This window comes from Protopterus annectens, chromosome 13.part0, assembly GCF_019279795.1.
Source record: "Protopterus annectens isolate FY-2018-M chromosome 13.part0, PAN1.0, whole genome shotgun sequence".
Lineage (NCBI taxonomy): Eukaryota > Metazoa > Chordata > Ceratodontiformes > Protopteridae > Protopterus > Protopterus annectens.
In genome coordinates this window covers 187,616,034-187,688,122 of record NC_056747.1, presented here as the reverse complement: position 1 = coordinate 187,688,122, position 72,089 = coordinate 187,616,034, and positions in this window count along the sequence as shown.

Genomic DNA, 72,089 nt, shown 5'->3' with positions numbered 1-72,089 from the left:
AAATTATCACTGAAGACAGTTTTTCCCATTTACATGCATTATATATCACATATCCTTTCTGTCCTTGTAACTATCTTCAGTCCAGTATTACATAAATTGCTGAATTTTTGCCTTCCCTTAAGCCTCACTCCTCCTTCTGAACATTATTCTGCATGTATTGTTCCCACAATTCCCATTTATTTATATGTAATTGTCTCTGTCCCTTTTCTAAAGATCCCTCTTCCAGTTCTCTTATCTCTTATAATATTCAATACTTGAAATATATTTGGTTTAGACTTTGACTTCCATTTTCTAGTAATTGCTTTTTCGGCAGCCAGCAGAATTAAACTTAATAAGGCTAATATGTCTACACAGTTCAGATCCTGTGTCCCGGCTCAAAATACTCATTTCCTTAGTTACAGCTATTTGCTCACCTGGTATTCCTAACAGATTACTCTGTGGGAATTTTCATAATCTGCCAGCAATTTATACACCCAAAACATATGTTCCCAGTTACCTCTTTCTTCACCATCACACCTCCAACATTTTCAGTCTACCTAAGGAAAATTGTTTGAAGCCTGCTTGGGGTATAAAAATGCCTATGCAAACACTTCCAAACAAAGATCCCAAACCTTCTGCACGTTTTGCATACTCGAGACCCATGCATATGTCCTCCTATTGTTCTCTTGTAAATTGCTTTTACAGTTTCTCTTCCCAATCTTTTCTAACCTCCTATGATTGATTCTTATAGTTATCCTGCTGTATTTTATATGCCCTACTAATTATTCTTTTTTTTTTTTTACAGCAACTTCTGCTCTAGATTCAGCTAAAAACTATACCGGGGCAAGTCTTTCACTTTAAATCCCTCTGTTACTTTCTTTTTGCCTATTCTCTGATATCAATCCTTAGAAGGCAAAGCAGTCTCTAGCCTGCAGTCCAAATGCTTCTTAGCTTTATTTCACTTTATTTCACTTTATTTCTATTACATTTCCCTCTCTAGTAATTTGCTATTAATACCTTGGTTCCTCCCTTAATTATAGCTCTGCTCTCCTTACTTCCATTCCTGCTCTACTCCCATTACCTCCCTCCTCAAACCTGCTTCTAACTTTTGCCTACTACATAGCACCCTTGTTATTATACCTCCTCTCTCTCTCTCTACCTCTGATAAGCTCACTGGTTTTCCTGCCTTCTACTTCGAGCTTTACACCATTTCACACATTTTCCTTCCCTTGGCCTATCTACTTCCCTTAGTGATCTGTCTACAGTACATCTGCTTTTAACACACTCACTTTCTTCTTACTAGTCACACTATCACTGTCTCATGTACCTGCTTCTTCTACCTGGCTGATTGTTTTCTCTCAGCACTTTTCCACTCCTTTGGCTCTTCCCGCTCCGTTCGCCCTGCGGGCTCACTCCGCTCCCCTCCCTGCCCCCAAATCTCACCCGCCCCTGCAACCTCTACATTTATCCCCACATAACCACACCCTCCATATTCTGCACCAATCTCAGCCTCTTCCTGTCTCCACCCACTCATCAACACTCTCCACCCTCACCCACACACAACCTCTCTGACTACATACCTTACAATAATACAATCTCTTACTCAACTCAACATGTCCCACACACACCTCCCACTCCTTCTACTAACTGTATTAACTTCTCTCTCCACTACCTATATCATATCCTACTATGAGCTACCTCTAAGCTCTACTGTTAGCATCCCAAATAAACGCACCCTAACAACCCCCCAACTATACTCACTACCTATCTCTGTCCCATATATAACAACTCATATCTTGAACCAAAATACCATCGTCTCTCACATATTAAATACCTTATTCTCACACTCTCAAAACACATCTACTACTATAAGCCCTCACTCAAACAAAGTTTGTCATTACGAGATGGGGACATACACCCTAATCCAGGCCTTGAAACTGTCGTACTTCCCCTTAATTCCCAACATATGAAATCTAAGTCTACACCACACACCCCATCTCCCAAATCTCTCTCTATAGCTCATCTTAACATCCGAAGCATTTGCAACAAAGTCCCAGCTCTTCATGCCCTACTAGAAGTCCAACAGTTTGACATTCTCTGCCTTACCGAAACCTGGCTTAAACCCACTATAAAAGACAATGAAATTATCCCCCCCGGCTATAACATCCTAAGACAAGACCGTCCAAAACAAAAAGGGGGCGGAGTAGCCATACTCTACAAAACTGGACTAGAAGTATGTAAAACTATCTATACCCCATCCAAATGACACTAATAGTGAAATTATTACAGCCAAACTCTCCCTCAATCCACACAAAACTATAAATATTATTTGCGCTTATCTTCCCCCAGGTAATAATCCTCCTTTATTAGAAGGCCTACTTAACTGGGTCGCAAACACTCTCCCTCAAGAAACCATACTATTAGGCGACTTCAACATTGATTGGAACATATGCAAACAAATTAATCCATCTACCCATATTAACCTCCATGGATTCCATCAAACCATTAATTCAACAACTAGAACAAATAAAACCAATAACAAAGAAACCATACTAGACTGGATCCTAACAAATATCCCCCAACAAAAATACACTACAGGAACCCTCCCAGATGACCTTAGTGACCACTCACTAACATACATTATCAGGCACAAAACACACCTAGCGAAACCACCCCTTATCCGATTATCTCGCAGCAAAAAACACTTTGACCCCCATCAGTTTCAACATGAACTTAGCCTAGTCAACTGGTCACCTCTACAAACCTTGCCATTAGACGACGCAGTTAACCACTTCAACAATACCTTCCTTACCATTCTTGATCATCATGCCCCCATGCGCTCTATACGCATGAAATTCAGGACAGCACAATGGCTTACAAGTAACACTAAACAACTTATAATAAGTAGGAACAAAGCCTGGACTAAATGGCGAACAACTAAAGACTCACTTGACCACCTCAATTACAAACAAAAAAGAAACTTGACTAAAATAGCTATCATACAAGATAAAAAAAACTTTTACACCCAATTACAGAGTTCCTCCCAACAACAACCACAAAATTCTGGAATTCTATTAACAAACTACTTTCCCGGAAAGTGGAAACTCCAGTCCACTAGGCTCCCACCCTGACTCTCCCTTGCATACTGCAAATGCTTTCAATAACTTCTTTACTTCTACAATACTTAATCTAGCCAACCAACAAAGCCCTGACCCTGCTCTACTAGGTAACCAGAACTGCACCCCACCACCATTTCATCTTAAACCCATACCCACCTCCTATATTCTTAACCTACTTCAAAAACTTAAACCTTCTGCACCCTCAGCCGACAAAATCCCAGCAGAATATCTCCAGCTAGGAGCTAAAGCTATTGCCTACCCAATCTCTATACTAATTAATAGAACCATAAAAGAAAGTACTATACCTTCACTCTGGAAAATCTCCCACATCATCCCACTCTTTAAAGGGGGTGATTCTTTTGAATACTCTAACTACCGCCCTATTGCGCTGCTATCTCCTATAGCAAAAATAATGGAAAAATGCATCCACAAACAGCTACTTAATCACCTCCTATACAATAATCTCCTAGCAAACTGTCAACATGGATTTCATCCCTACCATAGCACCACCACAGCCTTACTAACCTTTATTGACTCCATTAATAATAACCGAAACAACAATCTTCTTTCATCAGCCTTCTTTGTAGATCTGTCAAAAGCTTTTGACATGGTGAATCACCAACTACTCCTTCATCGCTTAAAATCTCTTTCTTTTGATAGCACTGCTCTAAACTGGTTTACTTCTTATCTTCAAAATAGGAAACAAGCAGTGCTATGGAACAACAGTCTCGGAGCTTCTTCCTACCTCTCTAGGTGTCCCTCAGGGCTCCATCCTAGGTCCTCTTTTATTTTCCATCTTTATTAACGACCTACACCTTGCCACACCTCTAACTACTTGTATTCAATACGCTGATGATACCACCATCATTTGTTCTGCCTCCAACCAAAATGACTTACACGACCTCACCCAAAAAACTTTTACTACCATAGAGCAATGGTTCTCTAATCACTGTCTTCTTCTAAACCCTAAGAAAACTAAACTTCTCCTCTTCTTACCTACACACCAATCCCCCTCTATTAACTTCTCTCTTACTTCAAACAATGGCACCCTTATCTCCCCTGACCAAACAACCAAACTCTTAGGCATAACTATTGACAACCAACTTAAATTTGACTTTCATATTAACTCAACCATAAAAGCAACTAATAGAAAATTAGGTTCTCTTTACAGAATCAAATCATTCTTAACTCCAGAAGCTAGAACTACCATAGCCAGAACACATCTTATCTCTACACTACTATATGCTTCCGCTATATATACTAACCTTTCCAAATATAACATCAATAAGCTTACATCAGCCTACAATAACATTGCCAGATTTGCCACTGCCTCCCCATATAAAACACATCACTGCAGAAATCTCCACCTCCTAGGATGGCTAGAGCTACCCACCTGATTCAATACTATCAACTCTCTATAGCCCATAAAGCCCTTCACCACCCTGATTATACACCTATGCTCTCCACCCTTATTAAGCCTTACAACAACCTAAAAAACCTTCGCTCGTCTAGTAAAATACTGATTCAAACCTCTCTATCTAAGAACACTGCAGGTAACTCCATATTTTCCAACTCAGTTGGTAAAATATGGAATCAACTTCCTCCTGACCTGACAACCCAAACCTCCATCTCACTGTTTAAAACTAAACTAAAACACTACCTTTCCAACCACTGGCTATGCTCATGCAACTACCCAACCTGATCTTTCTGCTCCTCACTACTCTTGTATACATCTTTCTTTCTCCCAGCTCTAAGCTATTCTACTAAGAAATGCTCTCTCTAATCTTGTAACTATACCCTCCTCCTTATTCTACTGCTTACTTTTAAACATCCTTCTGTATCCTGTCTTATTCTACCCTTTCCAATACTCAAGCAAAAGCTCTACCTCCTATTATCTTTATGTACTTTCCTCATATTGTCATTAAAATGCCCAAAGTATGTTCTGTGCTTGAAAATTTTTTACTGTGTACATATTTTTCATGCTTTAATTTTTGATTTGTGTATTTACTTTTCCTCTCATGCATGTAATACCTTATGTATTTTGTAAAGACTGTTTGATTATCATGCTGTTAGATAGCGGAGCTTTTCTCCTCGGGCCTCCACTGAAAATGGACATGTATCCAGTTGGACTAGCCCGGTTAACAAATGTAAAATAAAAAATAAATAAATAAAATAAATAAAATTCCAGCCTTCTCTTGTCGACTTTCTGTACCCCTACTTGCAGTCATCTCTGCTGGCAAAATCTCCTTCTCCATTTGTGCGTTACTTTAGTTCTTAGAATACTTTCTGCTGCTTTATGAATATAATATCTTTTATTCTTTTTTAATTTCTCCAAGTCTTTTGGGTTTCTAATACCATGATGGGAATGGGCCCCATTTCTAAGTCAAAGTATGATTAAAGTTCATGAAATTAGTATTGTTTCAATCTTTGATGTTAGCCAGAAGTGCTCTTTGCAGCACCCGCAATGTGCCCAGTAATGACTCATTCTGCAGTTGTATGGAGTTACATGTATTGGTAACATCTAAATACGATTGTAAATTATTTTTTATAAGACCTACTACTATGGGAACTGTCTGGGTATCTTTCTTCCACATTGCCCTCATTTCTGCCTGCAGATACTGATATTTTATGACTTTATGTCTCTCTGTATGCAAGACACTATAGTTAATGGGTGTGGCAATTTTCATGATCAATGCTACTCTTGTCTTCTTTTCTTGGACCACTATATCTGGTTTTCTAGCATCTGTCTTTTGAACTATTGGTAATGGATGATCCCATGTGATGTAGACTTCATCATTTTCTCTGATGATTTGTGGCTCATGTTTCCAGTGTTTTTCAGCCACTTCAATACCATCATATTTGCACAATCCCTAGTGCAACAGTCACGCCAAATTATTATGCCTTTTAGTGTAGTCCTTCTGCCATTAGTATGTCGCAGCCAGCAACAAGGTGTACAACTGTTTCCAATTCAGTTTTACAGAACCTACATTTGTCTGTTTCTCCCACATGTTCAATGGACTTTATAAACCAACATGTATGCAACCCACTATCTTGGGTCGCCAATATTAACCTTTCATCTCTTGGTTTGAATTTGCCTCTCCTTAACCATTCCTGTGTTCGTTCCTGATCAACATGAGGTTCTTCCAGAAGTTTTCTGTACCTGCAAATATATTTATGCTTTTTCCACATTTCTTGCCATCTTATCTGATCATTCACCTTATATTGTTTCTTTTGTTTTTTTTTGGCACATTCAGTTGCTGCCTGATTTTTATCTACTTTAGGTTTATTTATTTTATTTATTGCATTTGTTTACAGGGAAAGTCCACTGGGCCTAGGAGAGTCCATTTTCAGTGGAGGCTTGGGGAGAAAAGCTCCACATAACAGTATTAAGAAAAAATATGTAAAATACAGAAAAATACAGGAAAAAAATACAATTTAAATTACAGAAACTAAATTATTTCAGTTACTGAAACTTAACACTTACAGAAACTAAACTAGCAGGTAACACATTTGTAATAGGCATGGGTTTTCAGTTTAAAATCTAACAAGCAAGCAATACAGTAGCAGTAATAGGCATGGATTGGCAAAGAAATCAAACAGTATAAAATATATGTCAGAGTATGAACTGTATTACAATAGGTATCTTGGATCTGAAATGAAGAGGACACTAGCAGAGAAGAAAGACATGGAGGAAAAAGTACAGGAGAGTTGGTGAGGAAGGTATAGAGAGAGAGGAGGGTGGCTAGGTAGGTAAGGTAACAGAGTTAGGCAACAGATAAGGAAATTAGAGTGCAAGCTGGATAGAAAATAGAGGGGTAAAGTAAGGAGAGCTGAGTACCTGGTTTGATTTCCATCCCTGCTTGACGCCGATAAGCTTCTGCTAGATTAAGCATGGAAGTCATCTTAGATTTATTCTCCTCATGTTTCAAAACTTTCACTATGTGTGGGTCTTGTGAGGTCAGCAGACATGTGGGGAGTCCCATGATTGCAGATCTATACATATAATCAATTTCAAGGAGGCTCATACCTCCTTCAGAACAGGGAATATATAATCTTGGAATGCACTTATTTTTATAAATCATTTGGTGAGCATGAAGCATCCTTCTTATTTTCCTATCTAATCTATCCAACATGTTTGGGGCCAGTCAATCACTCCAAAACTGTAAATTAGGACAGGAAGAGCAAATTGGTTTATAGCTTGAATTTTGTTCCTAGATGTCAGTGCTGTTTTCTGAAATATTCCTTACTAAGGTTTACTCGCATTTGTTCATGTTTTATTGTTGATCCTTCATCACTTCCCAAATATTTATACACTCCTTCTTGCTCATGTTCTTTTATTTATTTATTTGTTTACTGGGAAATTCCGACTGGACGTAGGTCCTTTTTCAGCGGATGCCCGGGGAGAAAAGCTCCACATCATGTACATGATAAATAGAGATACAAAGTTGCAGCAATAGTAAACAACATTACAGGTTGCTGGCTTTAATACAATAACAAGATATTGAGTATCAACAGTATATACAGAAAATGTTGCAAGTTAAGATAGTTTCTTGTTGTTTATAATATTAGTAACAAAGTTGTCAGACAAGATTTTAAAGTATGTAAAGACAACTAGCTAATTCTGACTGTAGTTAGTAGTGGTGGTAGTATAGTTGGGTTAAGAGTCTAGGTTGGGGGGTAAGGGTGGGGGTGTTAGTCTGGATTAGAACAAGGACAAAGCCAGTGCAAATTTAAGTGGAATTTGAGCGCAGTCTTGAAAAGGCTGCTGGAAGGTAGAGTAGTTATAGAGGGTGGAAGACTGGTACATGAAAATATGGCTTCTCCTGCTGAGTTTTTGGGTTTGATAACAGTGAGTTGATTTTTGTTGCTTGATCTTAGGGGCCTAGTGGGGTGATAGGGTTGGAGAAGGGTTTGAAGGGAAGGGCTGTTAAGGGGATGGTTAATAAGTCTATGAGCGAGGGTGAGTTGATTAAAGTGAAGGTGTTGTGGGAGTTCTAGCCAGTTTAGTTCTTTAAGGGGGATACAATGATGGCTGCGGCAGGAGGTTCAGATGGTAAATTTAGCAATTTTGTTGTAACAAGCATCTAGCTTGTGTAGGTCTGTCTGTCTAAGGTTGGTAAGTATGGAGGATGCATAGAGTAGTGTGAAGATTAGCTGGGAATTGGCTATGGAGATTCTAGCCGCCTTGGTTAGGAATTGGCGGCTTCGATAATAATGCACCAAGTTTCTTGTGAACTTTTTTATTGTGAGAGATATGTGGATGTCAAATCTAAGTTTGTTGTCTATTTCCAGACTGAGTAATTTTGTGTGTTCTGATGGAGAGATGATGTTATTGTCTTTGGCTAGAATGTTGAAGTGGAGGATGTTTTGGGTGGCTTTGGAAGGTTGGAACAGGAGTTTTGTCTTACTTGGGTTGAGTAGGAGCTGAGCATTGGATAGCCAGCTTTCTACAGAAGATAATGATTCCTGTGTGATTTGTTGTAGTTCTGGTAGAGTGGGGACAGAGCAGATGAGAGTAGAGTCATCTGCGTACTGTATAAGAGATGCTTGTGTGGTGGCAGTATGTAGGTTGTTAGTGAAAAGTGAGACTAGCAGAGGGCCAAGGATAGACCCTTGGGGAACTCCAAGAGTAACTGGGAAGTGAGGTGATAGGTTATCACCCCAGATTACTGATTGCTGGCATTTGTGTAGATAGCTGTGGAACCAGTTGCAGGCTGATTGTGAGAAGGAGAGGTTGGGGAGAGTAGAGAGTAGTAGCTCATGAGATACCATGTCAAAGGCCTTTGAGAGATCTAGAAATATGGCAGTAGAGAAGAGGCCATTGTTTTTGTGATGAAGTGTAGTGTTGGTGAAGGAGAGCAGAGTGGAGGTAGTGCTGTGATATGGCCTGAAACCATGTTGGGTTTTGGAGAGGAGATTATTAGCTAGGCGGTAGATGGAGACCTGGGCGTTGATATATTTTTCAAGTATCTTGGAGAGAGGGGAGAGGATAGCAATGGGGCGGTAATTGCAGAGGTCGGTGGATGGGGTGCTTTTGTGGAGGGGAATGATATGGGATATTTTCCATATTGAGGGAACATAGCCTTCTGTTATGGAATGGTTGATTAGAATTGAAATTGGGTAGGCTAGTGTATCAGCTGCAGTTTTCAAGTATTCAGAGGGGAGGTTGTCAGCTGCGAGTTTGGTGGGTTTAAGTTTTGACAATAGTCTTTTTATGTTGGAGGTAGGTACTGAGGTGAAGAAGAAAAGAGGAGTGGGGGGTTTAGGGTTAGGAGTTGGGGGGCTGTTGTAGGGAATTGTTGTTTGTTTAGAGATGTTATTGTTTCAGTAAAGTGTTTGTTGAAGGATTCAGCAATACTGCTTGAGGAGGGGAGAATGGATGGCTGGGGGTATCAACCTTCCCTGGGTGGAGGATATTGTTAATAGTGGACCAGAATTGCTTAGAGTTGTGGTTGGTAGAGTTTAGGGTGGATTTATAGTAGAGGGATTTGTCTAATTTTATTTGCTTTTTGGCTTTATTGTGCAGTTCAAGGAATGATTCCCTGTCTGAGTTATTTTTGTTAATCATCAGTGCTCCCAGGCCTTATCTCTGGATTTCATTATGGTTCTGGTGGTCTTTTGTAACCATGGGGCATGCCTGGCTCTGACTTTGGCATTTCTTACAGGAGCATGGTTGTTTAGGATGGAGAGGAAGGTACTGTTGAAGAAGTGGACAGCCTCATCTAGGTTGAGGTATTTTAGTGGTGACCAGTTAATTTTTTGCAGGGAGGAGATGAAGGAGTTGGGGTTGAAGTTGAACTTGTTCCGTATTTGCCTGTGGATAGTGGGCTTCAGACTGTTTGTGTGGTGCCGAATTAGTAAAATGGGGGAGTGGTCACTAAGACTGTCAGGTAAGCAGCCTGCTAGGTAAGAGTGAGGGGCTTTGTTGACTAGGATCCAGTCAAGTAAGGTATGATTGTTAGGGTTTTTGTTGATTCGGGTAGGGGATTGGATGAGTTGAGTGAACCCATGGAGACTAAGGTGAATGGTTGGGAGATTGTTATTACAAGACAGCCGGTTGATGTTAAGGTCACCAAGAATGATGATTTCCTGTGGTAGAGATAGAGTAGCCCAGCTCAAGAGATTTTCTATGGGTGTAATATTTTGCCCTGGTGGGAAATAGCATCCTATGATATTGATTGTTTTGTTTGGGTTTAGTTTGAGATTGGCATAAAGGATTTCTTCATTGTTGTGGTGAGGGGCAGATGAGTTCAGGAGTTGAATATTGAGGTGGTGTTTAAATATCAATGCTACACTACCTCCTTTTTTGGACAATCTGTCAATGGGAAGGATGTTGTATTCAGGTGGAAGTATTTCTCACTTTTGATGTGAGGTTTGAGCCAGGTTTTAGTTAGGAAGAGAATATCTGGGGAATATATGCTTATGCTGGCGTGTAGTTCTTCGATTTTATTGCATATGCTTCTGATGTTTAGGGACATTATAAGTAGGTCTGTTGTTTTTTGTTGGCTAGGAGTTTATAGAGGGTGTTTAGGATATATTTTATATACATAGGAAATTGCATATGGTATCTTAGGGATATTTTACTTTTGAGTGTGTTAGGTGTTTGGTAATAGAGTGTGTGTATTGGGAGGATGGTTTTGGTGGCAGGGGTTGTGTAGTTATAGTGTAAATGTTGAGGGTGGGTGTTGAGAGAGTACAGTTGAAGTTGTTGGGGCATGTGACTGTGGAGCCTTGGTAGGATGCAATGTGAGCTAGAACTATGCAGGTTAGGATTGTTATTATATTAGGTAGTAGCATGATTGTGTTGGATGTAGGGGAGGGGGAGAGTAGTGGTATAGCCTAATTGCTGGCAATTAGTGGTGGGGTTAAGGCTAAGGATAAATGTAGAGATACTGCAGGCATGTGGGAATAGCGGGCAGGGAGGGGAGCGAAGTGAGCGTAACAAACAGAGCGGGCAAGAACCCCCCCAGGCTAAAGATTGCAGGGTAAGTGTCTAAATAGCCAAATTGTTAGGAGTTATTAGAATCTAGTAGGGAAAAACAATCTTTAGACCTGATTTCAGCTGTGTCCTTTCTGGGTAGATACCTAGTTTGAAGCAGACAAAAAGTGGCAGTTTAAGTACCTTTTTGCCTCTATTTTACAAGTGGGCAATTCCAATGTATCTACTGTGTTACCTTTTTTTTTGTCTAAAGCTTTATCTTGGTTTACAGAGAACTAAAAATAAAAAGTTTAACTGGGGAATGTATTTACAGCTGATGGGAGTGGGTAGCAGCTGCTGTCCCTATCCATGGGTAGAGCCAGTTATTTCTGCTTTAGACCTTATATCACATTCTTGTCCCAAACTGATGTAATTCCTGGTGTTGCAGTTTTTCTGCTTTAAAGGTTGCTTTTGCACATTTATCAAGACCAGATGACATTCTTATATCATCTGAAAAAGTTTTGACAACTTGCAGTTGTGCTTTCAGTTCCTCATCTGATGAGCTATACAGTTCTAAATCATCGACAAAGAGAAGGTGAGTTGTTTTCTAGGAGGCAGATTATAGCCATGGCCTAAGCTCTTGAGTAAACAGCTTAATGGATTAAGGGCAAGGCAGGACAGTAACAGTGACAAAGAGTCACCCTGGAATATCCCCCTTTGAATTTTTATCCCTGGGATAGCAATTTGTCCTTTATCATGGCTTAATTGCAAAGTGATCTGCCACTGTTTCATGGTCACTGTAATATAGCTGATCAGTGTGGAGTGTATCTTATACATTTTTAAGCACTCTTTTATCCATGAATGAGGGATACTATTAAATGCTTTTTGTAGTTAATCCATGCCATACTTAGATTCTTCTTCTTTTTACAGTTCTACACTATGACTTTATTTAACAACAAATGATCCTTTGTTCCATATGACTTTCTTTTATTGCCCTTTTGTTCTATTGCCATGATTGAGTTTTCTTCTAAATGATTATAAACTCTGTCAGCATCAACTCCCGTGTATAGTTTATGTGTTGTCAGAAGGCAAGTTATTGGTCTATAAAAATAGCTTGCAGGTAGGTTCACTCTTAAGTAGGAGCATTGTTTTTCCTGTTGTTAGCCAGGCTGGTGTCTGTTCTGGGTCCGCATATAAATAGTTCTTACTCATAGCTAAATCTTTGTGCAAAGATGTTAATACTTTTAACCAGAAGTTAGGTACTGGGCCTGGGGTTTTCCATTTAGAGGCTTTACTTAACTTTGTTTCACTCTCTGTACCTGTTACTTCATCCCATTTCATATCCTGTACCTTTAAACTTCTTATTCTTTCTTTTACTTCTATCCATTTAGCATCTTTGTCATGTTCCACAGGATCTTCATAGATACTTCTCCAAAATATATCTATTTCCTCTTTTTTTGGCGGTCTTTCACTTCCTTTTACCTTATTTCCCAGTTCTCTATAAAACCTTTTTGGGTCATCAATAAATTGCTTATTTTGCACGTTTCCTTTATATTTATCTTCGTATCTTCTAAGTTTTTTCACCTGTGCTGAAATTTTTAGTTTGTTATTTGTGATAATACATGGGAGATCCTGGTCTGTTCTAATACAGTGCATTGATTTTATCACATCTATCTTTCTTAGTATTTTTGTGATCTATTCCCTCTTCTATAGTCTTCTAACAGTGACACTTCTTGTCTTAACTGCTTTATAGTTTTCTCTGTTCGATATTGCCATTATGGTATTTGATTTCTCCCCTTCCTTTCCCTCAGTACCCTGTGTTCTTGTGGTAGAACTCTATCAGTTATTAATTTAGCTGCACAGTAGTATATCCTGTTTACTTCTGTTATATCGCATAGATCTCTATGAACAGTCCTAATTATTGTGTTCTTTTGTTTTCAGACTTTTTGCGTTTTATTAACCTTCTGCAGTCTATTTCTTTCATTGATCTTGATATATCTGTACATGTCTATTAAATCAAGCAATTCTTCTCTTAGCTCGTTTTCTTCCAAACTGAGGGCACATCCCTTGTTTTCTAGTTCCTGCGGGTATTCTATAGAAGGTTCTATAGCATCTTCCTGTGACATATTCTCATCAATTTCATCCTGTGGCATCCGTTGCTGTATCATATGGGAACTCACTGGCCTATCACTCCTTAACATTGACTATATCAGAGTTTCCAGTTTCCTGTTCCTTCCCTTGCCTAGCTTCAAGTGAACATTTATACTGGTTTCCTGTGGAAGGCTCCAAGTTATCTTCATATGGCACCTGACCAATTCCTTCCTGTTCCACTGGTTTCCCCTTAATTTGGATATCCATTACTCTATCCTGTTATGGTGCTTTCTGCATTTGATTTTCTACACTGACTCCTCTTTGCAGCTGCTCCATAACCTCAGTTTCTATGTCTTTAACTTTTCCATTACTAATCTCCTTTTCTACTTTTCTTGTTTGTCTTCTTATTTTTTGTATTGTAAAGTTTTCCATGCCTGGATTCATTTGTCTGTATTTCTCCTCAAATATCTTTGGTGCTGCTCTTTTTGTATTGGTTAGTTTTGCTTTCTCCTTTGCATAAATATTATACCATATTAAATCTCTTTTTCTTTCCCATGTCCATATTTCTTTTTCAGATGTAGCCTGTGTTAGACCTTCAACATGAAATCCTTTACTTCATAAGCACTCCATAACTTCAACTCCTATTTTTTTAACTACTATTTTACTGATCTTTTTTAAGTTCCATCTTTGTGATATTCTCTTTTTTATTGTGAAATTTTCCATATCCAGATGCCTTTGCCTGTATTTCTCTTCAAATATCTTTGGGGCTGCTTTCTTTACATTGATTAATTTGGCTTTCTCCTTTGCATAAATATTGCACCATATAAAATCCATCTTTCTTTCCCATGTCCATATTTCTTTTTTAAACTTTTCAAAAATCTATGGGTTTTATTGTTTATATTTTCACACTTCCTCAGATGCTTCTTTTTCCAAACAGATCAAGGTTTCTTGAGCTATATACTGTTTTTTACAAATCTGTTGTATTAATGAACACAAATTTTCACTTGAAGCTTCTGACCGTTTTTCTTGCCGAAGTATTTTTCTTTTCTCTAATTTCTATCTTAATCATTTTGTATATCTTGTGTCTGGAAATTCTGAGCTTTTTACATAATAGTAACAATGCATAATTTCTTTCTTATCCTCAATAGTCCACTTTATCGTCTTTATGGCTCTTCTTTGGCCTGTCAGTTTTTGTGATTTTTGTGGACTGCTACTTCCTTCTACAACGGGGGGGGGGGGGCATCCTTCCCCTGGGCCTGGCTTGTCCCCACTGTAGGGATGTTTCCATATTTTGAGGATTCGCCACTGTCATGTTTTCCAGTCCTTGCACCAGTGTGTCTACCAGAATTGGGTACTTTTTTATCCTGAGTCTTGTGCACCCAGCTATGTTTTTTAGTTTTTCACCTACTTCTGTTCATGATATATGTTATATAAATACAGTCTATATATCAGTGTCGTCTTGTGAAAACAGGGTCCACCTCATGAAGATGCTCACCAAGACTTGAGGATGAATTCAATTTCAGCACTACTGCTGTCCTTTGCTTGCTGACTTTTCATCTCTCCATTTGGACCCTAATATTCTGTATGGTTGCAATTATTCTCCTTAAGGATTTGCATCAAAAATCCTGTTCTCTCTCTCTTTATTTCTTGGACCCCCCCCCCCCGATTCATCACCCTCCCTTTCTATTTTGAATTATAACCATCTGCTTATTATTTTATATATATATATATATATATATATATATATATATATATATATATATATATGAGACCTAAAGGTGTAGCTCTAAAATATCCTTTCCAATCAGGTAATCCTAGACTACCTTGTTATCCCACCTAACTCTTGCCCTCTTCCCCCCACTCAGATAAATTGCTTCAACTCATTACCAATTATTCTCCACAGCTTCTCTGGTTGATAAAAATAAGTCTGAGCCATAAAACTAACGGTACTAAAAACATTTTCACTGCTTGTATCTTACTATACATATACATAAGCAAGAGCTTCCAGTTTCTCAGTTTTGTATTAACTTTTGTTTAGTCTCTTCCCATATATCCTTAGCTGCCATAACAGAAGTCTTTTTAATCCATACTTCTGAATACTTATCATGTCCCCATAAATAAGTGCATTGCTAAACTAAATCATATGTGGTTACATAATTTATGGCTATAGCTTTTGTTTTATCGTCATTAATTTTATATCCCAAAATGACTTGAAATAGTCTGAAAATGTAATACAACAATGAGCTATCCTTTTCTGGATTTATCAGGTAGAAAATAATATCATCAAATAAAGCCAACGTTTCTTCATTATCATACCAATATTATCCATGCATTTTTGAGTTGCTTATTTTCTTTGCCAATGGCTCTAAACATAAAGCAAATAACAAAGGGGAATGAGAACAGCCCTGCCTGCTCCCCTGTTCAAACACACATATCAGAGAGGAACCCTCCCACTTTAATTATTTTCTCCAGTGCTTCAAATATCCTCCAAGTTAACCTTATTTTTATATCAGGAAATGCAAATGCTTCCATTGCGCTACTCATATTTTCTTATATTCTGTTTTCCTCTGGCTCATCGTTGTTCTATTAATGTTGTCAAATGTTTGCCCCCCCCCCAACAAAACTACATTGATCCATATCTACCAAATTTGGAAACACTGTTACCATTCTTTTACTTGGTATAGCCATAAACACTTTATAATTATGGTTTAAAATTGAAATGGGTCTTTATGAAGCTGGTTCTGATGAGTCTTTACTGTCTTTTGGTAATAAGCCACCAAAGCTTTCTTCCAAGATGCTGGTGCTTTCCCTCCTTTTAAAATACTATTAAATAAAATCCTTCAGAGCTTTATCACTTTCTTCCCTCCTAACTTCCAAATTTCCTCAGGAATGCCATCTGTTCCTGGAGACTTTCCTGAAGAAGGATTATACATTGCTATTTTATCTCATCTCCTCCTATCTTAACTGTTAATTGTTGAGCCTCATCTACCTCTAACCTTGACATAATTAAGTCGTCCATAAATATTTCCATTTGTGTTCTTTATTTCCACATATCTCTGCTTTATACTAATTTTCATAAAATGTCTGAAATATATTTAATGCCTGTTTAGGATCTCTGGTTATTTTTCTTGCTGTAGGCTTCCTAAATTTGGCAACAACCCTTTCTATATTCTGTTGCCAAAGTTATTGTGCTAAACGTTGTTGTGCTCTGGAGTTATTATGAAAAATAGTTGCCTAATAGCAATCTTTCTAAACTCATGCATATTATCCATATAGTTACTTATTTTCTCCTTAGCACTTTACATTTGTGCATCTTCTTTTTCAGTAAGATTGCCCTTATTATGCAGTTTTTGTGATGACCTTTGTCATCCCCTCTAAGTAATTCCTATTACTTCCTAACCATATATCTTTCTCTTTTATTTATACCCTATTTTTAATCTCCATTTTCATTTTATCCCACTCACTAGCTATCCAACTATCCATTCTGAAGAAATTTCTACCTTCCATAATAACACTTGAATAATTTCCACTACCCATTCCTTAAATTCTTCAATTTTTAACAGTTAAGTGGGACAGTACCATTGTTTCATTTTTACTTCATTACCCTGCATTTTAACTTGTTTTTTATTGATAGTTATTGGATGTGTGCTGAACCTTTCAAGTAAATACACATATTCCCGTGAAATCTAATTACTGTCTAGTCTAGCCCAGTTATTGTACCTTGGGGAATAGTATGTAAACTCTGTCCATTTTCCTACTACTGAATTCTCTTGTACTGTATCAAATCATTTCATAAATTTCTTAAGAAATCTACTCTCTTTTGTTATATATTCCATTCTAGATCCCCTGATACATTCTCACTATTGCAAATCAAGTTCTACTCATCACCTATAAGTAATATTCCCTACTGAAAGCTGATTATTTCTCCAAAAAGTTTCTTAAGCTCCACAATAGCAGTTTTTGGTGGAATATAAATGTATGCAAGTGTGATTCTCCTGCCTTACCAATGACCCCTTACTACCTCATATCTACCATTATTATCATGTTTTCTGCTTGTCTATCACTCTTGGAGCCCCTCTAGCAAATAGTATAATTACCCCGTTTTCCTTTGTCCTTGATATTCTGCTGAATATCCATCCATAAATCCTTTCTTTGCCAAATTCACTTGCTCATTTCATTCCAAATGTGTCTCCTGCAGCATTGCTATTTACATTCTGCATTTCTTAATATAATTCAATATTCTTTCCTTTTTGTCTCTACCTGTAAGGGCATATACATTCCAAGATAGCTTGGATAGCATTGCCATTATGTTAAAAAGCTATTGTTTCCAGTTATTATGAATGACAGTTTTTTGAATTTGTATTCCCAACTTTCATGTTACTTGCACACACTAATGTCTGTCAGGCTGATCTTTTATGCAGTTGTTTCTTCTCATCTCCATTTGAACCTATGTCACATTTCCAAGATGTTTTTGCTTTAATGATACCCCTCAAACAAAATACTAGATACATTTTAAAACACCCCAACCGCTATTAACTTAAAACAAATACATAAAAATATGTATATATTCAAAAATTCCCCTCCTAGATGTGAAAAACAGCTTTTATGATTTCAGAAAACATTAACTTTTAGCCTTAATAAAAGTGCACTCACTATCTTTAAATAAAACTAAATTGTAGACTGTAGATAAATGTGAAAAACAGCTTATATGATTTCAGAAAATATTAACTTATAGCCCTAAGAAAAGTGTACTTGCTATCCCTAGGTAAAACTAAATTGTAGACTGTTTTATTAAATCCATTAAAGTATTAAGGCTTCTAGAGAGGCTCCTTTTTCTTATTCACATCTCATAATTTCACACTATTTTTTCACTGAACTGCTTGCCATTGTACCTTTTATATTTTGCATTTCCCTCAACAAAGAATGCTCAGAACTCTCAAGATCAATTGCCTGCATCTACAGCTTGTCTCCATGTAAAAGTTGTCAGAAATGAATCTTTGTAAATTTCATCTGCAGACTTCTTCACTTTCACTGAATATTTGCTAATGAAAAAAAAATAAGCTAATAACTTTGCAGATGTAACAAACTTGGCATTTTTATGGCTTTTATCATTGTTTTATTTTTCAAGCCTACTTGCATATGGAAACACTTGTTTATAGCTTAATCTGAGGGTATTGATCTAGGCATTCACCTTTGTGAAAATAAGAAAAAATATCTTAATTCTACATATAATGTAATCAGTGCACTTCTACACCCCACCCCCTCCCCAGCAGCCCAAGATCACAGCATATTAACATTAAACTTGCCTTTGTAAAACCTTTATTCACTTGTTGTACTGCAAACTTTATATTTCTTACAAAAAGTGCTTGTTTACTTTAATATATTTAACACATATAACAGTCAATGAAGAGACTTCCCAAATTTAAAATAACCCCGACTACACTCTACAAAAAACTGCTTTACTATACATAATATGCAGTTTATATCATTAAATGTTTTATAGAAATACTAATAAGAACAAACATTGTTTTACGAACATTTCCCTTTTAGTGTCCTTCTAAACATTAACGACATAAAGTATGGTATATATTTTTGCAGCCCATTCACAAGTTTAAAAAAGCCAACAAAAGTCCAGTCTTTCTCAACTACTTTTTCTTGCAAAGCTATATTTTACAAATGTGATTAATGCTTTATAGTCTCCCATTTATTCACTAATTTAAATGTTGCTGGCCTTTTTCCTGTTCATCTCCATCTCCCCACTCCAGACTCTGGTTCAAGGCCAGGGCACTCCTGATTCTTCCAGTTATCTCCTGCACTTTTTTCTGTCTCTCTCAAGCATTTTCACTTGGAATATTTGAAAAGGTTTCACTGGTAAAATCTATCTATGAGCTTTATTGTCAGAGAAAGGAGAATCAGAGTCCCCTTCTGTTACTGGCTCATGTTTGTGGGGTAAACTGCTTTATTTCCTCATTAGTATGTTCTGCATCAAAAACATCTTTGATCCGCCAGGAAAAAAATTCTAAAGACAGCTGGATACAGCAGCTCAAATCTCCCACCTGTCTCTCAACAATCACTGATTGCTGGGATAAATTTGCTTCTCTTTTACCTGGTGTACAGTAAATAATCATTTTCCATAAATACTCTGCTGTCTCTGGTTTTTGATACTTTTGCCAGAGATTTGTCAGGCTCAACTCTTTCTGGTGGTATAATTGTATCTTTACTAATACAGGTCTTGGTTGCTGTCTCATGGCCAGATTTGGAGCATGCATTCAATGTGTCCTTTCAATTAACAAATCCTGATGTGGAATATCATTCCAGTTGTTTAATTGTGCTTTCATAAAATTAATACAGTCTATTCCTTCCAGTTTCTGTGGTACAGCAGAAAATCTCAGGTATCTCTCTGCACTTTGTTTTCTAACTCTACCATTTCTTGAAACAATTCTTCTTGAGAAGTCTCATACTCAGCCAGCCTTTTCTTCATTTCAGCTTCTGATATTTGTAGTTTTATCAGTTCATCTCAATAGCTAGTTAAAGCTCTTCTATTTTCCTAGCTTTTTATTTGACTTGATATATTCATTCAGTGTTTCATTAATTTTAATCACCTCTGAGTACATTTGGTTTAGTTTTCCTCTAAATTACTAGAAGTCATACCTTGTACCAAAGCTGAAGCTTGAACTGCTTTTTGCTGTGTAGCTGCAGGATTCTTCCCAGGCAGTGTTTTCTCTTCAGCATTTCTGGTTGATTTTTTTTTTCTGTAATTCCTTCTATGCTAGCATTCTGGCAGTGTACTTACTAACTAGTAACTGAATCTTATTTAAACTGACAATATCACTGGCTCTTATGTCTCACAGGTTCATAGGTTCATAGGTTAGTACTAGGCTAACTGCCCTTTTGGGCCATTTGAAGCCTAGCCAGTTACCCCATGTGAGAATCAAGCCCTGCACCTTGTGTCTTTAAGGTAAACACCTTAACCATTATGTCATCTTCCCACCCCTCTCAGTTTATTTTTTCACACTGGGAAAGCTGGAATTAAGCTGTTGATCAGTATGCAGCCATCTCTGAAGTCATTTTTTATGGGCAGATTTACTGGTAAATCTGCATATTGAGAGGGAACACAGTTATATGGATGAATGATGCTCTTGGAATAAGACATATTTTTTAAGAATTATATGGACTGAAGAATGGATGAACAATTGGGACTGACAGATTCACATGAGGCAATCCACAAAACTACAAAAAATAATCAAAACCTCAAGGAATTTGCACTGATTTTCTGACTATAGTCCTGGTGTTTGATATAAATAGATAGAGGTTGTGTGAAAGTTAAAGGGATCTTTGATTCCAGGGGAAAAAAAGAATGGTCTCTCCAATTTTTACCTTCTCCCATTTTGCAGATTGCTTGATCTGTGGTCAGCAATTTTATATCATGCAAAGGAATCATTATATTTCAACCAGTTTAGAGCTGGTGATTACTTAGCGTGTTTGGGCTGTTCAGTTATTGACACTTGTTAAATGTTAACTTGCACAAAAATCAAAATTGTCATGTAAGAAAAATTCTGAAAAAATTCGGAGACTCTTTTCTATTAGATTTTTTTTATGAAAGAAAGGGTACAGGTAGCTCATGGTTTGATAACAACAGCAGAGAAGGAAAACGTGGACAGGCTTCTTGATTGGTTGAATTACAGTCAACCTGGGATGCTGTAGAGAGGAAACGAAAAATAGCCTATTCCTAATATGTAAAAATAAATTACTATAAAAGAAATTAGTTATTTATTATACAAATGAGAGTTAAACACTCTAGTCCATTATGAAGTTTAGTTACCAGTGGAAATGACAGGTGATATGGTGAGCATGACTGTTATGCAGATGAAGACATTTGGACTCCCTATTTATCTGTGCTATATAAAATGGGCAGTACTAGACAAGGGTTTGCTAGGGAGGCCCCTCATATTATTGTCAAAGAGAAAGCTTCTCCAATGTGGAAACTAGGAAGTCAACACAAGCACTTGACCCTGATAATGTGAAAGACACGTATTTCACCTTGGGTTTTCATTCTAATGAGGTTGTTTAAAAGCTATATAAATAATAATAATAATAATAATAATAATAATAATAATAATAATAATAATAATAATAATAGCTGTTCTGATACTTGGAAATGAGGTGTCAGTGCTTCCTCTTTTTAAAAAGGCAATATATAGTTTCCTTAGTCTGCATTTTTCCTACTGTATAACTCTGTAAATATGTCTGATATGATAATTATAACCCGGTTGCAAAAAGATATTATGGATGAAAGTATACCAATGAACCAGCTATAGAGTGTACGTTTTGTATATGCCATTTAAGAGCTAATAATATAACATTGAGCAAAAACATTTTTTCACCACCTCTGCTGCTAATTTCATGTTCCTTCTTCCCAGTACTTCTATCATCAGTGATCCCCATGCAAGTGACAGCCCTCCAGGCAACCTGCAGTAAGAGGGTTCCCCCTCCAGGAGAAAGCCTGTAGGTTCAGACAGTAGGGGTGCAAACCTTCACACTCCACTAAGTGGGACGGGGCTAGGTGAAGTTCTGATATATTCCAGCTCATATTAGGGTCGGTATTTAAGCCCTACCTCCTTCTACTGATTTGCAACACAAGGTGGGTGTGCAGTCGATACAAAGAACGGGTAACCCCATCTATGTGGAGATGGTGCATTCATTTGCTCACCTACCATACAAATGGCAGCCTCCTTGGTCACAGGTTTTGTATTCCCATTGTAACTTATACCCTATGCATGTGCCCTCAGCACATCTCTCCTGCCCATGACGATGCAAACAGGAGCTGTGTTTTCATTCTCTTTCTCCCCATTGTTGTCTCCCCAGTGCCTAAACCCCTAATCAAACCTAGATCACATTTGTTGTAGTCAGAGCTTCATCCCAGTGTACCAGAGAGACAAAAAAGAAAAAAACAAAATAGCTTATTTGCTACATTTGTTGATTTTACTTAAGCCTTTGACCAGGTAAATATTGCAGGACAATTTTTTTAGGGCTCTCGCTAGTCTTAATACAGTTTCTGTCAGAATTTTATAGAAGGACCTAACTTAGGGACATTGTAACTGCTGGTGAAAATTCAGCTTCCAAGGATGTACGAGGAAAAGTCACGAACGAGGACAGTTTATTGATACATTTCTCCTTTGTCTTTTGATATAAACGTTTTAATAGACTAACTGAAAAGGGATGGCCTAGATTCTGCTGGGATTATAGGTAAAACATGCAGGTGTGTTTTTATGAAGATGACTTACCGTAGTAGGCATGAGGCTGAGGAGGAGGAGGAGGATGAAGGTTTAGGTTAAGCAGCTGGATCCATAGCATGTAGGAATGAAGCTCCGACTATGACACAGATAACTGTAGTTCAGTTAGTGGCTCTGGTACTACAAAAGAAAACCCGAGAAGAAGGGAGTGAGCAACCTGCAGTGGATCAACTATCCTGAGGTTAAAAGCACCTTTAGATTCATATCCAGGCCAAGCACCCATAGTGAGGCAACCATGGATATGTGACAGGACAAACTTGCAGACAGAGTAAGGTTGCCTTTGATAGACACCTAGAAGAAGTCTGCAGCCATTGTGAGGTAGCCTTGGATATATATCCAATGAGGTAACCTTGGCTGTTAGGTCTACCAGACTCAACTTTTGACCCAGAAGTTTCTGTAGCATGTATCACAGTAAGCATAATGCCTAGTAAATGAAGACGCGAAGCAGATATGGTTTACTTGCAAGTACCTAAACTCTTAAGGTCACATGACAGGTTCTTATATAACACTGCTTTTCAAAGTATGATACATCAACAGTTTGATATAACACAGACTATATATACCTCAGCATTCTATATCTGTACACTACTATACATTTTATACATTCAATTCATAGTTAGCTTTAAATCGTGCTAGTTAGCCAAAGGAAATACATATATATTGAGTCCAATCAGAACTGCAAGAAACCAGAAACATTTATATAAAGTAACTGTATTTGAGTGGCTTTGTCAAGAGACTGCTGTATCTAGAATAGTAGCCATTAGTGAATAGAAAGGAATTGTCATTCATTGCAGATGAAAAGAAAGGGAACAGTTCTTTCCTGCATTCTTAACAGAGCTCATAACAGTTCTTGAAGTCAATTCTGAAGTCTCAGCTCTGTGATTAACTGTTCCCAAGACACCCAGGTATCCAAGACATCTTAGACATCACACTCTCTGTCAAATAACCTTAATTTGGTAATTCCTGATAAAGTTTGTGATGTCTTCTGTACAACACATACATCCTTGAACACTGTATGGTCTTAAAGTGTCTGGTTTTAGTCTAATACAGTTGCGGACATGTGGAATTTCTGATAAAATTCTTATTAGCCATTACTCTGACACTTTTCTCTTCTTGTAGGTAAGATACATTTCTGGCACTTCATAGCAGAGCTCTCAGATTTGCCAACAGAATTTGGAACAAAGTAAAAAATAACTAATAAAAAGGCCCCAAAATAGGGACACTTTTTAAATGTCGGCACTATTATCTTAGGAATTCCCAAAATGATTTCCAGTTTTAGGAGGGATGGAACAAAACTTTGAGAAGATCAAGGGTCTCTGTATAAAACAGGGACAGTTGAGAGGTCTGCTTCATAGTACTGATTATGTTTCATCTGCCTTTCCTTCAATACTTCTGAAGTTTGCTTCCTGCTTTTTGGGACTGAAATACGACAAGACATAGACAACTTAGATCTCAGCCCTCCTTCCATCAGCAATTGTGAAGATGATAAACCTACAATTTGTAAAGGTGGGCTTATGTCATCCAACATTGCAAGATGAACAGCCAACTGATAACTGATCTAAGACATTATATTTATTAACCATATTCACTCTCTGGATCATGTATTCCATGCATATTTCCTGGATGTGAATTAGTATGTTAAAATATATAGGCCCTAATAAAACTCTTGAAATCATCGCTAACAAGTTGTAGGCCATTGCTTCATGTCACTTGCTCAGATATTCCATGCATAGCAAAGATTAACTTAGATACATTTATCACAATAAATGCTGTAGTATTTTTCAATCACAATGCTTCTGTGTACTTCAAATAAAAATCAACATATATCAGAAAACTGAGAATATTTCGCTGAAACTAGTTAGCTTCTACTTTTAGCCAAGGCAAAGCTGGGACCTTATGACATATCAGTTCTGCTTTTTGACTATGATTTCTATATATGCTTCACAGGAAAAGATTTGCACCATTTGCTCTATTTGTCCTGCCGTATTAGGCCAAATATGGTATCCCATGCCCTTTCCCTACAAGATTTGTAGATTTCACGAAGCATTTTATTTCTTATTCCTGATGAATTATGATTTTCTCATAGATCTTGAATGCACACAACTTCCTCTCTGAAAGTCTCTTTGTAACTCACTAGATGAAGATATTTCAGATTATCTGGTCATGCAACCATTATGACTTCTCCTACCAGCTGCATTTCTATGTCAACGTTGATGTTTATCTTCAGTTCCTGGAGTTTCTTGGGCATTATTGGAGTTTGTGTCACAATCCAAATAACTCCCAGATGTTTCAGTAAATCCTCTTAGCATTAATCTAGAAATGTTCTATTTAGCATGTCAGTAAAATGCATCAACATTCCCATGTTACATATTTTGAAGTATCAATATAATTTGTCATCTTGCAAGTTTGACTGCATTGACTGTCTGAATATGCTGTGCAAAGGCTTTGTAATCTTTTTCAATTTTAATATGTTTTCTGTACATATAATCGTGATATTTTTAATACTATATTGGCATGGACTACATCGACCACAAACAGTTGAAACTAAATAGTTCAGCAAGCCAGTACACATGCACCAAGCATGAATCTCAGCTTCTGTTAAACTATAAAAAGAGAGAGCAAGGCAGAGAGAGAAGAGAGAGAACAAGCATTGTTTTTGTAAGATAAAAGATCCCCTGAATCCCTCCATCTAGGGGACTCTGCCCCCTACACCCTTTGCTAATTATATATACCAGCTCCGAAATTGCAAAACAGTAGGGGCAAGGCAAAATCCCACTGCCCACTGTATTGCTATCCTGCATATAAAGTAGCTGGCATCCTACAATGAATTGGCAGTTTGAAGAAACAACCATCCCAATAAAACACAAAATTAAATGATCATACAATCAAACCCACTGTACTCATGAATATATATACATAAAATGTATTCAATGTAAAAAAAAAAAACACAGCCAAAAATAAGATCGAACACATCGAACATGTGAAAGATCCAAAAAAGGACAGCAAATTTGTTTCCCAATCTCTACAATAACCCCCTCCCAAAAAAAAACACTAGCCTCCAGTTTGTCTGAATAGTGGCAATGTACATACCTCTCAACCTCTTAGTGCAAGAAATCTGGACAAAGCCAGACATAATGGTGGGACAAAGGCCCAAAAATAGGGGCACATTTTAAATATTGCTCTTTTAAACTTAGAAAGTTGTTAGAATAATAGGATTTGTCTTAGCATGCATTTTATGAAGAATACAAAGTCTGAAACGCAAATGCATGTGATTATTTAGTGACTTTAATCCTTAGATCATCCCAGTGATTTGCCAAAAAGAAACAATTTTTATGAGGAACAGACCAAAAATATGAGGCAAAAATCTGGATATTCTTTGAAAATCTGTACAATTCAGAGGTATGGCCGTGTTATGGGAAGGGTTATTTGTAAGGTATGGTGTGGGTTAGGGCTGGGACGAGCACAAGGTTAGGTTTAGCATGCATTACTGAGGTGGGCAGGAGGACTTTCCCTTTCAAAAAAAAAAACCTTGCCATAATACTGTCACTAAACAAAACAAACTAATATACACCAACACTACAAACATAAAATATAATCCCTTACCTAACTCTAATCATAACGCAAAAATACAAACACTTGCACAGAAGCACACAACACTTGTACACTTACCTAACCCTTATCTGAATCCTAACATCTGTTTGAAACAGTACAGGCTTACATAGCCTAACACCTCTCATGATGCACGGGGTGAGTACATCTGTTTGAAACAGTACAGGCTTACATAGCCTAACACCTCTCATGATGCACGGAGTGAGTACATCTGTTTGAAACAGTACAGGCTTACATAGCCTAACACCTCTCATGATGCACGGGGTGAGTACATCTGTTTGAAACAGTACAGGCTTACATAGCCTAACACCTCTCATGAAGCACGGGGTGAGTACATCTGTTTGAAACAGTACAGGCTTACATAGCCTAACACCTCTCATGATGCACGGGGTGAGTACATCTGTTTGAAACAGTACAGGCTTACATAGCCTAACACCTCTCATGATGCACGGGGTGAGTACATCTATTTGAAACAGTACAGGCTTACATAGCCTAACACCTCTCATGATGCACGGGGTGAGTACATCTGTTTGAAACAGTACAGGCTTACATAGCCTAACACCTCTCATGATGCATGGGGTGAGTACATCTATTTGAAACAGTACAGGCTTACATAGCCTAACACCTCTCATGATGCACGGGGTGAGTACATCTGTTTGAAACAGCACAGGCTTACATAGCCTAACACCTCTCATGATGCATGGGGTGAGTACATCTGTTTGAAACAGTACAGGCTTACATAGCCTAACACCTCTCATGATGCGCGGGGTGAGTACATCTGTTTGAAACAGTACAGGCTTACATAGCCTAACAGCTCTCATGATGCACGGGGTGAGTACATCTGTTTGAAACAGTACAGGCTTACATAGCCTAACACCTCTCATGAAGCACAGGGTGAGTACATCTGTTTGAAACAGTACAGGCTTACATAGCCTGAAACCTCTCATGATGTATGGGGTGAGTACATCTGTTTGAAACAGTACAGGCTTACATAGCCTAACACCTCTCATGATGCACAGAGTGAGTACATCTGTTTGAAACAGTACAGGCTTACATAGCCTAACACCTCTCATGATGCACGGGGTGAGTACATCTGTTTGAAACAGTACAGGCTTACATAGTCTATCACCTCTCATGATGCACGGGGTGAGTACATCTGTTTGAAACAGTACAGGCTTACATAGCCTGAAACCTCTCATGATGTATGGGGTGAGTACATCTGTTTGAAACAGTACAGGCTTACATAGCCTAACACCTCTCATGATGCACAGGGTGAGTACATCTGTTTGAAACAGTACAGGCTTACATAGCCTAACACCTCTCATGATGCACGGGGTGAGTACATCTGTTTGAAACAGCACAGGCTTACATAGCCTAACACCTCTCATGATGCATGGGGTGAGTACATCTGTTTGAAACAGTACAGGCTTACATAGCCTAACACCTCTCATGATGCACGGGGTGAGTACATCTGTTTGAAACAGTACAGGCTTACATAGCCTAACACCTCTCATGATGCACGGGGTGAGTACATCTGTTTGAAACAGTACAGGCTTACATAGCCTAACACCTCTCATTTATCCCTGATGGTGCAGACCATTCCTGATTTTGCATAATTGTTTGGTCCTGCCCCCATAATATTTTTGATTTTTCTGGTAAATCGCTGAGGATTACGGTTACTCGACAATGCCATACTTTAGAGTTCCGTACTTCTTATTGTTCTGATATGCATAGTGATGCACAACCTGCGTTTCTATTGGCTCTTTGGGTAAACTAGAGCATTATTTAAAATTTTGCCATTGTCTAGAATTTTACAGTACATGAGTTAAGAGTTATAGATATATTCATCCCTTCCTCAGTACAACCATTGAAAAAGCACCCCACTGTGGCAGATTTTTAGTCATCATTTATTTAGTATGTATAGCCGGTCAACTGTTGAACTCATTTAGATCACTGCATTACTTTATTTGTATGTGTGCTTGATCATTGCTGGACTTTTGGCTGTTGTAGTGCTATCACAATAGGGTGCAGCGGTTAGCGTTGCTGCCTCACAGCAAGAGGTTCTCTGGTTCAATCCTCGGCTGGGATGCCTTCTGTGTGGAATCTGCATGTCCTCCCTGTGATCACGTGGGTTTCCTCCGGGTGCTCCGGTTTCCTCCCACACCCCAAAGACATGCAGTAGGTGAATTGGACACTCTAAATTGGCCCTAGATGTGAGTGTGTGCGTGTGTGTGCCTTCTGTGGAAGGTTGGGTGCCGGGCTGGCAACTCAACACCGTAAAACTCCACTGCCAATCATGAGCGGACAGATGATCTGCTGTGGCGACCCCTAACCGGGAAAAGCCGAAAGAAGAAGAAGAAGAAGTGCTATCACAATAATTCAGCAGCAAAGCAATTGCCTTTAATGCAGCAAATGTTTTCTCATGAGTGTATTGCAGTTGTTACCAAAGTATTTGATTGTAATATATCTGTGGTGCATTATTTCATTGTATGTTTGCATGGGTCTATATCATACGTTCGAAGTTTTATAACTTTAAACATTAAAATATCGAATTTATAATCCACAGAAAAGCAAATGCAGGCCAAAGGACTCAACAAAGAAGAAGCGATAAATCCACTTTATTTATACAGCAGTAAAAGGTTAGCACTTTCATCCCTGAAACAAACTAGGAACTTCATCAGACAAATAAAAAATGTTCCAACAGCATTTTAAATTTTTTGAACTAAAGTGCATGTGTAGTGACATCACAAACCACACCTCTAAACTCAACTAAACCACACCCCTGGTTCATGACATATATACAGCCTTGCTTAAGAGAAAATACCTGAATGAATGACTTGAGTCTAAAATGTAATGTATAAGATAACATATCAAACATTTTAAAATTGTAAACAAATATAAATACCAAATAGACACTGTTAAAGCGCATATCTAATAGACATAAATAAGTAAAAAAGCATATTTTTTTCTGTTAGAAACCTAGTGCAAAAATACTTGTAAAATACTAATAAAATTGAGTATTTACACAAAAGTAACTTGTATATGTAAATGTATATGAAAATCAGGTGTCATCTGTTCAAGGCTTTTAATTTTAAAACACTTGAAATAGAAGGAGCCTCATTCAACCCAGGCCAAACCTTGGCATTTAAGCGCAACTGCCACATCAATTCTTGTCTTTCCAGTAGCAGTGGCCATGCACCTCCCCCCCCCCGTTGTTCATTGATACACTATAAAACACTATAAATCTAAAATTGTGTCCACTATTTCCTTTAACAAGTTTTGCCAAAGAATTAAACTCACATTCATCTCTGATGTCCCTCATATGTTCCCCAATGTGGTGTTTCAACTTACATTCAGTTTTCCCTATGTAGAAACACATGCATTGGGAACACTTAGCACAATAAACCACTTTTTCTGAGTTGCAACAAAATTTACCCAAAATGTTGTAGCTCATCCCATTAATATTAATTTCATTCACTGGCAATATATATGGGCAAAAATTGCACTTACCACACTTAAACATATATCCTGTTTTTTTGGGGATGTTTAGATTTTCAAAAAAGCATTTCAAATTCTTGTCCTTTTTATAAACACAGACTGGGTATTCACCTACATGTTTCATGATATGCCTGTCTGTACTCAACAAACTCCATTTCTTATTAAGTGTTCTTTTAATAAAGTGGCTGTCAGTAGATAATGTTGTGATGAATATGGCACTTTTGTCAAACTTGGCTTTATTATTCTCTTTGTTTGTTACCACATCCAAATATGTTATGTCTATTGTTGATGGAGCATGGTAGGATTCTGCCACTGATCCATCTAACAGTAGGCTCTGGTCATTAGGTCCTTCCCCCAATAATGCCCTAAAATATCCATTTTATCTCTTTGTAATGACATCCCTCATTACTTCTTGAATTAAATCTCTAGGGTAACCTGTCTTTAGGAACATATTTTCTAAATTATTACATTCTAAAAGAAAACTTTCCCACAATGTTACCATCCTCGCAGCTCTAACGAATTGCCCTTTAAAGACAGCTCTTTTTTGGGTGTGAGGATGGTTGTTATCATAATGGAGAAAACTATTACAATATGTTTCCTTTTGATATATCTCAGACACAAACTTTTTTAGTGTACTGTCCTTAGAAATAAGGACATCCAAAAAAGGTATATTTGTTTTACTTTTATTGCTAGTGAATTTTAGGTATTCAGTAGTTTGGTTGATGTACATTAAAAACTTGTCTAAAACATCTTTTTGACTGTCCCACAAAATAAAAATATCATCCAATAAACATAAATATATGAAACAATGTTGAAACAATGGATGGCCTGTGAGGAAATGCCTTTTCCCATTCTATCGTCACAATGTTTGCGTACAAACCCCCACAGGCTGCACCCATTGCTACTCCTTCTAATTATTAATGGTAATATTCACCATCAAACAAAATGAAATTTTTTAATGCAATTTCTAAAAGTGTTTCGTATACGTTAACATTATTTTGTGGGACCCCCTTTACTGACTAAGACGTCACAAAACCATTCCACCCCGACTTCATGAGGGATGGATGTGTACAAGTCCTTTACATCTATTGTTACAAACACAAAGTTTTCCTTGTACCTTACTTTGTTCATCCTTGTCAGAAAATCCCATTAATCCTTACAAACACTAGCTTCTTCTTGTACATATATTTTTAAAAAAAGTTATAAAACTTTGAACATATGTAAAAAAAAACAACAAAAAAAAAACTTTTCTTTGCTACACTATAGTGCGGTCTCAGAGTTGGTATATTTAAAGAGTGGGGGATGTAGGGGGTGCAGGGGGGCTTGTCCCCCTGCCTACACTAGTCAGGTAAGTTCTGTTTTTTTTTGTTTGTTTATTAAATGTTCGGTGTTTGAAACTTCTAACATTTAAATTCGATTATTTAATATTCAAAGTTTTCAAACTTCGAACATATAATATAGACCTGTTTGCATTTCTTTCCACCACCCACTTTGTCCTCTCCCACCCCTGCCCACTGTTGTAATCTGATGAAGCTCAGTTAAGTGTGAAAGAGCACATCTATTTAGTATATTCCAATAAAGAAGTATTAATATCTAAACAAGTTGTAAGAGTTTGATTATTTTAAAATCTCAACGGAGTTTGTCTACAGTTTGTGGATCTTTTTTCCTGATTTTAAAGAAACCCAGCCAACAACGTTATTACTTATGAAGTACTAGTTTTCCCCGTGGTTTATTGTTTTTCTTTGTGGATGGTAGAAGTTGTAAAGGCTGCCAGTCTAGCTAGATAGGATTTTGTACATAATTCTATGTCATTTGTAATTATTAACATAGTGGTGAGGATTGAGGCTCCTTGATTACTGGGCTAGTGCATGGGCATCGCATATTAATTGTTTGGCAGTGGTGGGATAGTCTCATCAAATATTAATTGTTTGATTGTGGTGAGTTAGCCACATCACATACTAACTGGCTTGTAGTGGTGTAGGTAGTGAATTCCTCTAGCTTGTGTACAGTGATCACTGAAGGTGTTTTTGTACTCTAAATCAGCCATGCAGTGAATATTCAGAGTTCAGATCACAATTGTTTTATTTCTTTTGTTAGCTTAGTTAGTCAAGGAGAGCAGGCAAGCATGTCAGCAGAGGAGTATGGTAAGCTGACAAGGAGCCAGTTGGCTGAGATGTGCCAGGCTAAAGGACTGGTGCATGGAAACCTAACTAAGGCAGACATGATTGCAGCTTTGGTCAGAGCTGCATCAGAAAAACAGCAATCAGGAGGACAATCAGACTGGCCATGGAGATGTACAACACTCAGGGAATGGACAGCTCAACCTTTCTGCAGAGGACTTAAAAATCCATCTGGAGCTAAAGAGACTTGGGTTGGAGGCCAGGCGTTTGGAAATGGAAGCTGTGGAGAAGGAGCTGCAGAGGCAGCATGAAAAGGAGATGCTGACTCTTCGCCAGAGTCATGGAGGTAATGGGGAAGGGAGTAACCAAACCCCAGAAGCACAAAAGGTCAGTAAATGTTTTCCAGAGTTTAAAGAGGGGGATAATTTTGATAGTTTCATTCACATGTTTGAGAGGGTTTGTAAACAGTATGATGTTGACCAAAGCCTCTGGGTATGGTTCCTGACCCCTTTTACTCCATGTTAAAGCTGTAACTGTGTTGTCCAAGATATCTGATTTTGAATGTTTTGATTATACTGCTGTTAAGAATTGTTTGCTAGAATTTTTTAAGGTAACACCTGAAGCTTATAGGAAAACATTTTGTGAGCATAGACGCAAGTCAGATGAAAGCATGTGTGAATATGTTGCTGAACTGAGCACTTATTTTCATAGGTGGGTGAGTGGATGTCAGGTCATCACTTTTGAAGGGCTGATAGACCTTTTGATGAGGGAACAAGCCCTTAGCACTTTGGCTGAGGAAATGAGGATCTTGTTAGCTGATAGACAATGTGCTACTTCAGATGAGTTGGTGAAGAAAGGAGACCTATACCTAGCAAGCAGGGCATCCCTGCACAGGAAAGAGACACCCAGTGCTGCTGATGGGTCTAAAGGAACCCACGGTGGGCAACCCAGACTGCTCCAACAGAATCTGTCAGTTGCAGAGGAAGCCACAAGTCCAGGCACACCTCCAGGAGCTAGGGTTAAATGTTTTGAATGCAACTAATGGGGCCATGTGGCATATAAATGTCCACGGAGGCAAGGTGGGGAACAAAAGGTGGGAGAGCCAGTAAGTGGGAAAGACAAAATGCCAATAGTAGGTTGTCTTGAGACAACAAGAGTACCAAACTACCACCAGAGGATATATCCTATTGAAGTGAATGGCAAAGAGGCCATTGCTAAGAGAGAGACGCAGCCTCTGACATAGCCATTGTGAAGCCTGCAATGGTTACAGAAGGGCACTACTTGCCTGGGCAGTCTACTCCAGTCAGAGCTTTAGGAGGGACCCCATTCCAAATACCTTTGGCTAGGGTTCACCATGACTGGGAGGGTGGAAAAGGAAGCCAGCATGTAGGTGTCTTTGGGATATCCCTGCAGATGTCCTGGTATGGAATGATTTTGATAACACAGTACCATGTGCTCATGCAGTTACATGCAGTCAGGCTTGGAGACAAGCATGTGAGTCTGGTAACCTGGGGGAGAACCAGACAGACCGCACACTTGCATCCAGGACTGGTGAGGTGGTTACTTCAGGGAGGAAGCTACACTGTAGCAGTGAGACTGAAGGTGAGCCACAGCTGCTTGTGGGTACTGATGGTCCCTTGGACAGAGTGACTGCAAAGGTAGAGGTGAGTAGTAGTACCCAGGCTGACAGTGAGGCACCACTGTCAGAGGATGCCAGACTTCCTGTGGAAGGGCAGCTGGGAAGAGTTACAAAGAGAGAGCTGAGACAGGCTTAGCTCTCAGACCCTATATTAAAAGGCCTGAGGCAGGTAGCTAGGGAGGCACCTGATTCTCAAGGGAAGGGGGAATATGTATACTGGGACAAAGGATTACTGTATAGAGAGTGGACCCCTGAGGGAGGGCTAGAAGGTAAGAGAATACAGCAGCTAGTACTGCCTAGAGCCTACCATCTGGCGCTTCTATCCATAGCCCATGATATTCCCTTTGCAGGTCATATGGGTATAAAACGTACAAAGAGACGTATTATGCAAAACTTCTATTGGCCTGGAATTTCCAGAGATGTAACAGGGTACTGCAGGACCTGTGAGCAGTGCCAAAAGGTAAGCAAGGCAGGAGACAAGGTGAGAGCTCCTTTGATGCCTTTGCCTGTGATTGAGGAGTCATTTCAGAGGGTAGCTATGGATATTGTGGGGCCTCTGAGTACCCCAAGTTCCACAGGGAAAAAATATATCCTAGTGGTAGTAGATTATGCTACAAGATACCCTGAGGCAGTGGCTTTGTCCTCCATTGAGGCAGAAAAGGTGGCAAATGCTTTGTTAGAGGTTTTCAGCAAGGTAGGTTTCCCAAAAGAAATACTGACTGACAGAGGTGCCAATTTCATGTCAGACCTGCTGGCTTGTCTGTGGAAGTACTGTGAGGTGAAGCACCTAAAGACCACCCCCTACCATCCCCAGACTAATGGTCTTGTTGAGAGGTTAAATTCTACACGTTTATTGTGTTGTGTTTTTACTCAGTCTTTTCCACTGGTTTTACTGTTTTATTAAATGTTTGCGATAACGTTGTTCCCTCACAGTAAGACATTGTCCCGTTCGATTCTCAGCTAGAGCGTCTTCTGTGTGGAGACATGCATGAATGGGCATACCTTCGTTGAAGGTTGTGCGTCAGGGCCGGCAACTCGGCACATAAAAATCTAGTGCCCATCATTAGCGGACCGGAGTTCCGCTGTGGCGACCCCTAACCGGGAAAAGCTGAAAGACACAACAACAATTAAAAGTTTGTATACAAACCTCCCCCTCTTAATGGCATTCAAACAAGAGCGCCACAAAACAGTAAAGATAATATTCATAATTTCCTTTTCAAAATGATTAGGCAATGAAAAAGCAAGCTCATCATATTTTTTTTTTAATCATGAACACCCTCTTGTTAAAAGAAATAGAAAATCAACTCTATAAATCTTGTCTATCCCACAAAAATGTAATCTTTTGCACAAACTCTCAACCTCTCAATGACATCCAAAAGTAAGACCTAAGACATCCACTGAAATTAAGGAAACCAGGATCAGTCCAAAGGAGCCAAACTGCCAGCCTCCCTGCTTTCCAACTCATTCAACAACAAACTCAATTCCATACCTGCTCAACATTTACTAAAAGTTGCATGCCAAAGACATTCTTAGCAATCAAAACTAAATTATCTGCTTATATCCAAATAACAGGTACAACAACATGAGGTATTAAACTCCACCTACAAGTAAGCAATACACCCTGTACCCAAACAGTCAATAAATGAATGCAAGAAGCAAACAAGAGGTTTAAAAGGCTGTTCTGCTTTATCCCTCTTGTAAAATAGCAACCCTTCCCCACGCAATCATTCATGATGGGAACAACCAATGAAAAAGAATACATTATTAGAATAAAATTAACATAGCATACATCAATATGCAAAACCCACAAAGTATTCCAAACTGTCTTGTGAAAAACAAGATCAAAGGCCTTTCATAACATGTAATGTGAGTCTTAAATTTCCCTTTTCCACTAAAGCCTTTCAGAAAGTTAGCACAAACAGAAGGCTCAAACTTTTTCCACACAATCTGTGTCCAATAAATGAATCAGCCTCCAATTTCATTTAGATTTGGCTTTGTGTTTTATACCCGATTTGTGAAGTACAGAAGTACGTCTTACACATTTTTTGTTTTAAAATTAAATACAGTAGATATTTTACAGGTTGGGAGATATATAATGGTTTGATTGTGATGTGTTTATGTTTGCCATTTAAGCATTTAAGGAAGGTATATAATTGGTATACAGGTGATGATGGTGGAACGTAATGTGAGCATGTGATAGTAGCGGAATAATTACAAGTATTTGGATATAACATTGATTGTAACAGAAAGGAGATGACAGGAACAGTTTAAGGTTAGAAGAGCATAGGAAGGGTAAACAAAGAACTGAGTGTATAGGAAGATATAAGTGATGGAGGAAAAGGACCTATAGGAATGGAAGGTGTAATTATAAAGGTGGGTATAGCTGGGATATTTTTAGAGGAAGAGGAGGAGTGTAACCGAGGCAGGAAAAGAAAGGAGAGGGTTCACATATGATGTAAAAGAGGAATGAGGTAGGTAGAGGGGATGCATGTGGCTGAAAAGATGGAGGTAGTGGTATAGAATGAGTATAGAGTGGGTGTAAAATGTGATGGGAGACAGGAAATGAGGTGGAGTGTGAGGATGTGATTGGTTTACAGAGTATGAAGGTTGATGTATGAAACTGAAGATATAGGGAAAGGTTAGGAAAGTATAAATCAGGCAAAGGTTTGCATGGGAATTGGGGTAGGGAGGAGGAATGTAGTGAGCTAACCCATGCTGAACTATAAGCTGTTGCAGAAACAAACAGTAGCTAAGTGTGAATAAGCAACAAGTATATGAAATCAGCATAATTTGGAGTTGAAATTATGAGTGTCTTCAATAGGAATAATATCTTTAAGAGCTATGTCAGAAAAATAACTGGAGTTAGTTTACAGAGAACAGAAAAAGGCAGCTAACTTATGGACGGGCTTAGAGAGGTATATCTGTTTAAGAAGCTGTTAACAACTGTGTGGGGTAAGAACCATCCACGTGTGTTCTGCTAGTTAAAGCTACAGATAGGGATAACAAACAGTTTAGAAGTTTCTTACAATTCACACAAGTTTAACAATGTGAGTGACCACTCTTAGCAAAGCCTTTAAATGGACCGATACTACTGAAGATGGAAATCTAACATTCAGTCCTGAATGGCATATTACACTTGTAGAAGTTGTAGGAGGAAGACAGTGAGAATGACTCGCAGGACCTCATGAACTTAAATAAAAACAAGCAGGGGAAAAGTGAGAATTGTAGTAATGGGGGGGGGGGGAGTGGAGACACTGAAATGATGGTAAATTCCCTAAGGCTCTCTGGAGTACCTTCAGTATCTACAAGACATATGCCGCAGGGAATACCCAAAAGAGATAAGGGAAGGATGACAACAAATGTTTAAGTGTTTGCTTATGGTGATAAACATGTTGGGGCACAAATGCAACAACCATTCAGGAAAGTGATCCTAGGATTGGTGCAACAATGGTGTATCAAGATTACACCAGAAGGAAATAATAAAATTAAGCTGGAGATCTGTACACCCCACTCCCCCCACCCCTGAAGCCATTGGGTTCTAGATACTCTGAGCTGCGTTTTACAGCTTTTTGTGTACAAACTTTTTGAGCCATGGATAGCCTGAAAGAAAGACGTTTATTCTTACTTTTCATTGTCACCAGTCCCTAAATGTCCATGACCACCGTCTAATAACTGTGGAGGAAATAATTAAGTTGATAGTCTGAATGCTGTGTTGATCTCAAAAGCCATGGGATTCTTGAAGTTGTAAGATACATTTTAGAGCTTTTTCCCCAGCCCTTTTTTTACAATTATAGCATAGACAAAAATCATTACTAACTAAAGAAATTCAGTCTTATTTTTTCTTTCAAGAAATAAATAAGTTATGCCCAAGGCTTAATGATCAAAGCTAACAAAATAGTAGTTTCCCATAAAGTGAAAAGCTAAATGCCTGCATAGATATATGAACCACAGAGTGTCTATCTCCCTGTCAAAAGAAAAAAAAGTCACCTTCTGTGTATCCTTGATTTTAACTTGTTGATTACAGATGAATATTCACAATATGCCTCCTTACCCCTACCTCCTAAAGTTAGCCACCTAAATATAAACTTCTGATATGTGATTGTGAGAAAATAGAAAAAAATATCACAGTAATGTATTCCAGCTTGTTGCTGCTAGACAATACACTGCCTCTACACAAGTTCTAGTGATGCTGTGTGCATACCTTTGAGGTATGATTGTGTGAAAAGTTAAAGAAATAATGACCACACTGGCACAGCCCCACAAAAGCCAGAGTGACCTTCTGTGCATACATCTGAGGTTTAATTGTGAGGAAAATTTGAGAAATAATGACCACACTTTCCTCAGTCCCAAGCAAGTTATAGTGACCTTCTGTGCACACCTCCGAGGTTTGATCACAATGGGAATTTAAGAAATAATAATCTCACTGTTCCCAGCCCCCACCCCCCACAAACATAAACAATAGCAACCTTCTGTGCACACCTCTGAGCAGGGCCAGTTGTAGAATAGGTGAGTCCAGGACAGAAGCACCCAATAATCCTGTGTTAAACTCCACTTCTACAACCTGGATTGTGGACACTGTCAGGATCTAGATATTCTGTGCTGCATTTTACGTCTTGTCTTTGAAAGATAAGGATTTGTAGTATATGGATCACCATAATTATGCTCTGCTTTTGGGAAAAAGACATGCTTGTTAGAAAACAGCAGCAGGAAGCTGTAAAACACTTAATCTGATCTTTTTTCTAAAGTCTGACTAAAGTGTTTAACAGTCTGGCTGACATGTGTAACAGCTTCCCACCACTCTTCTGTGATGGTTGCTCTCTGTGTGGCCACAGTAAGTGTGTTACAGCACTACTGCACTTTTGTCTCTAACTTTTGAATATATGGCTATTGGATCGATCGTATACCACACACTTCCACTGTACATTTCTATGAAATTACAGTGCAGTTATTTCAAATGTGTGTCACGTATATGCTTCTGTCATGGCAGCAGACAGACAAATAAACTGCCCTTTTGGATCATTAAGTGCCTTTTGATTTCTGCCCCCCCCCCCCCCCCCAGCCCCATCCCTTCAGCACTTCCAGCACTTCTGAATGCAGGTTCTGTAAAACATAACTGGAACAGTTGCACATGTCATTGCTGTTTGCAATATCTTCATAGCTGAGGGTCTGTTGACTGAAAGACACAACATTGTGACACTGCAGTACCCCTAAGGTACTCTTCTCTGAGACGTTAAACTGAGGCAACAGCTGCCTGATCTGTTGACCCCCTTGGTAGATGTAAAGAATCACATGACACTTATGGAGGGGATGTGTAGTATTCTGCCCAAATTAGAACTTGTCAGTATGAATGCTACTTTGTGTCTTCCTTGAAGATATGAGACCTAGTGCTACCAAAACAGTCATCAAAAGAAAATAAATATAAAATAATGATCAACTATACAAGTTATTTAATTCAATTTCTTTTGTCAAAGTGTTAACAGTACTTTCCAGAATATATATAATATAGAATGTTTTTCTAGACGTGGCTTTGTAATTGATCAGATGTGCTTAGTATGCAGCATTGGGCATCACTGATTCTATAGATGGACTAATATTAGTTAATAATACCTAACTTCTTGATTATTTTAACTTATGTGGACATTAGTGTACATTGGCATGATTCACTAATGCAGACTGGTCTCTAATTTACTAAATAAGCCCCATGATTATTTTGGGAAACCTGAATTTATTTATCTGATTAAACATTTATGTGACCTAATCCTTCACAGATCCTTTTTAGCCACAACAATCTAGCCTGCATTAAGAAAGTCTTATTTGTATATAGAAATATTATTTGTCTTATTATATTAAATATTGCTATAAAAGCTAAGATGACATTATTTTTGCTGCCTTAGAAAATAATGGAGCTTGGTGAGTATTAAGTTACCCATTTGAAGGATAAATACACAAAGTCTGCTAACTTTAGTATGTAATTTAGCTACCTAGGAACACTAAACAGCTCAAAATGGGTCTGTAACTAAAACACTAGAAGGTTACAGTATGCATAAATGTTTCAAAAGAAAGCTGGGAACAACGCTGTTTGTTTTGCAAATATATCCGATAAAGTAAAGTAGATACACCTGCTGAATGCAAATCAGAAGAAATGTATACATAATAAGGTCTGCAGCCAGTTAGTAAACACTTAGAAATAATCAGAAAAAGCTGAAGAACATGCTCAAAAAACCTGAATTGTTTTTGATAATAAAAACACAGAAAATGATATAAACAATAGCCAGTGTATCTATTCAGTGGGTGTACTGTGACAAGACAGAACACATAGTTAGAATTCTAGGGAAAAACACAGTGCATGTGTGGCAAGTCTTTCTTCTTCTTCTTCTTCTTTCAGCTTTTAGGGGGTCACCACAGCGGATCACCTGTCCGCTCATGATTGGCAGTGGAGTTTTACAGTGTTGAGTTGCCAGCCCGATGCCCAACCTTCCACAGAAGGCACACTGACACATGCACTCACACCTAGGGCCAATTTAGAGTGTCCAATCTACCTGCAGCATGTCTTTGGGATGTGGGAGGAAACCCACGCGACCACAGGGAGGACATGCAAACTCCGCACAGAAGGCACCCCAGCCAAGGATCGAGCCGGAGAACCTCTTGCTGTGAGGTGACAATGCTAACCACTGCACCACCGTGGCCGCCCTATGTGTGGCAAGTCTTTGATACTACAAAATGTCTGTATTATTTACACAGTCTTAGTATCAACATTTAAATTTATAAATTATTTCACTCAGTAATGGGAACACAAAAAGCCAACAGTATATCAATACAATAGCAGCTTTTCCTGTAACTCCTGCTAAATGTGAGTTTGATTTCAGTCTCCTTATATCAACACAGTTAACAGGTGCTCCCCAACTGAGCTTTCACACTCAGATCCACAGTATTTAGGGGAGTGTTTTGGACACCCACAGCCAGGAATCCCACTGCGCAGTTCTTTTGAATAACTAAGGTACAATACCTTATTTTTCTGATGCGTGCAGGTCTTCTTACTTCTAGCCACAACAGAAAAACACCTTTGATTTAGTTACTATCTCTTGAACTCTATTGATCGCCTCTGATGAAGTCCTATAAAATTATTATATTTATAACAACCATGCCAGACCCACCAGATCAGGTGTTCTGAATTCAGCTTCAGGACTGTCATCCTATTAACTTTTGTTTTGAGCCTGAGCCAGGACAAACATTTTAGTATCTCAACACCCCCATGTAATAGTATGAACATGCATAGGCACAGATGTAGACATATCCGTAATTTGAAGCACTTAAACATTTAGTTAGTCAGTTAGTTAGTTAGTTGGTTGGTTGGTTAGTTAGCTAGTTAGCTAGATAGCCAGATTTTCCAGCTGAGAAGAGTAAGTTTGCAATGGATACCTGGAAGAAAATCTCTGAGTCATTACTGAGTGCTTTGATATGAATACACAAGACCAAATACTAAAACACTAATATAAGATTATAAGGTGGGGACAGAATACAGAGAACTTAAGCAGGCATTGACTAACAGCACTGGATACTAAGTGGCCTTTGGAAGGCAAAGGAAGAAGCACTGGACAGGAAAAGAAAACCAAAGAGTTGGAAGGCCCATGTGCTTCAAAGGCGGGGGTGGGGAGGGTCAGATAAGCAGGAAGAGAAAAGGAAATATCCTGTAAGAAGTGAAAAGGTCAGGAGACGTAGTCAGACAGCATGTGAAACATCAGAAAGAAGACAACAGTCACAGAGGAAAATAGCCAAAGTAAGAATGGAAAGGAATCTAGCAAATGGTATAAAACAAGGCAAAAGGAAAAATGATTCATTAAATACATAAAAAATAGAGAAGGACAAAAGCAGAGATAAGCAAACTAGAAAATGGAGGCAAGAAACACATGGAAAGAAGAAAAAGTACAAAGGTCACCAAATGCATTTTTCACTTCTTGATTCATTAAGAGGAATTAAGCAGATTTTCTATATAGGAAAGCTGAAGGCAAGAAGTGGAGGAATGACATAACTGAACACTGGAGGGTAGAGAAGAATCTGCATGTAGGAAGGATAAGGCACAAACGCCAGATGGGATAACCTCCCATTGGATAACCATTTGAAATGCTGTGACCTGGTTTAGCAAGTTCTGTAATGCTGTGACTAAATAGCTGAAAAAATGGACTTACATATACTAAGTCCGAGATGGCCATTTCTAGGAATATTTCCTTTTCTCTGAGGTATGACAATTTCAGAGTTAGTATATATAAATTGGGAGAGCTTGTCTCCCACGTCGGGGGTGCAGAAAAGAAGTTCAAAGGATGAGTGATGCTCAGTATTCATTTTCTCCTGCATTTTCAGTGTGTTTTTTTGGTTTGTCAAAACTCAGTATTACAAGTGCCATTATTTCAATAGAGAGGATTTCCAGTGTGCTTAAAAATGTCTGGAGTGTTGCTATTGTCTAATGAAATTGTTCAACAGATCCTTCATTAGCAGTTAGATTACTATAGAACAGAGATGTGTCACTGTAGAGTTACTCAAGCAAATAAATAAATAAATAACCTGAAGTACAAGTCTGGGTGAGCCAAAAAACAAGAAAAAGGTAATAACAAACAGTCCGGAACCACAAGCTAAAATGATCGAGTTAATTGCTCGTGGTTCCAGACTGCAGTCCGGAACCACAAGCTAAAATGATCGAGTTAATTGCTCGTGGTTCCAGACTTCATATTATTACCTCGTTATAGACTTACTACACAGGTAAGGTACCAAAAGCAGCCAAAGAAACTACTGACCAGTGAGCCTCATCACGGTAGTAAAGAGGATCATGGGAAAATGGTGAGAAAAGGATTTAACACATTTTTGGAAGCCAGAAGGCCACAGACCATAACTAGAAAATTCAGCAGAATGGATCTAATGTCACAAAACTGTGCCCAGGTGCAACTTACCCAGAATGCTAGAGATTATTCAATCTTCTGTGGAGCCACTCAGAAGAAGTCAGGCATAATTCTTAATCTACTTTCAAAGTGGTTCAAAGAAGTTTCATCATAGCTGAGATGAGGCTAGGTGACTCTGGTCTAGTTTCGAGTGAAACAGACAACAAAGTGTTTTTTTTTACTAACCTCTAAACCTTGTCTGGAGCTCAATAACTCCAAGTGTGCAGTTCTTACTGAAGATAATCTCCCTACAAAGTACACTCATCCAATATGCGGATGATTCTACTATCATATTCTCCTCTACCAACTTCCAAGAACCCTAGAAATAACACAAAATGCCTTCTCAGCCATAGAAACTTGGCTTAATGAAGCACAACTACTACTAAATCCACAAAAAATTAAGTTATTACTATTTTCATCTAAGCCACCTCCACAGGACTTTAAACTCTACACCCATAACAAGACTGAAAATGAAGTACTAAAGACAGAAAATTAACAGGCATTACTGTAGACTACAAACTATCCTTTGAACAACATATTCTTAATACAATAAAAAATGCATTTTAAACTAGGCAGATTCTACAGACATAAATGCTACATGGATCAACCCACAAAAATAAAACTGGCAAATCCCCTCCTACTCCCTTCCCTCCTGTATGGTTTCCCCCATTTCTACCAACCTTCATGCATCTCTAAGTAACAAACTACAATCATGCTGTTATAAAATTGCAAAATTTGCCTCTGCCCCTCCAAACTGCACACACCACTGCCAGGTCATTAAGGAATTGAAATGGTTTCCCTTACTATTTTCATTATACCCTTCTAACTCATGCTCATAAAGTAATATACAGCCCAGAAAACTGCCCTTCACTTCATTCTATCCTATAATCCTACATCCCCTCCCAGAATCTTTGGTCCACTAATAAATGGCTTCTAACCATATCTAAACCCAACAAGAGAACTGGACAAAACTTGTACTCCCACTCAAATTATTGAATGCCTTACTACGCCCTATTACACAACTTGATTCCATAAAAACCTTCACATTCTCCCTAAAAAGCCACTTTACTAATAATCCTATCTGTCCTTGTGCCCATAATTATAGAAGTCCAGAAACAAACTGTAAGATTTTGCTGACTAGTAGGACTCTTGTCATTTTCCAGTAATACTTTGTCAATTCTTTGAACTTCCTTTACTTTTCTATATCAGCTAAGCTATGATATTCACTGTCATGTCTCTATAATTATCAGGCTGAATGCTAAACTTTCCATGCACTGAAGTGCATAAATGAACTGTTTTGAATGTATCTACTGTCTTTTTCCCTCCATGCAATAATGCCATTAGAAATATTGTATATCTACCACTAACAGCTAACCAGATTGTATAAAACTTTTTACTCTGTGCATAACTAATCACAAGGAAATTGTATAATAATTGTTGTGCTCTGTTTTATTACTGTAAATATTATCCTGCTGTAAAATGTTGATCTGTAACTAGAACTTTTCTCCCGGGCCTCCACTGAAAATGGGTTTCTGACCCAGTGGACTTTCCCAGTCAACAAATGTCAATAAATTAATAAATAAATAAATAAATAAATAATGCTGCGTTAGAGGTTGTCCTGTCTGTTAAGTTTGTGTTTGTCATTCTTTCCCAACAACTGATATTTAGCCTATGTGTAAAATCATTTAGCTTGAAAGTTAATCAAAAGCTTGTTCTTTTACATAGAGCCAGTCATTTCTTGTTTAACTCTTCTACAATCACAACGGCTAGATCCTTTCTGTTAGAAGGTCTCCTTTGTTTTCCCTCTGTCCTACCCAACCTGCATTCCTCCCAGGTCTCATTTGTCATCCACTGAGCACAGCTATATACACTTAAAGCAAGTTTTGTGGGTGGACACTCCCTTGGGATCCTCCTCTCTCTCTCACTCTCTCTCTTTCTGTCTGTCTTTTTATTTTCTTGTTCATTTTGCACATAAATGTGTTAAACTTCAGGTTATCCCATACCATATTTCCTGCCTTTGTTTTAAGAGTGCTGACTGTTTTATTAGGTATTATTGATTTCACATTACCATTTTTTTAATGTCTATGTCTATGTCTGTGAAAAGTGATTAGGTAATAAGCATTTTAATAAATTGAACTCGAACCTCCCAAACAGATGTCTCACAGTTAACACACTTTTTGAATTGTATACTCCCTGTCACACCCTTCACTCAAAAGAATTTACTCTTTATAAAAGTATATCCAACCCAAAATCTTTTGGCAAAGTTATTTTCTTAACTACTGACTCAGAGTTACAGAGTAAGATTAGTAATGCTTAAGTACAATTACTACAGAGCTAACAGCCTCCACCAAAAAAATAGTATTCAGTAGACAAATATAGACCACACCGGACAGCCTGTTGAAATTCAAAATACAAACACAGTACTTACCAGAAAGTTAAACCTTATTATCTTTCATCTGATAGGAAAATTACACAGGATTTGCACAATCTGTTTGGAATATAACCTCAGCTAACTGAAGAAATAGCAGCATATTCCATTTGCTAGATGGATAGGTAGACACATAAGCTCAGGATGTGTTTGAAATCGAGGTAAGGTAGTATAAAAATATAAGTAAAGGAAAATAATACGCGTTGAAACTTATCCACATCACAGCTTTAAACAGTGGCAGTTTGAATTCCATGGGCATTTGAAAGAACAAATTTGATACAGAATTCAAATCCTGTTTTCACATGGGAGTGCAAATCCCCCCCCCCCCCCCACATGCCTCATGAAACATGTTTTGCCCCTGTACTTACTCACTGGAAATAACCAAGTCTAAGGTTACTACACCTGGAGAAAGTCAAATTTTCTCTGCACTGACCTGAGTCATAATGAACAATGGTTGCAATACTGGCTGACATAGTACCTGTAAAGTACCTGATAAAGTATCCAGTATAGTACCCTATATAGTGCCCATTTAACTGTGTCATTTACCGTTTATCTTTTTGTTTGCTGACAGTTCACGTTGCTGTACATGTGGTGCGAGTTACAGTAAACTCTCTTCTCTCGTGTTTATTACTATTCTCTAACACTCATCAAGAACATGCCAAGCTCTGTTAAGTACTCCTAATCCAGTACTCCTGCTGTGTTTACTAACAAACTGCTCCAGATATCCAGTGTTCCTAAGATATAAAAGCACTTAAAGCATTTCTAAATCCCATTTCCATGTTTATGTATCCCCCCCCATTGCACAGCAACTGTCATCATCATCATCAACCCCTTTTTCCCACTTTTCTACATGGGGTAGGGATGTTATATCAGCTGTCACCATCTTTCTTGATTCAATACCACTTTGCTACCTTTTAAACACTCATGCCTGATGTTCGCAGGTCTTTTCTCACACAATCCAACCATGTCTTTGCTGGATGCCATCTTTTCCTTTTGCCTTCTTCTTGTCTGTCCCAAATCTTCTTTTTCAGATTGCCTTCTGCCTATTTGCAAATGTACCTGAACTACCATAATCTGTTCTCTTTGACCTTCTCTCCAATTAGACCTACCTGAGCTTATGCTCTGATGTTATTTCTTTGTCTGTCCCACGGTGTGCGTCCTACCATCTATCTCAGGCACTTCATCTTCATCACCTCTAGCTTCCTCAGCTGTTCTGTCTTTACTGCACAAGTTTCTGTACCGTACAGTAGTTTTGGTCGCACCACACAAGTTTCTGTACCATACAGTAGTGTTGGTCACACCACACAAGTTTCTGTACCATACAGAAGTGTTGGTCGCACCACACAAGATTCTGTACCGTACAGTAGTGTTGGTAGTACCGCACAAGTTTCTGTACCGTACAGTAGTGTTGGTCGCACCACACAAGTTTCTGTACCATACAGAATTTTTGGTCGCACCACACAAGTTTCTGTACCATACAGAAGTGTTGGTCGCACCACACAAGTTTCTGTACCATACAGAAGTGTTGGTCGCACCACACAAGTTTCTGTACCGTACATTAGTGTTGGTCGCACCACACAAGTTTCTGTACCATACAGTAGTGTTGGTCACACCACACAAGTTTCTGTACCGTACAGTAGTGTTGGTCGCACCACACAAGTTTCTGTACCATACAGTAGTGTTGGTCACACCACACAAGTTTCTGTACCATATAGTAGTGTTGGTCACACCACACAAATTTCTGTAGCGTACAGTAGTGTTGGTCGCACCACACAAGTTTCTGTAGTGTACAGTAGTGTTGGTCACACCACACAAGTTTCTGTAGCGTACAGTAGTGTTGGTCGCACCACACAAGTTTCTGTAGCATACAACAGTGTTGGTCGCACCACTGTTTTATATGCTTTACTTTTCTTTCAGCTTCTTTCTCAATCTTCCATCACTCACTACCCCTGACACTCTGTGCCACTTGGCTGCATCCCCCCTAATTCTTGATTTGACCTCCTCATTCAGACTTCCTTTCTCCTCAACCACCCCTCCCAGATACTTGAAGCTGTTAACCTGTTTCACAGTTTTCCCCTTCTGTATCAACTCTTAGCTTCTCCCAATTGCACAATAACTGTGTTCCCCACAAAATGCCAACACAATGTTAATCCCCATGACATTTTAGGTATTTTGCAATTACATCTTTATTCTGCACTGTAGTGTGTGTGTGTGTGTGTGTGTGTGTGTGTGTGTGTGTGTGTGTGTGTGTGTGTGTGTGTGATATGCAAGCATATGCGCACACACACACACACACACACACACACACACACACACACACACACACACACACGCGCATACACACAGACATAATGAGATCTTGCATGTGTGTCTTTGTGTATGTATACTTTCCTTTTACAGACTTATAACTAAATCCCTACCACCACATTCAGGCCACGTTTGCCCGAATAGTGGTAGTATTATGCAAAGGGGTTTTCTAAGGGAAGGTATAAGATGAGGGGCAGAGTTAGAGTTAGTATCCACTGCTAAGGCAATGTGGAGGGGGAGGAAAAGCTTCCCCTACACCACCTTATTAATACCTACTAATCCTACCCCTGCCCATAACCTGTTACCTTTCTTTAGAAAATCCCTTTCCATGACACTACTACTATGTAAGACACTCAGATGTGAAACACATACATCATCACACATGCACAACATTAAATCTGTCCTCTAACCCACAATCACCTGCACATACACACATACTCCTGCACCCTAATACCGAAAATGTTAATATATTTGAAAGTTTAGGCATTAACATACCAAACTCACACTAACCTTTAAGAATTCACCATCCTCCAATCTACATTACCACTACTCGATCAACAGTATGATCAATAACCTGTATATTAGACATAAAGTACATATCTAGAAATCCTTCAGCAAAAAAAAAAGAACATTTGCTCAATATGGACCCATATATATATATATATATATATATATATATATATATATATATATATATATATATATATATAATATCATCATCATCACCATCATCTGCCCCCTTTTTTCCCATTTTTCTACATTGGGTCGGGGTATCATGTTAACTGTCGTCAACTCCCTTGATTTAGTGCCACACTCCTGCCTTCTTCAACACTCATGCCTGACTGTCGCAGATCTTCTTTCACACAATCCATCCACCTCTTTGCTGGACGTCCTCGTTTCCTCTTACCTTCTTCCTGTCTGTTCCAAATCTCCCTCACCAGATTGTCTTCTGCTTTTCTACACATGTGCCCAAACCATCGTAATCTGTTCTCTTTGATATTTTCTGCAATTGGAGCTACTTTGGCTTCTGCTCTTATGTCCTCATTTCTTCGCCTGTCCCACAGTGTGCATCCTATGACCTTTCTCAGGCACTTCATTTCCATCACCTCTAGATTCTTCAACTGTTCTGCCTTTACTGCCCAGGTTTCTGTACCATACAGTAGTACTGGTTGCACCACTGTCTTGCACACCTTACTTTTCAGCTTCTTTGGCATTCTTCTGTCATATACTACACCTGATATTCTATGCCATTTGGCTGCAGCCCCTCTGATTCTAGCTTTGACCTCTTCATTCAGACTACCCTTCTCCTCAACTACCCCTCCCAGATACTTGAAGCTGTTTACCTGTTCCACTATCTTCCCTTCTATCTCTATTCTCAGCTTCTTCTGATTTCCCCAATTTGCTGCCATTACCACCATCTTATCTATGCTTAGTTTCATCCCATGTGCCTTCACATTTGCATTCCATTCTCCATTCTCCTATACTTTGCTGAAGTTCTAGCTCAGAGTCTGCCTGCACTGACACATCATCTGCATACAGCAGATTTGTTGATCCCTCCCCTGCAACCTGTTTGCTAATGTAGTCCACCACCAGTATGAACAGCCATGGGCTCAGAGCTGAACCCTGATGTACACCCACTCCCACTGGGAACCCCTCTATGAGGTTGAACACTGTTTGTACTTGAGTCATTGGTTCCTTGTACATAGCCTGCACTAATTCTACCAATATTTCAGGGACTTCAAACCACAGCAGTACTGCTCAGATCAGCTTTCTTGGGACCTTGTCATATGCTTTCTCCAAGTCTAGGAATTCTCAGTTGGACTCTCTCCTCATCTCTAATGTCTTCTCAAGTATCTGTCTCAGTGCAAACATCAGGTCAGATGTGCTGCATCCTGATCTGAATCCAAACTGTTCATCTCCCATCTTACATTCTACTACTCTGCATATCTGTTTATCAATCACCCTCTCCAGAACTTTCATGCAATGTGATAGGAGTTTGATGCCTCTGTACTGCCCACAGTTGTGGACGTCCCCTTTGTTCTTGTGCACTGGCATGAGTATGCTTATTCTCCAGTCATCTGGGATATGCCTTTCTCTCCACACTGCTGTTAGTACCCTCAGGAGCCATTTCTCCACTCTCTCACCCAGCATTTTTATCATAACTGATGTAACCTCATCTGAGCCTGCTGCTTTCCCTGACTTCATCTTCAATTGGCGCTGTTCTTACTTCTTCAAGGGTGGGCTCCTCTTCTTCTCTCATCGTAGGCTGTTTCTAGGGCAGTACAGCTTCTGTGGGATTTTCTTCATTCTGAAGCTGCTGGAAATACTCCTTCCATCTGCCTTTGATGCTCTCTGGACTGGTGAGCAGGTTGTTGCTGGCATCCCTTATGAAGGGTGTCTGACTATCTGCTTTATCTTTCTGTCTTTGCCTTGCAACCTGATATAGTTTCTTTGTGTCTCTTACTGAGTCACTTTCCAGAAGTTGGTACAATGCCTCCAATGCCTTAGTCTTTGCTATTGCAATTTCTTTCTTAGATTCTTTGTTAGCCAACCTTCCTAGCCTGGGCAGTATTTTCAATCTCCCACGTCTTCCTGCACTCTTTCTTTCTTTTGATGACTTCCTGGACTTCTGCATTCCACCACCAGCTTTTCTTATGTACCTTATTTCCATACCTGGCTCGGCCACATATCTTTTCTGTAGTCCTAACACATGCTGTTTTTGGCGCTGCCGTTCTTCTTTAATTCCACCTATTTCCTCCTTTTCTTGGGGTGTTAGAGCCCTGAGTAATTCCTTCAACTGTTGAACTTTCTCTCCATTTAACCTCCAGGTCTTCAGCCTGGTCTTTGTTGACCATAGAACCTTCTCTGACCACTTCTTGCAGCTGATTGTGGCAATTAGTGGTTTATGCTATTTCACTGGGGATTTACAATCATGGATTCTAAACGAGTGCCTTTTCCTTACCAGGAGGAAGTCTACCTGAGTTGCATGTTGACTACTCTTGTATGTGATCTTGTGACTATCTCTCTTTCTGAACCATGTGTTGGCTACTATCAAGTAATTTGCCAGACAGAAGTCTAGAATGGCTTCTCCTTCTTTATTCCTGTTGCCCCACCCATATGGACCCAGGCAGTCCTCATATCCTGTTTGCGCATTCAAGTCACCCATTATCAACACCAATTCATGGTGTCCTGCTTTATCTAGTAGGTCCTGCAACTGCTGTCTGAATGCACTCTTTCCCTCACTATCACAACCCTGCTGTGGGGCATAGGCTGCGATTATGAATACTGCCCTATCATTACACTGCACTCGACACTGACTGCCATGAGTCTTTCATTAATTCTGATGATATCCCTTACTGACTTCTGAAGCCTCTCTCTCACCACAATTCCTACACCATTTCTAGCCTGTCCTCCACCTGAGTAGTAGACTCTGGATCCCAAGCCAAGTGGCTTTGCTGCACTGCCCTTCAATCTTGTCTCTTGGATACATAGGATGTCCAGCCTCCTCTGTATCATCATGTCATCCACTTCCAAGGTGTGTTCTGTCAGCATAGCAATTCTCAGTTCATGTTTGGTTGCTTGGTTTTACATCCAGCTTTTGCTCAACAGAGCTATCCCAGGTAATCCATGCTGGGTAACTAGACACCGGCCAGCCAGTAGATTATTGACCCAGAGCTGCTGGGCTTTATGGTGGTCACACACTGGCCAATAGGGACACATATACACTTCCCACCATTAGCAAGGGTCCCTGGCGTGGGTCAGAGTAGGCCCAGTCCTCAACCCACTTATCACCAGTAACTACCCATGCCCATTTTTGGTGACATTAGCCTCACAGCAAGACGTTGTCCCATTCGATTCTCAGCTAGAGCGTCTAGTGTGGAGACTTGCGTGAATGGGCATACCTTCGTTGAAGGTTGTGCATTAGGGCCGGCAAATCAGCACGTAAAAATCAACTGCCAATCATTACCGGACCGGAGTTCCGCTGTGGCGACCCCTAACTGGGAAAAGCCAAAAGACACAACAACAACAACAACAACAAGTCAACATGACAAAATCACCTAAAGCCATATTTTACATCGTCGAGTGGCTAACCCTGCCACGGCATGCCATCTGTGATCCATGTTCTCCTATCTTGAGGATACTGCACACCACAGTAGATGCCCAAAGCGGTTGGTCTGTACAACTCTTCCCCCTATAGGGCACTATGTAGAGTCTGTGCTGCTGCCCACAGCTCCATTCGTTAGAGAGTTTGAGATGGAAACAGCATGTTTTTCAGGAAAAACCCCATGGAGACACAGGGAGAACATACAAACTCCAAAAAGGCATTGGTTAGAGGTCAGGATCGAACCTTGCATCTTGTGCTTGGGAGGCGAATACCTTAACCAGTAAGCCATCTGGTACATATACACCTCATGTGTATGCATATACAATGGTGTGTGTGTGTGTGTGCGTGTGTGTTTGTGTGTGTGTGTGTGTGTGTGTGTGTGTGTGTGTGTGTGTGTGTGTGTGTGTGTGTGTGTATTGTATATTAAGTTAGCAGAGAGAGAGAGAGAGAGAGAGAGAGAGAGATGCAGGTCTCTTACTCATTCCTTTATGAAATATAGTAAGATACCTGAAGATAATATTAAAGTTGTGTCATTCTTATCGGTCACACAAGCTGTTGCAAAAAATACTAGTTTTGTTTACTAAGTAATATCCCAATAAGTCTGTGGCCTTAACCCGTGGAACTGCTCTTACACAAACACTGATTAAGAAATAGATGTCTTAAGTCAGCTAAAGGAATGCAACCTGTTATTTTTGTATTTGAACAGTATACCCCTATTAAGCATGTGTACACTTAATGTGCTTGTTTTCTACCTACAATCACAGTACTGCTATTCTTGTATCCTATCTAGACGATATGATTGTATCAGTGAAATGTATAACATGTATTTTCATTTTGTACGTGTATCTGAGATTGAATCAATATTTGTATCTGTACATTGTATATGTATCTTACGGACCATTTCTAGCTCTTTTGTAGTTCACTGTTTAAAATCCGCCTCTGGGCGTTTTTTTCTGGCTATACTGCTCAGACAAGCTCCACGTGGGTTTACAGAGTGGTCCTAGCAGCAGGGAACTCAGAAAAGCGACTACCTTCTGGATTTAAGTATCTTTGCTTTTTTTCACTTGAAATAGCTTCTGTAGCTTACCTTGAACTAGCCTGACTGTTTTTTAACTGATTGCTGCATTATTTTAAAATCTGCACTTAAAGTTACTTTTTAGTCGAATTTGATCGACAGTTTGCTTGTTTGTTTGTTTGTTTAATTTAACTGTGGAGGCTGCCCACTAAAATGTGCTAGCCTCTGTAACTAATTTATCGTTGTTTCTGCATTTTCTGTGTGTTTCTACCAAAAAACAAAAAAACAAAAAAATAATCCGTGTTTTCCCGCCTTCCTCGACTAGTTTAGACCAGTTTACAGGCATTGCTGTATTCTGGGCTGTGGTGTAGTTCCTGTGTTGTCCATTACCTTACTTGGATAGAAGGAAGTTTCTTTGCTCACCAGTGGGAGTGGGGAGCCTTGAGCAGCCTACCTGTCCCTGTAGGAAGTGACCTCAGCACAAGAGCTGTAGTAATTGGTTCTTTGGGACCAATTCTAGCTCTTTTGTAGTTCACTGTTTAAAATTCGCGTTTGCACGGCTTTGCGCGATCGTGCACATAGCGCAGCGCCGGTTAAACAAGGTTAAACTTTTTCTGGCTCCGCCAAGTCTGCTCTTCAAATTTTCCCTTAAGGAAGCTCTACTCTTAGTATAACCAGACTACTCACTGTAGTATAAGCCTAGCACTTGTTCTCAATACTTCTCTACTAAGTAAGCACTCTCGTACTAAGTAAAGCACTACATCTACCTACCACCCCTGTGAATATCCACTTCCCTTAAAGGTATACCACTCCCTTATACTGTTCTAGCATGTCGAGTGGTAGATTGCTGGCGTCGTCTCCAGTTCAGCTGGTCAATCTGGGTATCTTGAGACAATGCTACAATTGTCTCATGTACACAGGCAACCCTCTCCTCCTCCCAACAAACACAAATACATGTGAGAGATGCAACTATATAGCCAAACTGGAGGCTGAACTCTCTCAACTCAGGGCTGGCATGACCAGACAGGAGGAGATGGCAACCACACACACAACAATCCCAGTCCCACATAGACCTAACACAACTGCAAACCAAACACATAAAAACACAAAGACATACTCGGAGGCTCTAATAAAAAACTTACCAAAACAACAGAGGCTCCCAAAGCAGACATCCAAAAATCCACCACCTCAAAACAAAACACATGCAACACATACTTCAATAAATCAGTGTATCAACCAATCGCAGCCCTTAAGGCCAAACACCTTGCCTGATACACTAGTAATAGGTGATTCCATAGTCAGACACACTGATGTCCCACTGACCAGGCTGAACAAGGAGAAGGTGACTGTGAGCTGTCTATCAGGAGCTAGGATCCGCCACATAACACACGCACTCAGGTCACTCCAAAGCAAGTACAAATATGACTCCATCATTGTCCATGCTGGTGTGAATGACCTGAGACTTACCTCCCTGGACTACATGAAAAGAGACATAGAGGAGCTCTCCGATTATGTAGCCCAGGCTGGTATGACCCTGACCCTGAGCAGCATCTTGCCCTCACCAAGAATGATACCACAATACAAAGACAAGATGATCAGCTTTAACAATTGGCTCAAGTACTGGTGTCATTCTAAGGGGATCCAATGTCTGTCTGCCTGGGATGATATGTTGGACAAGCCACGCTGCTTCGCAAGGGATGGCTTACACCTGTCACCATTGGGCTTCCGGATATTGGCTAAGGCTCTTGCCACCCCCATAGTGCCTTTTTAGGCAAGGCTCAAAAGACAAACCCACCTCCTTAGAAAACAAAAATGGAAAAAAACTAAGGGTAATGCTGCTCAACGCCAGAAGTCTAAATCTCAAGATGCCGGCACTTGATGCACTCCTCAGCATGGAGAACATCGACGTCTGTGCAGTAACTGAAACCTGGTTCAAGGCTCCTGAGAGCACCCCAGCGCTATCAGGCTATACCTCGTATCATGCTTTTTGGCCCCAAAACCCAGGCCGAACCACAAAGGGAGGGGGAGTGTCCATATTCATAAAGGACACCCACACCTCCAGGTTAGTAGCAACACATGAAGCATCAGAGACCATACAGGTGCAACTAACCATAGGTAAAACTGCTATACAACTGGTAGCATGTTACAGACCACCCTCCCAATCTCAAGAACCCCACTCAGCCTTCCTGAAGACATTGGAGGATATGAATGTATCACAAAATACCATCTTACTGGGAGACTTCAACTACACAAACATAGATTGGGTACATTATTCTAGCCCTAATATCCTAGCCCAAAGGTTCCTGGAATTCATAAATTCAAATGCACTGGAACAACTAGTCACCTCTCCCACTAGGGGAGATAATATACTAGACCTGATCATCACGAACATGGGGACAAAATGCTCCACACCGGAAGTATACCCCTCACTAGTGAGATCTGACCACAAACTAATCACCCTGGATATACATATCCCACCTCCACCCCCAGCACAAAAGACCACAGTGAAAAACTTCTCAAAAGCAGACTTCACTCTTCTTAAGACTGAGATGGTATCCTTTAAGCCCACTGTGCCAGTGGATACCACATCCCACAATGCCAAATCCTTCACAAATGCTTTCTATGGACATCTCCAAGAATGCATGGATCATGCAATCCCAAACAAATCCAAGTCCCTCTCCACCAAATGTAAGCGTCCTGTCTGGTGGACCTCAGCCATAAGCAAATTGTATAACAAAAGAAGGAAGCTACTGCACGTCAGAGCGAAATCCCATGAAGGGAAGACATCTCTGATCAACATTAGCAGAAAACTACGTTCTCTCATAAAAACATCCAAGGCAAACTTTGAGAGAAAAATCGCTAAGGACACTAAAGATAACCACAAAGCCTTCTTCAGCTATGTTAGAAACCTGGGTGGAAACCCTCAGATATGCTCAGAGTTGGTTCACAACAACAAAAAATACACTGAACCCACAGATATTGCCAACATTCTGGCTGACAGGTTCAGTGCAAATTTCTCCCCTCCTTCACCCCCAAAAGAAGAAATACTTATCCCAGTTGAATGTAATTTCCCTGTCATCTCAGATGTCCAAGTGAGAACCGCCCTAAACAAAGCAAAAAACACAGCATCAATGGGACCTGACGGTATCCCGGGGGGCGTCTTACGTGAACTCCAAGAGGAGCTAAACCCACACATAAAAATGCTATTTAACCTTAGCCTTACTTCGGGATATGTACCTGAACACTGGCGTACAGCAACAGTGGTCCCACTCCACAAGGGTGGTGCCTCTACAGACCCTGGAAACTACCGCCCATAAGCTTAACTAGCCTGGTCTGCAAAGCTATGGAAAGAATCATTATGGAACTCATAAAAAGAGACATAGGGGACCTACAGACACTTGACCCCACCCAGTTCGGCTTTGTAAAGGGCAGAGCCTGCCTTTTAAACCTGGTTGACTTTTTCAAAACAGTCACTAGAGCCATTGATGAGGGCAAAGCAGTCCATACAGCATACCTGGACTTGGCTAAGGCCTTCAACACAATACCCCACTCAGGCATCATAGATAAGCTAAACAGCTTAAAAGTACACCCTTATGTCACTAGATGGGTTGCAAACTGGCTAAAGGACAGAACCCATAAAGTTAAAATCGCTGGAGCAATGTCAGACTCAAAGCCAGTCACAAGTGGTGTCCCACAGGGATCTGTCCTAGGACCCCTCTTGTTTGGCATTTATTTCTCAGATGTTAAAGCAAACATGGGAGGGCTGTGGCTGACAAAGTTCGCAGATGACTGCAAACTAGACGCCATAGTCGATACACCAGCAGACACACACATCCTACAAAAAGGCCTCACTGAAACGGACAACTGGTGCTGTAGTCACAGCCTTAAACTAAATGCCAAAAAATGTATAGTCATCCCTTTTGGAAAAAACAAAGTACCCACAAATTATCACATAGACAGCAACCCACTGAGTACAGAAAAAGTAATCAGAGACCTAGGGACCCAAGTAGACAGCAACCTCTCATTTGACACCCATGTTGCCAAAGTGGTTAGAAAAACATTCTACCTTGCACACCTCATCATGAAGGGATTCACATCCAGATCCAAGGATGTCATTGTACCCCTATATTCCTCCCTCATCAGACCCATGATTGAGTACAATGCCCCATTTGGTATGTACCTCACCCGGCATTTGCAACAGCTGGAGAGACCACAAAAGTACCTCACCAAAAGGATCAAGGGTCTCCAACATATGTCTTATTCTGCCAGACTAAAGAAACTTCAGCTCTATTCAGTAGCATACCGCCTGCTCAGAGGTGATCTCTGCCTGACGTACAAGGCCATGTCCAATCAGGATCTGATGGACATGCTCCACCTCAAAAAATCCAAATCCATCAGGACCATGAGAGCTAAAGACTTAAACCTCGGCAAAGGTATGAATAGGACATGCTGGAGGGATAGATTCATAACCCAGAGGCTTCCCATGCTTTGGAACAGGATCCCAGTTCATATTAGGCAGAGCCCCTCACTGACTCTCTTCAAGAGAAATCTTGATGAGTGGATGGGAGATCGTAAGTTTACCCCAGGGGTCACATCTGTGTCACTGCTAGACAGGGGCACAGTAAACTAATTCTATTATATAAGGGGACCTTCATTGTGTCACTACTAGACAGAGGCACAATATTCTAGATTTATTCTGTACATTTTTGCACCATTTCATGGGGTGGCAAAAACCACATCACTATGGCTAGGCTTACAAATGCCCCAGAGCAGATAGCCTAGTACTATACTATGAAACTATGAAACTATGAAACTATAAATATGGATCTTTTCTCCCTGGGCTTCCGCTGAAAAGGACATTTTGTCCAGTCAGACTTTCCTGGTAAACAAATGTAAAATAAAATAAGTTCAATAGTAGTTCCAGTACTAATTAGGCATAATTCAGAACAACATAACATACAAATTCTACATTCCTTGATTACATAGTATACAGCTAAGCAGTTCCTTGATGCTATTAATCTGTTGATGAGGCTACTATTTTCACTTCTTTCTAACATTGTTTTTATTATTTCCAGTAAAGGAAAACCATAATACATATAAACAAATTACTGAAATAAAATAAAATTAAAAACTGCCACATAAATTAATGAGACTTTAATAGTGAACTCTAACAGAATGCAGAATAACCAGGGGATTTATAAAAGGGCCTAACACAAGCCGTACAGCTCAGGCTAAAAAGGCCCTGCTCCCATGATGTGCCAATTTGGGGTTCAGAGACATGTTAGTCATAATGAGGTAAAACCTCATAATCAGCTAATTTGCATGTCGCTAAATTACATTTACTTCAGCAACATGCTGATCATTGCTGATCTGCATGTCACAGTAGTAAACAGCTGCTTGTGTAGGCAGTGGCATCCACCCCCACCAGTCTCTCCCCACACACACACACACACACATACATACACAAACACACACATAGAAACACTGCAGTCACAGTACCTCTCCTTGACCTAATATGCTTTCCCATGGTTCCCTCCACCTGCATAATAATTGAAGTGGCATTATGGTATGTATCTAATATGGCCTGGTGGGTAGTGTATCCCCCATCACCCAATCCCCGCTCTGTTGGTGGTACCGTTAAGGGACTTCCAAGTATAAGTAATCCATGGTGTCTAGTGAATCCACTCACTATCCAATCCCTATACTGCTGTCTGTGCCATTATGGCACTCCCAATTAACTGTAATCCCTGGTGTCTAGTGAATCCACCCACCACCCAATCCCTGTACTGCTGTCCATGCCATTATGGCACTCCCGATTAAATGTAATCCCTGGTGTCTAGTGAATCCTTCACCACCCAATCCCTGTACTGCTGTCCATGCCATTATGGCACTCCCAATTAAGTGTAATTCCTGGTGTTTAGTGAATCCCCTTAGAGCTGTCAAAGCTGTTAATGCACTTAAATATATGGTACCCATGGTGTCTAGTGGTTCTCCCCCACCCCCCAATTCCTGTACCATTGGCATTGCTGGTAGTTGAACGTGACATTTTGAACATGTTCTATATTGTGACATAGTGGTGTTGGCCATGCTGATCTATATGGCTGAGCAATTTCTTGAATCACTCAGTATGTAGATGCCTTTCTAGAAGCAGAACCAGGCAAAGAACACGTTACTAATTAGTGCATGCCTCTCCCTGAACAGCCTCATTAGCATACAGCCCAGCCATGTGGCCAGCCCTACATGGTATTGCATGGTGGTACTGTATGCCTTCATGCTAGAGCACTATGCAGCACCATGTTAAAGTGGTTGCTGAATTGGGAAAAGGTTCTGCGACATGTACACAGAAGTGCACACATCATGGCACTTTCTTAAATCCTGGCCTATTGCTCAGATTCATAGATTCATAGACTGTCACTAGACTAATGATCCCGGGGACCTTTCTAAGCCTAGCCAAGTTTTTCCAAAAGAATAATGATGTCCTGCATCCAAATATGACATGAAGGGGCAGGTATTTATAAGCTACCTCTGTCCATAAGAAACATGGGTGCCAGACCCAGTGTAAATTTCCTGTTCCCCATCCACTTGTCTAGATTGTGCTTAAACTGGGTAATAGACAAACTCAGCTTCACATGGATGGGAACAGAAATGCACAGTTAGCAATGGAGGCTGAAAGAATCAAACCCTGGAACACTGGACCAGAGGAAACAGCTTATAATCAACTCCTTAATCCTCTGCAACAACTGCTATATGAACTGTCAGAATTTTTTAATAATGTGTTCCTGATCCTACCCCTTGGTGCAGACCACGCAGATTTTCCTCCAGTCAGTGAAGAGAAACAGTATGTATTGTAAGTACTTGTATCACAGCAGACCAGTTACCAAGGAAAGTACTATTGTAAATTGTTGAAATTGGGTAGGGCTTCAAACTCAACATGGTAGTATTCACAATATTTAAATAGTATCATAAAAATCACCATGAATATTCTTGCCTCTGTGTTTCTTAATAATTTAATTTGTAGAGCAACTTTTGAGCATAATTTAAGTTTTAATAAAATGTATTTATTACTGTGATATATATATATATGTATATATATATATATATTTTATTTATTACTGTAATATATATATATATATATATATATATATATATATATATATATATATATATCACAGGTTGGAAAAATAACTTTGTATCATAATGACTATACTATCCACCTTATTTTGGAATGTTGGAATGTGAATAGCCTCACAGGTGTAGACTAACATGTAAGAGTACTGAATTATATTAAGAAATGCAGAGTGCAAATAGTAATGATACAGGGGACACATTTAGAAAGAACTAAACATGTGAATTTAATAAAGAAAGTATTTAAGGATGGTTATTCAGAATATCTGGGAAAAAGGAAAAGGGGAATACTTATGTTAATTGCAAGAAGAGCTGTGATAGTGTTAGAGGAGGATAAAAAAGATAATAATGGCTGATTTGTAGTACTAAGGGGATACTGGAATGGGAAGAGGATTACACCGGCATGTATTTATATTTCATCTAAAACTGCTATAATGGAGCTTAAGAAAATTCTGGGAGAAATAATCAGCTTTCACCAGGGAATATTACTTATAGGTAGATGACAGAATTTGATTTACAGCAGTGAAGATGTGCCTAGGGATCCCAGAAGGTAAAATATAACCACAGGGGGTAGCTTTTTGAAGACATTTATGAAAATATTTGGTATGGAAAATGTGAATTCTGTAGTAAGAACTCACATAGAATTTGCATATTATTCCCCAGGGTACAATAACTGGGCTAGACATGATCCAAATTATATTTCACAGGAAAACATGCTTTTAATTGAAAACTTCAGCATACATCCAATAGTTATTTCAGATCATGCACCGATGACAACTAAGATAAAAATGCAGGGTAATGAAGTAAAAATTTAACTGGTACTTTCCCACTGACCTGTGAAAAAGAGAGGACTTTAAGGAATGGTTAGTGTAAGTTATTTGAGAGGTATTAAGGAATATAGAAACTTCTTTAGACATTGTAGCTAGTAAGTGGGATAAAATGAAAGTGGAGTTTAAAAATAGGGTAGAAATGAGAGGAAAAAGGAATATGGTTAAGAAGTAACAAGAATTATTTAGAGGGACTGACAAAGGTTAAAGAATTGCAGGATAAGGGTAATCTCACAGAACAAGAAGAAACCAATATACAAAATGCTAAAGAGAAAACAAGGAAGTATCTGGATAATAAGCTTGAGTTTAGAAAGATTGCTATTAAGCAACTGTTGTTTGATAATAACTCTAGAGCACTAAAACTTTTAGCACAATGACTTAGGCAACAGAAAGGGTTTTTGCCAAACTTGGGAGAGCCTATAACAAGAAAAATAACCAGATATCCTGTAGATGTATTAGAGATATTTCAGAAATTTTATGAAAAAAATGTATTGAACAGAGAAATGTGGAAATCAAATAAGAGCACAACTGGAAATATTTATGGAAGACTTAAATATGCCAAGGTTAGAGGTATATGAGTCTCAACAATTACAGGGGATGAGACAACAATGATGATGTATAATCAGTATGTGGGAAATTCTCCAGGAATAGATGGTATTCCTGTGGAAGAAAGTGATAAAGATCTGGTTTTATTTAACAGCATTTTAAAAGGAGGGGAGCACCAAAATACTGGAAGAAGCTGTGGTGGCTGTAATACCTAAAGATGGTAAAGACCCATCAGATCCAGCTTAATATCTGCCCATTTTTAATAGCTAAAAGAATAGCAAAGGTATTGCCAAAATTAATTAATATGGATCAATAAGGTTTTGTGGGGGGGGGAACAAACATTTGACAACATTAGAAGACCAATCATGATCCAGAAGGGAGTATAGTATAAGAAAATACCCTTGTTGTTGGTGGGTCTTTATGTAGAGAAAGCATTTGACAGAGTAAGCTGTCATTTTATGAGTAGGCCAATGGAAGCATTTGCAGTCCTTGATACACTTATAAGGTTAATAAGGAAGAAGACTTTTTTATTATAATCCCATTGGTAGGTTATTTAAGGCACTAGCGTTACTATTTTATTTAAGTTTTAAGGTTAATTAGGAGGGTTCCTGTCTGATAAGTTGTGTCTGAACAGAGGAACCAGGCAGGGGTGTCCTCTTTCCCATTTGTTATTTGTGTTATATTTGCGTCATTGGCAAAGAAATAAAGACTCAGAAATTCTAGGATATAACTGTCATGGTAATCAAGAAAAGTTTGCTTTATTTGCAGACGATATTATTTTGTACCTGATAAAAACAGAAAAGGATGTATCAGTATTGTGGAACATTTTGAGGCAGTTTCAAGTCTTTTCAGACTATAAAACTAATGAAGATAAAATAAAGGCTATAGCTGTAAACTATGTACACACATACATGAATTGGTGCAGCAATACCAAATGGGACAGAATAAACTCAAGTACTTGTAAGTATGGAGTAAAAAAGATTCTGCTATGGCAGCTAAGGATATGTGGGAAGAGAATAAACAAAAGATAATACAAAAACTGAGAAAATGGAAGCTCTTGGTTATTGATATGGATAGCAAGATACAAGCAGTGAAAATGTTTTTAATCCCTTTAGTTTCATATACAGATCAGGCATATTTTATCAACCAGAGGATAAGGTGTGGATGATAATTAATAAAGAGATGAAGGAATTTATTAGGAAGGGGAAGAGGGCAAGGGTTAAGTGGGATAAGCTGATCCTTCCAATATAACAAGGTAGTTTAGGATTACCTGATTTAAAGGGATATTTTAGACCTACACAGTTAAGGCTCATATACATAACACAAGCAGAAAGAATATTATAATAGCTGAAAATATTCTTATAACTAAGGCAACAAGAGAATGGAGAAAGACAATTTTGTTGATAAGGATGACTACAATTAGACATACAGAGAATAGGCAAGAGGGGACTGGAATTTTCTGGAAAAATAATGGCAAAGGAACCAAGGTACTGGGAGCAAATAACTAGAGAGGAAAAGGTAATAGAATGGGAGGAGGCAAAGAATGTATTGGACTGCAGGCTAGAGACTGCCTTCCCTATCAGGGTTTGATATCAGTGTATAGCCAAAGGGAAAGAGATAGAGGAATCCTACGTGAAAGACCTGATCTGGTGAAGTTTTTAGGTGAATCTAGAATAGAAGTTGTTAAAAACGTGATAAATAGTAAGGCATATAAAACAGTGCACTATAACTATAGGAATCAATCAGAGGAAGTTAGAAAACAGAGACTGGATAAGCAAATCAGAAGGAAACAATGACATGATACATTTACGGCTCCCAAATATGCAGCAAAGTCTAGAAGACATAGGGGTTTTGTTTGGAAGTGCTTGCATGAGTATTTTATATCCCAAGTACACTCCAAATAATTTTTGCTCAGGTAGTTGGCAAATGTCAGAGTGTGATGGGGAAGAAAGAGGTAACTGGGAACATATGTTTTGGGAGTGTGATGAGTTGGCAGACTTAAAAAATTCCCTACAGAGTACTCTGTCAGAAATATTGAGTGAGCAAATGAATGTAACTAAGGAAATTATTTATTGAGCTGGGATAATGGATATGAATTGCTTAGACATAGTCAGATCTTGTTAAGATTAATTCTGGTGACTGACAAAAAACAGTGAGTAGAAAATGGAAATCAAAATCAAATCCAACTGTATTTGAACTACTAAATATTGTAACAGAGATAAAATAAATGGAAATGGGATCTTTAAAGAGTGTATGAGTGAATTGCATAGAAAAAAATGGAAATTGGGGAACAATACATACAGAATAATGCTTTGGAGGAGGAGAGCAGTTAAGAGAAGACAGGAATTGATTACGTTATGTAATGTTGGATTGATGATAATTATTCAAAAAGAATATATCTCATTTATAATGTTTGTAACTGGTAACATAGGTTCATAGGTTCATAGGTTGGTACTAGGCTATCAGCCCTAGGGCATATACAAGCCTAGCCCTAACCAATTCCCTGGCTATTTCTTCCCCCATTATTTACTTTCCTGGACCCCTGTCTAGCAGGGCGACTGACGTGATCCCTGGGGTGAATTTCCTTTCTCCCATCCAATCGTCAAGGTTCCTCTTGAAGAGGTCCAAAGAGGCACTCTGCTTTACATGTATGGGCAATCTATTCCAGAGTCTGGGGAGTCTCTGGGTCAGGAACCTATCCCTCCAGCATGTTTTGTTTATTGTGATGACAAGGTTTAGATCCCTGGAGCGTGTAGCTCTGAGGGATTGGGATTTCTTTAAGTGTAGCATGTCCAACAGCTCTGGGTTTGACATGGCCTTGTATGTTAAGCAGAGATCGCCTCTGAGTAGACGATATGCGACAGAGTATAGCTCTAGTTTTTTAAGGCGGTCAGCGTAGGGCATCTGCTTTAGGCCTGTGATTCTTTTAATGAGGTATTTCTGAGGCCTTTAATATGTTAATATGGCTTGTTTTCCTTTATATAAATGTATGTTTGCATGTGTTTTAAGTGATAATTCAACAAAGGTGTTAAGAATTAGTTTGTCCCTCCTTGTAAGAGTCTGCTTAATTTTCTTCAATGTACTATACAGGTATAAGAATAAACACTTTGTTAATCTTAACCTTGAGTATCAATTGATATCCACCAATATTTAGACTTACTATTTATGGAGAATTGTTTAAAGGAAAGATGATAGCTTTTTAAGAATGAGTTTATAGTGAGTGTCAGGCTTGCATTTGACACAATAGTCAGTGACAGTCTTATGTATGATCATTAATCTTTGTATACAAGGATTTGCTTTTAAATATAAAGACTGGAGTAGAGCAGGATTTTTTTCTTTTCACCAAAATATGATGATCTCAGAGTTTTTACATATAGAAATGTTGATGTGCAGACCACCATTATGTGGGGAACAGGGGAAGGAGTGCTTGTCTAATGCAAAAAATGCTTTTTGTCAGCGATTTTTTAACAATGAGTTCTGTATGTAGTTAAGTGTTTGTGACATTTTGTGATTACACTTATGAGGGTTGCTCACATTGTGACAATGTGAGATACTGCCAGCTATGCCAGAAGTATTGTAGTGGATGTGTAACATATGTCTGCATAGCTAGCTACAGTTTTGTAAAGAATTATATGTCATTTGTATATCAAAATGATTTGTACAGATGCTTGTGTTGAAAAATGTATTTGTAAAGCTGCTTTTGTTAAAAATGTACCAACAGTATATCCTGCTGGACAGAAAAGAAATATACATGTATGTCAGACTGTACTATTGAAACTGATTAAATGTATATATTATAAAAAAAGGATACTGGAAGAGAAGAGGTTAAGCTCAGTCCCAACTAACTTAGAAAAATATCCCGAAATTAAACTATTTAATTTAGGCAATAAAGATTTTATCTTACAGTTCTGATTGCAGCCACAGACAAAATGTGTGTGAAAACAAGGACTAGAAATCCTGCTTTTTGTCTTTAACAGTGAACTAATTGCTACCATGAATTATTTATTTATTTATTGACATTTGTTGACCGGGAAAGTCCACTGGGCCACTAACCCATTTTCAGTGGAGGCCCGGGGAGAAAAGCTTCATGGTATTACATTCAAAATAAAAGTAGAACATAAAAACATTTAAGAGTTTTTAAAAACATATGCCCATTATATACCATAATCGTAGCACATTATGGAAGAACATTAAAACGTTTAAGAGTTTTAAAAACATTTGCTCATTATATACCATAATGGTAGTACATTAAAATAACATATTCAGTTACACCTTCGGATAAAAAAGTTCACAGAAGGTTTCAACTGAGGGAATGTGTAGAGCCCATGAGTAAAGGGGCAGAAGTATATAGTGAGGTAAGTTGAGAGTGTTGTATAGGATAGTTTAGCGAGAGGTAGGGAGAAGGAGAAAAAAGTCTGGCAGTAAAGGGCAGCAAGAGGTAGGCAGGAGGAGAGAAAAGGTCAGGCAGCAATATATACAGAGGTGAATTACGATAGCCCTGTAGGAAGGTTTGGCATGAGGTGGGGAGGCTATGGAGGTTTAATTATTGTGCAGTGACAGGATAAATGATTTTGGTAGTGTAGTTTGAGTGATGATTTAAAGAGTTGTGAATATTCCACTTGAGTTATGTGGGAGGGTAATGTGTTCCAAAGTTTGGCTATATTATAGGAGTATAGACTTTGTCCAGCTCTTTTGTTTGGTTTTATAAACTTTATTAGTTGTTTCTGAGAGGATCTAAGTGACTGAGCAGGAGTGTAGGTTTGTATGACTGAGTGAAGTGCTGGGCAGTGGTGGGGTTTGAAAATTAATTTGTGTGCCAGTGTAAGCTGGATATAAGAAAGATGGCTTGAAAATTCGAGCCAGTTGAGTTCTGCAATTGTTTCACAGTGGTGTGAACGGTTTGGTTTTCCTAAGGCAAATTTAACTATTTTATGATAGCAAGATTGCAATTTATTCCTAAGGGATGAAAGTAGGTTGGTAAAGATAGCACTTCCATATAGAAGGGAAGGGAGGAGTAGGGTACTTGCTAGTTTGGCTTTGGTTTGCTTGTTGAGGTATAGTTTGTGCCTATATAGTCTGCCTAGTTTGAAGTGTACTTTTTTTATTGTGTTCTGAATATGTGGTTGATAGGTAAGTTTGTCATCTATTGTTATACCTAGCAGTTTGGCAGTTCTAGTTATATCTATTTCAGTTCCATCCTTAGAAAAAATCTTAAAGTTAATGCTTGGTGGTTTTGAAGTGAATAGGAGTAGTTTTGTTTTTTTGGCGTTTAGTAGTAGTTGAGAATTGTTTAGCCAGGTTTCTATTGAAGTAAAAGCTTTTTGGGTTATGTTGAAATGAGCATGGAAATTATTGGCGGAAGAAATCATTGTCGAACCATCGGCGTATTGTATCAATTTCCCTAGTTGAGAGACTTTGTGAAGGTCATTGATAAAAATATTGAAAAGTAGTGGTCCTAAAATTGAACCCAGAGGGACTCCTGTGTTATTTTTTTGATAGAATATGCATTTTGCCATTTTACCAATTGTTCCCTGTTATTGAGGTAGGAGGTGAACCATTTGACACAGTTGGGGGAACATCCTAGTCTTGATATTTGGTACAATAGTTTGTTGTGTGATACTGTGTCGAAAGCTTTTGACAAATCTAGTAGGATTACTGAGGTATAGAGACCAGTGTCAAGGGCTTTGTTGACAGTTTCGGTGAAAGAGAGCAGGGCTGTAGTTGTGCTATGTGCTGGACAGAAACCATGTTGTGTGGGAGAGAGAAGCTCATTGTCTAGGAGGTGTTTAAGTAGTTGAGTATGTATGCATTTTTCTAATATTTTTGATAGAGGTGAAAGTATGGAGATTGGGCAGTAGTTTTACAGGTCATGGGAAGTTCCACCTTTGTGTAGTAGGGTAATGATAGATTTTTTTTCCATAAGTTTGGGACATAGCATTCAGAGAGAGATCGATTAATTAGTATACTGACTGGATATGTTATTGCACTTGTTGCTAGTTTTAAATATTCAGGGGGGAGTTTGTCAGCAGAGAGAGAGAGAGCAGGGTTTAAGTTTGTTTAGAAGTTTGCATATTTGTGAGGTAGGAATGGGTTGGATGGAGAAGGAAGGTGTTGCTGGATTGGTAATGCTGGGGTCTAGATTAGGGGAAGTTTTATTATTATGTGAGGAATCTGTTGTAGGGTTTCTGATTAGGTTTTGAATGATGGTAATGAAGTGGGTGTTAAAATTGTGAGAGATTTGCTGTGGGCTTTTGTCAGGTGTTGGGGTGGGTTTTGTAATGTGCCAGGATTAAGTAATGTGGAAACTGATTTCCAAAATTATTTGGATTGTTGTTTGTGGTGGATAGCTGCAAGGTAAAGTAGTTTTTCTTATCTTGTATGACTAGTTTTTTGGAGTTATTTCGGAGTTGCTTATAGGCAAGTTCGGTTTGTTTAGTTTTAGATTTTTGCCACTGTTTCCATGCTTTATCTCTAAGGAGGAGGTTTTGTTTTGTTGGTTTAGTTAACCAAGGGGCATGATCACTCTTGGTACGTTTGGTTCAAGTAGAGGCTAAGCTATTTATTGTGTCCAGAAAAAGTTTGTTGAAGTTGTTAACAGCATCATCTAGGGGGAGTGTTTTTAGTGGGAGCCAATGTTGGGTTTTCAGGATATTTACAAATTTATCTGGGTCGGTGGTGGTGCTGCGGTAGCGTTGTCACCTCACAGTAAGACGCTGTTTGGTTCGATTCTCAGCTAGAGCGTCTTCTGCGTGGAGACATGCGTGAATGGGCGTACCTTCATTGAAGGTTGTGTGTCAGGGCTGGCAACTCGGCATGTAAAAATCAATTGCCAATTATTAGCAGACCAGAGTTCTACTGTGGCGACCCCTAACCGGGAAAAGCCGAAAGACACAACAACAAATTTATCTGGGTCAAAGTAAGTGAGATTTCTAGATGTTTTGTAGGTGTGTGTTTTTGATATTTGGGGGTGGGTCCTATGGGTGAATGCTGGGAGGTGGTCACTTAGTATGTCAGGTAAGGTGCCTGAATTGGAATAATTTTGTGGGTGAGATATTAATATCCGGTCTAGGGTGGATTCTGATCTGGTGGATAGACCATGGGTGGGAGTTGTAATGAGCTGTGTAAAGCTATGTAGGTTTAAGCTGTTGACTGGAGAATTGGTTGTTAGATTCAGCCAGTTAATATTTGTATCACCTAGAATTATGGTTTCCTGTGTGATGTTTTGTGAAAGAGTGGTGGAAGTGTTGAAAAGGTTTTATGGCTTCTAGATGCTATAATTCATCTTAGCAAATTTCTTTCTGTGTGTATGGTAACACATACATGCAAGATTCTGGTTCAGTAATCCAGCACTGAAATGTTTTTTTTTATATACTAGATGAGACAGAAGTCTCAAAGCAGTCTGTGTTTTGGAACCTGACATAAAAGGATCTCTCACCCACTTCATCTTGCCATGCTTTAGTAAGTAACCAGGGAATAGTAATTCTTTAGATCAGTTAGGAAAATCTAGTGAGATTATTTAAGTACTGTTTTTCTATAACTGTGTAAATCTATCCAGCTGTGTTATTTTTAATATTTCCTGTGATTGGAACTCTGGTGTTTATTGTAAATAGATATTTAATAGATATTTAATATTTTCATATTCTTTTATTATTTATTACTAAATATATTTAAACTTTTCATTGTGGCTGATCCTTTAGAGAATATTATAATCTTTGAGAGGAGTTATATTTACTTGGTGACACTGTGGCCTGAAAGCCTTGCTGCATTGGTCAAACATTACCATTTGTATTAGTATTAATTTTACTCTGTATAATTGAGGACCCATGTAACAGCCTTAGAGTAGCTGGCTTTGGAGTGTCCTGGTGGCAGTAACAACATTAGAGTCTGGGCAGAGGGGGCATAGCTAGTAAATCTGTGCCAGCCTTTCCTAGGTGTGTGTGTGTGTGTGTGTGTGTGTGTGTGTGTGTGTGTGTGTGTGTGTGTGTGTGTGTGTGTGTGTGTGTGTGTGTGTGTGAAAATCCAATCTCAAAGAGTGCGTGTGTCAGCTACTTGGAGCAGGGACACAGAGCACTGGTTTCACAGAGAGGGTGGTAGAGGACTTGGCCTGGGACACTCTGCTGAGGTCTTGACTCTATAGCTGTACCAGTGGGGAGTCATATTGGAGGACTGGACAGAAGGAGAGGAGAAACCCAGACCCCAAACTGAGTGTGTTCCCTGTGTGCTGTTATGGGAAATTGTGCTTGATGCAGGTAGTTGCATCTGGAAATAATGTGTGTATTTTTGTTCCAAGTGAACATCCCTCACCAGTGTTAATGGTGAGGATTCATGCTCCTTAATTACTGGCCCAGAGGGGGGATGTCACATATTGGTGAGCAGTGGTGTGGATATTAATTGAACTTTTGTAGCTTGTAGGCAGTTGTCATTGAAGGTATGTGTACTCTCAGCAGTCACAAGGTAACCATACAGGTTTCATTTTTATAACAGTTTAATTTATCTTTTGTTAGTTTAGTTTAGGCAGGGAAAGTTGGCAAAGATGTCAGCAGAGGATTATGGTAAGGTGTGCAAAGCCAAAGGACTGGTGCATGCCAACCTGACTAAAGAGAAAATTATTTCAGCCTTACTCACAGCCCAGACCAGCAACCAGTCTGGTGATAGGGATTTGCAGCCCGCAAAAACAGGACAGTTCACTTTTTCCTCAGATGACTTAAAAATCCATGTGGAGTTAAAGAGACTTGAACTGGAGAACAAACATTTGGAATTAAAATCAGCAGAGAGACTGTGGCATTTGGAGGCTGAAGAAAATGAGAAGCAGCATCCACATAAGAGGGAGATGCTGACCCTTCGACGGGAACATGGAGGTAATGGGGAAGGGAATAACAGAACCCCAGAGGCAATGAAGGTCAGTCATTTTTTACACAGTTTACAAAGGGTGGTGATTTTGATAGTTTTATTCATATAGTTGAAAGATTATGTAAACAGTATAATACTGACCAAGGGCTCTAGGTATAGTTTCTGATCCCCTTACTCCATGGTAAAGCTGTAACTGGTGTTTCTAAATTGTCTGATATTGATTGTTTAAAGTATGATAAAGTAAAACAATGTTTATTGCAATGTTTTTAGTTAACAACTGAAGCTTAAAGGAAAAAAGTTTCATGAGCATAGACGCAAGGCAGATGAAAGTGTATGTGATTATATTGCTGTGTAAAGCATTTATTTTCATAGGTGGGTGAGTGGGTGTCAGGTCATCACTTTTGAAAGGCTGGCAAACCTTTTGGTGAGGGAACAAGCCCTTAGCACTTTGCCTGAAGACATTAGAATCTGGATGGCAGACTGGGAGTGTAACTCTGCAGATGTGCTGGGGAAAAAGGGGATCTCTACTTAGCAAGCAGGGCATCTCTGCACAGAAAGAGGATACCCAATGCTGCACATGGATATAAGGGAATCCATGGTGGGCTGCCTAAACCAACCCAACAGAGTCCAGCAGTAACAGGGGAAGCCACTAATTCAGGTACATGGCCAGGATCAAGGCTTAGATGTATTAAATGTAACCAGTGGAGCCAAGTATCATATAGATGACCATGGAAGCAAGGTGGGGGAGCCAAAAAGTGAGAATAACAGTATGCCAGTGGTATGTTGTCTGGAGACAACAGGGGTACCAAACTATCACTGGAGTGTATATCCTATCTTAGTGGATGGAAAACAGGCCACTGCTAAGAGAGACACAGCCTATGACATAACCATTGTGAAGCCTGCAGTAGTTAAAAAGAAGCAGTACTTGCTTGGGCAGTCCACTCCAGTCAGAGCTTTAGGAGGGACCCCATTCCAAATGCCTTTGGCCAGGGTTCACCTTGACTGGGAGGGTGGAAAAGGAAGCAAGTAAGTAGGTGTGTTTGAGTATATTTATTTATTTATTTATTTATTGCATTTGTTAACCAGGAAAGTCCACTGGGCCTAAATTAGCTCATTTTCAGTGGAGGACTAGGGATAAAAGCTCCACAAAGGCCTGGAGGGAAAGAGATGGAAACCCATACTCTGGAGTGTGTTCCCTGTGTGCTTTTTAGGAAAATTGTGCTTGCTGCAGAGAGCTGCATCTGGAAATACTGTGTGTATCTATTTTTGTTCCAAGTGAAAGTTCCTCATCAGTGTTAGTGGTGAGGATTCAGTCTTCTTGATTACTGGCCCAATAGGGGGACATCTCATACATAATAGTCAAACTTTCATTATGAAGCTATTTATAATTTAACACAATACTAAGTTCCATGATTTACTGGAGCAGTAATAGAACAGCAGTAGAGAGTTGTAGTAACATAAAGTAAAATATCTTCTGCAAAGGTAGTAATTAATATTTTGTGGCTATGAATGTTGATTCATAAAATGCCTTATTACAATGAAAATGTCTGACTAGAGGAACCAACTAAATATTGAATAAATATGAAGAAAGATGGTGCCCTTGTCAAAGACCTTATAGACATATTTGTTTACTGATAACCTGATTGATAGATTAGAATAGAGGATCTTTGTTGCAATAAGCAAGTCTTTTGGAAGTTAAATCTGGAGATAGTTTGAGGAAGAAAATGTAAATAGGCTGTCAAATTACATAAAGGTATCTAGGGTTATCAGTGCATTGTCATTCCTGTTTCTTGGGAAGAAGAAGAAGATGATGAAAAACATTTTCCAGAGAATTTATAATTTTCTAATGATTCTCTACCAACAGTAAGGCCTGATTTGTAGGGAAAATTATGGTTTGACCAATTTTCTTGAAATGTTCTGCTGAAACATTATCGACATTTTTAACATAAAAAGTCAAATTGAAAGAGATTGAAGAAAGTATGAACGTAGTAATGATTTGGAGAAATTACATTACTATAGTGCTGGATGTAGTTATAAATGATACGCAACTACACTGTTGTTATTGTGGTATACAAGACAACTAGAGGATTCAGAAAATGATAGCTTTGAGGCCTATATAATGACATCTTACTCTTAGAACACCAGTGTTCAGAAGCATGGAATAAAGCAGTTGATGTGAATGTACAGATGATGTGTGTATAAAATAACAGTTGTTTGCTTTGGTGTATAAGGCTTGAATGAGGAATTTGAAGCTATATGGAATAGTGAAGGGCAAGAACGGTACACACTATCTGTAGTATGTTAAAATTAAGTTGGCTGTTTGGAATGGATTTTTTTAAGAAATCTTATCTAACTCAAAACATGTCACTACTCTGATGCACATATTATACATAGTGGTGTCTGCTGACTATTTTAAATAATTTTACTACGTATATTAACTGTTCCTTTGTTTTTAGTGTGCTCCTTTGTTGTTTATTATTTTTATTTTTTCCACTTGATGTGTACTAACACTTAGGCTGAGACTGAACTTGGTCCAGTGGGATCAGTACTTTACCCCAGTTCACAAACTGCATAAATAAATGAATATATATAAATTGTGAAAGCTCACAGGTGGCCTCTGACTACAGATGAGCAGTCTGCTGGGAAAACCAGAATGATTTGGTACAGCTTGTTACATGACATGAAAAGGA